The following is a 72,089-nucleotide window of genomic DNA, read 5'->3' as shown; positions in this document are numbered from 1 at the left end:
TAAAACGGTGGATAAATGTTTTTGAGTGTCACAACCATAGACTGTATAAAAAAAAATTAAAAAAACACAACCCATGACTCATTTCATCTCAGAATTTGATCCATTCGGTCTAATAATATTTGAAAAGTCTAGAAGAGCCGCAGAATTAAACCATTCAAGTTAGCAGAGGGCTAAACCAGAAGAGGGCCGGCTGAAGTCACTGGTGCGCTTGCTCTATAAGGCAGGGTTAAAGGAATGGTAATTGTATACCCGGATGTCAAACTTTTTTGGCTTTATGCGCCACAGCTTTCATAAGGATGATCCAACGCTCTATCCAGTTCTCTTTTCACATCCATCAGCTGGACTGGTATTTTCTAATGGTCATTTGTATCGTTTTGGGAGTCATTGACAATCAACCTATTTTGTCATAAACATTTCTTGCAGCATTGGCACTGAACACTGGGCCTAAATCAAGAGGTGCAGAATTTTTTAGTATGGACATAGGGATACTGGGCATCTTTAAGCATTGAGGTGGAAGATGATTACTTGCTCATTTGAGTTCCTTTTTGGTACACTCATATGGGTAATTTGTGAAGGAACTGACAACCTATTTTGTCATTAAGGACTACTACTAAAAACAATATAAAAAATAATCACTAAAACTGTTGTTACAAGGTAACAGCAATTAAATAATAAATGCACAGATTTGTTTGAATAATTGTCTTGCACAAGAATAAGTGGCCCTTGCTAAATTCAGTGGAACATCTTCTGTATGCAGCCTGCTCACCACTGCGGTGACTGTCAGTAGTTAATCATGTACAAAACATGATCCAGGGAACTTTCACACACCATTCAAATACAGTGTTTGAGAGCCTTGTCTAAAAAACGGTACATCAAATACCTATGACCTCTGGCACTAAATGCAGCTCCCCAAGGTAGGTATTATCCATGGTTCACTGTCCGCAGCACTCACGAGGAGATAAAGTACTAAATTGTCCTATTGTCCTAGCGATGCGGGATGTCACTTCAATGGATGTGCCTCAATGAATCTTTCTTGATCTCCTTTGAAGGAAATTGAGTGCCACACTTAGTCTGCATTGGTGTCATTGTGCTTTTAACACCGCAGCAGGTTGGATCTGAAAGACAAAGTAAATATGTAGATTCTCAGAGGGTACAAGGCTTGGCTCCTGCTTTATCTTGTCTGTCAATGGCCTCTGCAGTCTATTTCATTCAGTTTAAGTGGCCATGCTTGGTCTTTATTCTTGAGAGGAAGACTGACAGCTTCAGTACAGACCAGAGTGAGACTACCCCACACGATTGTCAGTCTCCAGCTCTCTGTGTGGCAAAATTCTCTCAAAAGTACCACCTGTCAAAACAGTCCATCTGCCTCTTAGGAGTGCGAGGGTGGAAGGTGAGAGGAAATCCCTGCAACTATCACTTTATGTCAGTGACACGGAGTTACGCTATCTGGTTACACAGCTGGTCTCTATGCTGTGCACATACTAAAGAGACACCTGAATTGTTCACACACTCTACACAATGAGACCTCTCTGCACTCTTCGCATATTCCTTTCACGATGTATACACCTCTTTTTGTAGGTTCACGAGTAAAACTCACACACACAAATATAGTAATATGAATATGCAGTATTTTCTTCATATTTATAAAGCATCATGTACAAATGGTTCTGTTTCATAAATCTAAATCTGGGCACACATGCACAAACCTCCACTCTTTCAGTTGGCCAGAATTGGACATAGAAATACCTAACTTTGCAGATCTGTTTCTTATATTTCAGGTCCACTAGAATTTAGACCATTAAACAAACGTAAATGGCAAGAAAAAGGAAACATTTCCACAACTGTCAGTGTTGAATTGGCAATTTATTTAGCAGCCATCATTAAACATGATCACTACGCATGGCTGTGACTATTTATAGCACCCATATTATCAATAATGTATACTGTAATTTACCTATAAACCATCAGTCAACTATCACTGGCAGTGATACCTAATCATCATTAAACGTCAGTAAGGTAATCAATATGTTTTTAGCGGTCATATTCTTACCACGTTCTTTGTAAGTTCATATGTGGGAGGTGCAATCTCAGACAAAAACCTTGATATTCTGAAAAATACATTTGATGAAAATATTTATGTCCATTGCCAACATTTTTCTAATTCTTGCTTAGTACAATATCTATTATGTACTGTTTATATGTCTGGCCCCATGTGTTCTGATCTGTAGTGCACATCAAGATCTGCACATATTTACTATGCAAAATATAATTTTGCACTGGAAACTACTACTTCTACGGTCGGTACAGGATTTATTAGTTACTTTAATGGAAGTCATGCATTTGTACTGATAAATATACTGATACAGACCAACGGTGGTCTGAAATGTTTGCACATTTCTTATAGGAAAAATGCAAGTAAAATAAATAAAAATTAATGATAATTTAAAAACCTGTCAGCTTGACAGTGTGAATTCAGCAGAGTGACTGAGTTTGTGTTGTTTTCCAGTGGTCCTGGAGCATGCTGGGCAAGGAGCAAAGAGCTGAGCCTTTACCAGTTGATAAGGCAGAGGGTCTGTGTGTGGACACTGAAGATCATTATCTAGCACAGCAGATGATGATAGTAAACAAGGTAAGAAAAGGCACTCAAGCAAGAAGGCAGAAACAGAGAATCAACACCTGAGAGCCACCGTAACAGCAGAGGAACAAGCAATACCATGGCTCACTGCTTAATCTGTTTCGGACGCATTCCTGAAATGTCTGCTCTATTCTTCTCAATAATATTGCTTAAAAGTTACAGTTAACTGTTTTTCTGTTATAATAAGGCAGAAAATTAAGTTTTAATACTGAATTACAGAAAAAGAAATAAAACTAGCTATGGTGGTAGATTTAGCTGCAATCAAAGATGATTTAACAGAAAGGAAGCTGTGTTAATTGGAATCTTTATGTAATTTCAACACATTCTCCTTCCTATTGTCATATTTGTCAGCATGGTCAGTGGACCCCTCTAGCATCAATTTTGCAATTTTGGTTTTCAAAATTAAGCTGACTGAGAAACCTTTCTTCATAGTCAGGTGACCTTTGTTGTCACAGTTTAGGCACCAAAACTTAGCTGAAGATTTGAGTTGAAATACGTAGCTATGTAATTAATGCAACATAAGTTAAGGGCGGCATCGTGGTGCAGTGGTTAGCGCTGTTGCCTCACAGCAAGAAGGTCACAGGTTCAAACCAAAGGTTTCTGTGTGGACTTCTGCGTGGGTTCTCTCATTGTTGGTTGACAATGGATGGAAGTTATGTTAAAATGAAGTCAGTGTTGACCTTTCATTTCGCACAGGAAACTAACCTTGGTTTCCTGGGTGAAAGTCCTGTATTTAACCCATCCAATAAAGTAAAAAAAAGATCATTGACAAGAATCATTGGCAAAGGAGCTGTCCTCTGGAAAAAGTCTGTCAAACATAAGCATGCGGTGTTGGAAAGGTTACCATGGAAATTTAATGGGTTACCAAAAAATTTTAAATGTAACAGTGTAACTATTTCAATTACTTTATCACAGTAATGTCACTTATTAAATTTAATTACTTTTCTAAATTTCAAATTAATGTTTTCAACTGTTAACCATTTTCAAAAGACAGCTTGAGAGGAAAGTTAACTCGCTGACAAGTGACGCTGCAAATTCAAACATGAGAACCAATCAAAACCATCAGAATAGAATCAATCTTGTTGTGTCTTCTTGGCTGTGGATTGAAATGGAAGGGGAACAAAATGAATATTATTCAACATATAGCCTAGCGTCTTACAGAAAATATTGAGACGTAATTCACAATGTAGTCATGACATTATCATAAGTAACATTTTTTCCTAGTAATGGATTACAGTTACAATTATTTTGTAATTAACTTATGTAACTAAACTACATGTAACTAGTTACTGCCCAACACTGAGCATACACAAGCATCAACACAACTTTCATAACTTTAAAATTCCATCTAAGGACCTACACGTTTTCACTCTGGAGACCCGCAATAGCCAAGTCAGTCAAATTAGTGTCAAAACTAAATTTAACTATAGTTAGCCTGGCAGGAAGCTTAGTCTCACACTGGTTAATAGACTTGGAAAGAATTAATTTGTACTTAGCACAGCATGAAGCTATAGCATATTGTCTATTAAAAATCATACCTTCATTATAACAGTCAGGTTTTCTGTGATTATTTTGCAGTGGGAAAGGAACCAGTGGAGCTTTACACTGATTCATGTTTCCTAATGATAAATTATGGAACATTACCAACGTGCGGCATTACTAAATAAAAGGAAAGGTGGTCATAGCGGTGGGTAAGCTGTTCTATGGTCAACAGGCTGCTTCAAAGAGATTTTTTGCCCTGTTAAATTAACACACGTTGCTCACAGTGTCATTTCCATGTCAGATTTATGTCATAATCAAGATGGAAGGAACTAAGTGAAGATGGGAAAATATATAAGCATAGGTGGGCTTTGTTTTTACTCCCTTTCCCTATTTCAAATAAAGTCAGGCTACTCAGAAATGCCATATGCATTTGGGATTTGAGTTGGTTTTATAGTATGGACCGAATATGTCCAGGAGGTTTTAACCCACAGCTGTATGTCTGTATGAAAAGATAGAGGAGAAGACGTGGATTTGGATTTGATCACTTCTTTTTTATGTTTGTTTTTTATTTTGGAAGAATACTATGCTTTTAGAAGGATACTATGTTCATAATGACTTACTACGTAAGTCGCTTTGGATAAAAGTGATATACCAGATTGGGTTCATGAGAACACTATTTTCAAGAAATCTTGACGAAATATATGAATAGTCACAAAATGCAAAACAATGCAGGTGCATTTTAAAAGTTGCATTGTTGTTTACAGTATTTCCCAGAGAATGAGAGTGTAACTGTGGCGGAGGAGGCCGTGTGTGGAGAAGAGGGAGTATTTCTAGTTCTTGTAGGTTATTGCATATTTCAACATTTTAATTCTACTTCACACCTTGTATTGGCCTCTCGTAGGGAGTGATGAGGGGAGTGGGTGTTGTAGGCACGGGTACCCTCCGTCTGCAAGGATGAAATGCCCTCGAGGAGGGTAGAGTGAACTCCTGTACAGCAGCGGAGCACTCTGGAGTCATGGACCAACCTAGGCCAGCCCACGTAATAATAATAATAATAATAATAATAATAATAATAATCTTTATTTGTAGAGCACTTTTCAAAAACAAGTTACAAAGTGCTTTAACAAGTGTAAAGACAATAATATCCAAAAAACAATAATACAGAAACAATACAAGATAAAAGCATGAAAACATTGAAAAGACTAAAATACACGTTTAAGCACGTTTAATAAACGGGATAAAATAAAGTCAAATAAGATCGGGAAAGGCTCCCCTATAAAAGTTTGTTTTAAGAAGGGACTTAAAAGACTGCAAACGCTTTGTCTGCTTTAGTTTCAGTCGAGACTCTGGAACAGACAACAGACCTCTGCCCGTGGATCTCAAGGTACATGCTGGTGTGTATGGGACTAAAAGGTCAGAAATATAACAAGGCAAGAGGCCATGAAGAGCTTTAGTGATTGAGTGATCATTGAGGCCATGAAGTGATTTTAAAGTCAATTCTAAAACATACTGGGAGCCAGTGTAATGAAGCTAAAATAGGGGTGATGTGGTCATGTTTCTTTGTTCTGGTTAAAAGCCTGGCAGCTGAGTTCTGGACAGTCTGGAGTCAATCAGTAGATTTTTCGGTTAAACAAGTGAAAAGGCTGTTGCAATAATCGGCCTGATGAAGGCCTGTAAAATGGTCTTGGTGTCTTTAAAAGTTAACATAGATCGAATTTTTGCTATATTTCTAAGTTGATAAAAACATGATTGAACAAGCTTTGTGGTGTGCTGCTCAAAATTTCTTTGCAACAGGCTTAATGTGATTTACTACGACACCAGCAGATGGCAAAACAAATACTGCCATCTGCTGGGACCCGATGACCAGGATTTCTGTTTTGTCTGAGATCAGCTGGAGGAAATTATTTGACATCTATTTTTTAACTTCACAAAGGCAGTCGGTAAGTGAACTCATTCCAGGGACTATGGATCTGATGGGCAAGTACATTTGTGTGTCATCAGCATAAATATGAAAAGAAATACCATGTTTATGGATAATATGTCCAAAGGGAAGCAGATACAAGGAAAACAAAATGGGTCCTAAGACCGACCCCTGAGGCACACCATATTTAACTGGACAGAACGAAGAGAAATAGTTGTTTACAGACATGCAAAACTTCCTATTTGACAGGTAGGATTAAAACCATTCTAGGGCAGTACCAGAGATCCCCACCCAGTGCCTCAGTCTGTCTAACATGATGTTGTGATCAATGGTGTCAAAAGCAGCACTAAGGTCCAGGAGTACCAGGACTCCAGGTTTTTAAAAGCTCAGACAAGTTGATGGGATAAAACTGCAACTCTTGTTGCTGGTGAGGAACCTCTGAGTAAGAGTCCGTGGGGGTAATAGAGGCTCTGATTGACACCACCTTATTGGTAAAATAAGATAAAAACAATTCACAGTCATCATTACTTCCAGCTGAGGCACAAGGAGGGGCTGGGTTTACCAGCTGATCCACAGTCTTAAACAGAAACTTGGGATTGTGTTTATGTGTAGTAATGAGAAAATGAAATGTAATGAAAAATAGTGTGTTCTCGCATCCTTAACCATGTTATTGTAGTTAATTAATAAATCCTTCAGACTGAGGTAATGGACTTGGAGACTGGATTTTTTCCATCTGCGCTCAGACAGGTGTTTGCTTTGGCTCTGAAATAATGTGCAAAACTTTGAAACACTTTGTTCATTAAAGATGCAAGAACACACGGAGCTTGGTGAGGCGGAATGAGTCGCAGCTAAAAACAATATATCTGTGGTCAGATATGGTCATATCCACTAATTCCACCTGGGAAATGCTGACACCCAGGGTAAAAACCATGTCCAGTGTATGACCACGGTTATTTGTTTGCCCTTTGACATGTTGTTTGAAGTTAAAAGAAGTGGCCATATTTAAAAAGTCAGTTGCATTAACATTGGTGGGGTCATCAACATGAATATTAAAATCGCCACAAAGAACAATTCTGTCATAATTTAAAACCAGAGTAGATAAAAATTCAGGAAGTTCTGATAAAAATCCTCCAGGCGGTTTTGGGGGGCAATAAATTATAACAAATATGATAGGTTGCAGCCCTCCAACTTTAAGAGTGAGAACTTCAAAGGAGTTAAATTCATCACAGCGTACTTCAATTCAATTCAATTCAATTTTATTTATATAGCGCCAAATCACAACAACAGTTATCTCACAGCGCTAGACCGTACTCTATGATGCTATTTACAGAAGCCCAACAGCACAATAAATACTTGATGACATTTAAAATTTTTCCTATACACGCTCACTAGCCCAACACCACGACCACTAACCCTCGGTTGACTATAACAATCATATTGACGCGGACCCAGTTCAGCTAGCTGGCTATAGTCATTCATTTGCAACCATGATTCAGTTAAAAACATAAAATCTAGATTTGCAGACCAGATAAAATCATTTAAGATAAAAGTCTTACTTGAAAGTGATCTCACATTGAAGAGAGCCATTTTAAATGAGTTTGTTTTGGGTGCTGGAGTTGGTGCAATTGTCCTAATCCTTATAAGATTATTATGATTGCTGTGTGGGATGTGCACATTTCTACATTGGTCTATGCGTGATGATGACAGGAATAGAAGTCTTTGGAACAGTGCTAGGAGCAGACGGCTTTACATGCCAGCAGGTGGAGACAGTTGTTAGGGGCAGTGAGGCAGAGTTCTGTTCAGTGACCGGTGGTGTTTCCAGGTGTGCTGCATGAATGATTAGTCATTCACGTAAGTCCTGAGGGGAGGACCGCACCACATGCTTTATGTGAGAAGCTAACATTTCTGAGCCCCGTTTGTTTGGGTGAAGTCCATCTGTCTTAAAAAGAGACATTCTTTGCCAGAAAATATTAAAGTTATCGACATAACACACACCACGAGCCCTGCAGGCCAAGGAGTCTACTGAAGCGGCCAGCACCGGGACCAACTGTGGGAATGAGACCAGAGATAAAAACGGACTTTCCACACTGCTTTAAAAAGTAAAAAAGACGGCTTCCCCACGCATGAGTAAGGGCGGGGTCAGTTAATGACGCAATAGACAGTCCTCCGCAGACCAGGCCGTCTCATTTAACAACGGTTGGTTCGGCCTTTTGCGGCTGTATGCCTTCGTAGGCCGTGAAGGCCATGCCCTTCGAAGGATGCGGTCCCTGAATTGAGACACAGCTTTGGTTTTAGTCTTTCGAATGTTCAGAAAACCAACTGACAAGAACTTTTCAGTGTGAACTGACCAGACAGGAACTGACCTGACAGACTTTTGGAAAACTACTTGTTACTGGTTGTATTAGCCCTTTAAAGGTATTTCAACAGGTTGATAGGACTGGGTGAGCTATAATCAGTCATAACTCAAATATAACACTCAATCAGTTTTTTGGCAACTCTATAGGCCATATGGGCTGTGTTGGCTATTTAAATGTATTTCAACTGGTAATGAGGACTAATTGACCTATAATCTGTCTTTTTGGCATGCACAACAGGCTACTACAAAACTCCATATTTCAACTGTTTGTAAAAGGACTGGGTTGGTTGGCACAGAGCAAGCAAAAATAATTTCATAAAGATAATTGCAAGAGAGACACTTCCTTTATTTTATTTATAGCGTAACCCAGCTGTGATGTGCATGATAAGGGTGGTGATGGTGCAGTGGATAAGGGTTATGGAGACTCAGGTTCAACTACCCACTGTGAAACATCCACCAATGTGTCCCTGAGCACGCCAGTTAACCCCTAGTTGCTCCAGAGGTGTGCGACCTCTATGTGAATGAAGAGGAGAGGCTGTTCACAGATGGGTCCATTGTCAATGAGAGAGAGAAGCGAGTAATGGACACCTTGCTAACCTACATTGACAACAAAGAAAGTCGTGCACGCTTATGTTCCGCATACGATTTGACCCTACCCGACTAGTCATCTCAAATTGTTAATGAAGTAGCCTATCAAAACGAATGTGGTACCGAATTACATCTGCACTGGTGTGTTAACTGTTCAGTGTTGCTTTACCTGGTCCGTGCTTGTATATACACACCGTGTCTGTGTCCTATTATGTAATACCAGATAACTTCTCTCTCTCAGTTTCTCTGCAAAATGCTAAAATGGGTTGGCAAATATACCTGGGCAGCCGGCAATGCCCACCCAAGTAAAGTCTATGTGGGACACACTGGTTTACATATTGTTCTGGTCTTGTCTGTCACTCTGTCGCTGTTTATTGTTTCCACCGGGTACCCAAAATGCTGCCACAAAAAATTTCATTCTCGCACCATGTCAAGCCAATATCATGAGACAGCTTTTCACGTGGTCAAGAAATATTGTCAGGTTTTAATATCGCAAGACCTCGTGGAACGAGATCTCATGACACCCGTACCAAACGATATTTTTATTATTGGTGACTTGTCCGTTACTCAAACTGGACTTCCTGAAACTCCAACAACACAGCCTTTTGTGTTGTTTAACACAGGGCTGTTTTTGAGTCTTCACTGTCAAGAGCAAGGAGGAGGTAGCCTGACGTTATAGAGCCACAAAATGTGCAGAAGGAGGGTGTGACCTCCTCCGGGAGATCACAGCTTTCTTCACCATGGCCGCAGTTGTTTCCTAACCCTAACAAAGTTGTTTGTACCTAAACACACCTTTAACCCAACATGTCATGTCAGAAAACATTTAATTGTGTAAAAGTAAAGGAAGTCGGTAACAAATGGTATATTTTGTCATTTAATTTAAAAGACTTCAGTAGTATCTACTGTATATAACAACTGTGTACTGGGTTGATTGCGTTATGACTCTGACAAGATGGTATGCAATTTTAGATGCAAATGCATCTGTGGAAAACAAATTCATATATAAGCCACAACTGATCAGCAAAGCAAATTCTGCTAAATTATACATGTTTGTCCATGATATATAAATTTATGTAAGTATTAACCTTCTTTTCTTTTAACTTCATTTTATCTGAAAATACTTTTTTTAGTAATAAACTCTAAATGTCAAGTATATGTAAATAATCATTACCGCTACTAACCTCCCTGTTTGGGATTAGATGGGGACTCACCCCTGATGATATCTATCTCTGGATGTTAGGGCACAGTCACTGTAAGCTGTTCAGCGAAGCTAGTCATAATCAAGAGATGAGTCACAGAGCTTCAGTTCACTGATCAACACCTCTGCCTCAGCCCCCTGGCACAGCTTGACACACATACATACCCTTGTGTCAATCTGTCAGAAACAAATGGGGTGAGGTGGGGAGAATGTGCAACGTTAGCAAAGGCGACCTTAGCCTGCACCCACTGAGTAGATCAACCAAGCAGTGAAATTCACACAAACACATTTATTTATCTGTCTAGATATTTCTGTTCAGATGCTGGTGCAGATGTTTTCTTGTTTGAAGGCACTGGAAATAGCTGTAATTTTAAGTCATATATTAAAATACTGTTAATAAAGGTATTAATACTTGAAACTTGAAATCTATGTTGATGCAACCAATCGGCGTTATTAACCTTTTTTTTTTTTTTTTTAAACATTCATACAGATTCATACACTGGCGGAACAGCCACCAGGGGCAAATTCAGGGTTCAGTGTCTTGCCCAAGGACACTTCGACATGCAGCCTGGAGTTGTTAACCTTAAGATGAAGTAATTTTCATAATTCATAATCCACATATAAAGCATATCTACATGTGTGTACATCTCTTCTACTGGATGTTGCAACCCAAATATGTAGGTTTTCTGGTGTATTTCTGTGTATCCCACCCTCATTTATTGTTGCATTTTATGACATAATACTATAAATTAATATGTATTACTGCTATCTACAGTCAGTTGAAATCTGTGGTGCTTCCACCAATGCATGTGCTAGTAAAGCACATTTAAACACACATTCAACAATCATAACTACAACTCTTAGGAGTAAACTTTAATTACATTTTATTCATTTTGCTGACGCTTTTATCCAAAGCAATTTACAATTGCTATACATGTCAGAGGTCGCATGCCTCTGGAGCAACTAGGGGTCAAGTGTCTTGCTCAGGGACACAGTGGTTTCTCAGTGGATAGTGTTGTAGTCAATACCACCCAAACGGAGACCAAGACAAGACTAAGACTTTTAGGGGCTGAGACCAAGTCGAGACCAAGACCAAGGGAGGGCGAGACCAAGTCGAGACCAAGACCGAGGGAGGGCAAGACCGAGTCAAGACCAAGACCAGTTCCCCACATTACTTGACACACAATAAAATGTGGAACGAGATCATAGGTACTTCTCAAAGTGATCTGAAAGATCCACATTCTCATAAAAACACCAACATACAAACACTAAGAGCTGAAATCCACGTACACAAGTTTATTCAACACTCCTTTTCCATGCTTACCATTGCGGGTACAGTCGTTAACAGTAATACCACATTTTTAATTAGGGTTACTGGTTGCATGTGAAGCAATACATCTTCCATCCAATGAAAGTTAGGATGTTAACAAATCAGACAATGCAAAGGCAATTTATTGATATTCCCAAAGTTGTGGTCTTGACTGGTCTTGAAAAAAAATTCTGATTCCTCAATGTCCGAGACCGAGACAAGACCCAGTGCAAATGCGTTTGAGTCCGAGACGAAACCAAGACCATCAAAAAGTGTCTCAAGACCGGTCTCAAGACCAAGATCAGTGGATTTGAACCTGGGTCTCACAACAAAGGCATGTGTCATATCCACTGCTCCATCACCACCCCTTCTTTAATAAAGAAGTGATCAGGTATTTTATGCAATGCTATGACATGTGTATCTACTGTATACCATAACTACATACAACATTACAGTTACTCATTTGGCAGACACTTTTATCCAAAGCGACTTACATTTGAGGAACAACATACAAGGATCAACAGAGTTTCAAATACAGCACGAGATTTTCAAGAGCTTCGTGAAGTTAGAGAGGGACACCCCTGCTCTGATGGCATGTGGTAGCTCGTTCCACCATCGTGGTGTCACAGATACGAACAGCCGGGACTGGGATTGCTTTGTGTGAAGGGATGGCAGAGCCAGGCGGCGTTCGTTGGAGGAGTGTAGTGGCTGAGAAGGAACGTAAACTTGTATTATGGAGTTTAGGTAGATGGGTGCAGACCCAGTAGTCACTCTGTGTGCAAGCATTACTGACTTGAATCTGATTCAGGAGATGTGCTAGGAGGGCATTGCAATAGTCGAGGCGAGAGATAACCATGGCCTGTACCAGAAGCTGGGTGACATACTGAGTGAGGTAGGACCTGATTTTTCTGATGTTGTGTAAAGCAAAGCAGCATGACCGAGAGACAGCAGCAACATGGTGTGAAGAGGACATCTGGTCATCATGACACCCAAGTTTCTCACCACCCTGGTTGGAGTGATGGTTGAGGAGTCAATTAGTTTGATGTTATGGTGGATAGATTGCTTGGCTGGAATGACCAAGAATTCTTAGTCTTAGAGAGGTTTAGTTGAAGGTGGCAAGCCGTCATTCATGCAGATATGTACGAGAGACTGGAGGGAAGGATAGGTAGAGCGTATCGTATGCATAGCAGTGGTAAGAGAAGCCGTGTGAGTGAATGATCGACCCCAGTGAGGTGGTGTAAATTGAGAAGACAAGAGGCCCTAGTACTGAGCCTTGGGATACCCCTGTGGAGAGGCAGTGGGAGGAGGATAGTTGTCCTTGCCACAAACATTGTAGGAATGCCCCAAGAGGTATGATTCAAACCACAGGAGTGCTTTACCCGAGATGCCCATTGCTGAGAGTGCGGATAGCAGGATCCTGTGATTGACTGTGTCAAAGACAGCTGATCGGTCAAGCAGGATAAGAACCGAGGATTGGACTGCAGCTTTAGCTGACCTTAGGGCTTCTGTTAGAGACAAAAGAGCCATTTCAATAGAGTGGCCACTCTTAAAACCAGACTGATGTGGATCTAGGAGGCCATTCCGTGAGAGGAATTCTGAGACCTATTTGAAGACTGCCCATTCGATAGTTTTAGATAAAAAAAAGGTAGAGAGAGAGAAACTGGCCGATGGTTCTCAACTTGAGTTGGGTCGAGTGAGGACTTTTTGAGCAAGGGTGTAACCTCAGCCCTTTTGAAAGTTGTTGGCAATGTTCCTGAAGCCAGAGAAGTATTTATCACGTGAAAGATTGCTGGGACCACGGTAGGAGATATGGCTTTGAGGAGATTAGTAGGAATCAGGTCCACTGGGCATGTAGTGGGACGCTATGGGTCAGGAGTTCTGATACTTCGCTCTCCGTGAGAGGAGTAAACGAGGAGAATGAAGTGCCATTGGCCCGGAAGGACAGAGGAAAAGATGCAAGCCTTGGTGTTGAGCCTTTTGCGCCATTTACCGAGGTAGTTGGAGGGAGACATGGATAAGCACTGCTACATGGTATTCCTGTGCCGTGTTCACACAGTGGGAGCTTACCAGGGCGGGAATAGAATGGTTGATTTTGAGTGATTTAGAGAATTGGCTTGATATAGCCACCACTTTGCCTGTGAAGAAGGCAGCAAAGGTTTCAGCAGACAAGTTTATGGGTGGTGAAGGTGGAGGGGGATTTAGTAGTAGATAATTTCCGACGTCGGAAGTGTGACTGTGTTAGGCACTCTGTGGCACAGTTTCAGACAAGAACGAGGTCAAGCATCTTGCCAGCTTTGTGGGTTGGGGGGCTGAGAACCCGTGTTAGATCAAAGGTCTAAGTGAATGTTCACATCACCGAGGACAAGAAACGGACAGTCATGCTCTGGGATTAAAGACAACAGTGTGTCTAGCTCATCCAAAAAGTTACCCACATGTCCTGGTGGACGGCATATGACAATCACAGAGACACCAAGACAGCAAGATATTCGAAGAAGGCATATTGATTTGGGGGTAGAAGCTGTGTGAATTTCCATTTGTAGTAAAGAGCCCAAGAGTGCAACAGGAGTACAACATATGTTTGCATTTGTGTGCGTGCATGTGAATGTGTCACATACATATGCAGCCCCAGAAAATCTTTGCACAGCTCCCACCTTTTGGAAATAAGGAAGAATCATCCTCTATCAGCTAAATTAAATGTTTACCAACAAAGGAATTGAAAAGGAAACAATGTTTTTCATTGTCTTAAAAAATTGTGAAAATCATTATGTTTTGCTGCTCACTCAAAACCTCCCCCCCTCGAACAAGGTGCAGTAATTGCAAACTAATGCCTAATTAGACCGCAATATACAACACACATCTTAGTTTTTAAAGAAGATATTAGTATGACCAGTTACATTTATTTTGAACTTTGACATTATAGTATTCACACTTCACAAGCAACTGCTGAATGTTTTCCTCAAGCTTTTTTAGAAAGTGATGAAAATGAATCTTTTTCTTCCATTACTGCTGCTCCAATGGCACCTTTATCAGCTTTGGCATTTGAGTGAATAGAGAAATGGCAGTTACTATATTGAAAGGCCGAGTAAAAAGACAATAATTGAGGCCAAATTACATGTGTTCAGGGAACAATTTTTGACAGAAATTGCATGGAAGCTTAATGGTATTCCTTTTTTTTCTTACATGCACATTGACATCAGCATTGATGTTTAAAGGACACTTTTGACTTTATTTCTTTCACTTCTGCTGGATACACAATGAAAATAAAGTCAAAAACCATCATCTACTTAAGCAGATGTCAAAAAAAAATTATCATAAGGGATATCATAGGGGTTTATCATAAGGTTATTGTCAACACTACACACCTTATGAAATATCTTTATGCCACCCTACTGAAAGAACATGAATACGGAAAGGAGGAGATGAAAGCTCCTTCTGAAAACACCAATTAAAATATGTATGTCTTTGAAAATGTGCTCGCCTTTCATCACATCTGATTCATTAAAACAACGTATGTGCTTGCTTCTGGACTGGCTTCCTTTCAACTTCAGACCAATTATAGAGTATTTCTCTCACTCACTTCCCCCGATTTATTACAACAGTATATATAAGGGATGGTATTTTCCCCTTAGAATCATGCTATATGCTAAGTTTAAGTTCCATTTTGTCAAGATTATTTTAGATATGAATCAGCTTAATGCAATGTATTTTAAAGTTCTGCTCTTGTTGAGGCTCTGTGATCCTCTTTGATGCTTTGATTTCAGTTCAAGGCCTTTTTCTCTGATTGCCATGGAAAGGCTTCGGTGACCTGATAAAACCAGATTCATTTCAACCCAGAGATTTGAAACATTTGAAGCACTTCCCCCCCAATTTTCTGCGCAGCTTTCATCAGCTATATCAAATTTCAAAACCCCGCAGTCCAGGTCTTTGCAAAGATTCAATAATGTTTAATATCTGCTGCTCAGTCAGTCAGACACACTAGAATCTGAGCTGAAGAGCTTCACTGCTGCTCATATTGAAGCAGTTTAGGATTTGTTCATTGACTCTGCCCATTGTCGCCTGTTGATAAGAAATATAGGACATGCTTCTCGTTTTTTTTACTTTCAGTGGGCTTCATTTCCTCCCTGATGTGTTTTTTCCATGGAGATAAGAGGCCATGAATGCGCTAAGTATCCTTGAGGAAATGTGAGCAGAAAGCATGGAGGCGATCCAGTTAAGCACGAGTGGTTACTTTCATACTTTGGTGAGTATAAGGGGTGTCGAAAATGAGGCACGAAACAATGGCCCTGTAGTTTTCATCAGTGAACTGAAAACAAAAAAGAAAATAATACTTTATACCTGCTTGAGGTCAGTCATCACAAGCACTTAAGATGAGGAACACTTACTGTCAGACATTTCTAGAATGTAAAATCATGACAAAATTGCATAATAATGTTTAGTCTGTACCATTTAGACTTGCAGAAGGCAGTTGCTCTACACCATATGGGTGTAAAACTATAAATACATTATTCAGATGTGAACAGATATGATCAGCCCCCAAATCTTTGCAGTAATATTCAGCCGTTAGTTAAAAAGACCATGAAAGAACTTCAAATTATTGCCAATAGTACTCTAGTTTTTCATCACATTTCATACACTAACTCCATTTTTTAAAGAAATATTATTCATAAGGCTCAGTGCATTTCTGATCTATCTTAAAACATCCCATTCTATTTTCCAAAATAACTGAACACAAAAATTTGAGCAATCAAACTATTTCTGGTATAAGCCTTGCACACGCAGACATTTTTGCGAAATAAACAGATACAGATCATAGTTTTATGTTGCTTCCCTACTACAGCAGCGTTTTGGTAGAAACCACACGCTTCTACGCTCCTTGTGTTTAGCATGTGGTCAGAAGTGGGGTGTTATTTTCTAAGCTGAGTGACAAAAGATGACCCCACAGAAAGTTCAGGTCCATTCTCAGAATTTCCCTTAATTAATAAGATAGTAACAGACATCACACAAAACATTTGTGTGCTTGTCAGAGATGTGTAGGTGGCTCCTACTGACCTTACCAAGGCTCTTCTGGCCTTGGTAGAAAAGACTGGCTATTGGCAGTAAAAATGTTATCAAACATGATTCTCTGGGGAATTTCCATGCAGCTTTACCAAAATCTTCAGGCCTTGTAGGAGGATGTAGAAAATGGAAACTCACAAAAAAAAAATTATCACAAACGCAGGGCTAAAAATGCATCTTTTTAACACAAGCATTAGGCATGTTGAACTACATTTTAATCCTTCATAGGGAGTTCACAAAAAAGCTCTCGATTTGCCAGCAGAACACTTAGCAAGATTAAAAGACCTCCACTAACAGCCTCGTTGTGAGTCAGCCCTGCCTGTATTAATGTGTTTGCAGATTAGGCACAGCGAGGGGGCACGCTAGGGGTCAGTGATAGAAGCAGGTTGTACAAGCAGATTTTTGCCCCACCCGCTACTGGCCAACAGCTGGCTGTACAGCGCGCTGCTGGCCCTGCTGATTAGATGAAGTACCTCAGTTTATCTCATCTACTCCCTCAACCCTGACCAGGAAGCTCAGGGAGCATGTTTATGCTCCTGCCAAAACACATACTGGTGTGAATGAAGCATCCATAAAGACACAGCTGCAGATGCACCTCATCCCCCCTTCAGGTGACGACTCACACTTTCCAGTTCATCTCAGGATATTATAAAAAAGGGAGAGAAAATAAGAATAAAAAGGGAAGATCGAGACAGAGAGAGGGGCCAAGACAGAGAACAAACAACAAGGAGGTACAATGTATGGGGTCACTGCTGCCATTCTCCATGTGTTGCCCCAAGGCGTAATGTCTCAGAAATGTTGCATTCAAACCAAACAGGGATAACTAATTGTACATTTCAAATGCAAAGCCTGCCTACAGGCTAGTTTGGCAGGATTGCATGTAAAAGGATTTATACGTGTCTGCTCCACAGAGAGAAGCCAACGGATGTGCATGCCAAACTGCATGCCTCTTATGAGTTAGACAGAGAGTCAAAACAAAACAATCACAAGAAGCAATATTTTCTCCTCTCAGTGGTATTGCTGGGTTTGACAAGGGCTAAGTGATGCTGCTGTAAGAATCAACCTCTCGTTAAGGAATCTCTGTGATTCATCTTTGAGACGTCATTGCCAGGAAATAAGTAAGAAAGCAATTGGCCTAAGAGTATTTCCTAAAACATCAAAATGTCATTTGTTGCTGTGATTAGTTTTCGCAGTGCACATGGTCGGGCTATGTAAGTAAAAAATAGGTTACAGTTACATAATTCCTTATAGCTATGCAGTGTTATAAGCAGCCTGGATGGAACGCAGCCAGTGATACAACACTCATTATAACCACAACAGACTGGAGACCTGACTTGGATTCTAGCTCAGAGACTTGTGAGCAGCTCTGCAGACACAGAGCTACATTAGCATTCATTTGGAGTTGTTTTTTTATCTCCACCTGATAAACGTAAGCCTAATATTCAGTCTCTTTTAAGTTCAGTTTTGATCTCCATGATGCTCCACTGTGTTCATTAGCCAGCCACTGAGTCTGCCATTTGGTGCTGTGCAGGTTGTGTACAGAGGGATTTCAGAGCTTCTTCTGTTGCAGCTGAAAACGATACTAAGAAAATCAGCTAGCTAGAGTGAACCACAACTGTAAAGCTGCAGGCCATAAAAACAAAACAATGACTTAAAAGACGTTAAAATGCTTTGTATACTTGAGATCAGGTGATCAATCCTTGTGGGTATGTCACAACAAGTGACACCCTGCGGCTTTAAAGACTGGAAACTCTCAGTTAAGGAAAGACTATATTTTTAAAATTAATCAGTAGGTATTAAATTCATCACAATCAGTCCCATAAAGACTGTGGCCATTTTGAACAATTGTTATCTCCCATCTCCAAATGTGACTACATTTGGAGATTGGAGATGATGGTGCCTAGGAAGTGGAATGAGTCCATAGTGGTGACTGGGGAGTCACACAGGATGCTGGGGGAGGGTGGGGCTGGGCTCTTTCTGAAATCCACAACCATCTCCACGATCTTCAGACCATTGAGCTCCCCACCTGAGATGACCCCAATGAGGGTTGTGTCATCTGCAAACTTCAGGAGCTTGACAGACTAGTGACTGGAGGTGCAGCTGTTGGTGTACAGGGAGAAGAGCAGAGGGGAAAGAACGCAGCCTTGAGGGGATCCGGTGCTGACGGTCCTGGAGTCAGAGACATGTTTTCCCAGCTTCACATGCTGCTTCCTGTCCGTGATCCACCTGCAGGTGGAGTCAAGCACGTTCAGCTGAGAGAGCTTGTCCTGCAGCAGGGCCGGGATGATGGTGTTTAAAGCAGATCTGAAATCCACAAACAGGATCCTAAGGCGTTCAAAGGACAGACTGAAGTGCCGTCGTTTGCAGAGAACTGGTTCTTTAATCTGTCTGAGTACAGTCGTTTAGCTTCCTTCGCACCTCCCTGCTAAACCTGTACTTTAACGCCCTGCACCCGGCCCTGTCACCACTCCTAAATGCCTCTTCCTTTTCCAACTTTAGCTGTCTGAGTTTGAGATTGAAACTTTTCAAATATTTTATTATATTCTAGAAAAATGAGAAGTTGTTTTGACACAATTCTTTCTAAAATCTTTGCAATAAAAAGCAGTTTTGAAATTGGTCTGAAATTATGTTGGAGGGAGGGATCTAAACCAGGTTTCTTTAAAAGTGGGTTTACACAAGCCGTTTTAAAATAATCAGGGACACAGCCAGTAGATAGGGAGCTGTTAAAAACAGAGATCAAATGGGGCCAAACAGAATCCATTACTTTCAATAAAAACTTTGTAGGTATTACATCAAGTGGGCTGGAGGACACTCTCATTTGTGATACTGTTTTTAAAAGCTCAGACAAGTTGATGGGATAAAACTGGTTAAAACTCTCTTGTTGCTGGTGAGGAACCTCTGAGTAAGAGGCCGCGGGGGTAATAGAGGCTCTGATTGACACCACCTTATTGGGAAAATAAGATAAAAACAATTCACAATCGTCATTACTTCCAGCTGAGGCACAAGGGGGGGCTGAGTTTACCAACTGATCCACAGTCTTATACAGAAACCTGGGATTGTGTTTATGTGTAGTAATGAGTCCTCACATCTTTAACCGTGTTTATTGTAGTTAATTAATAAATCCTTCAGACTGAGGTAGTGGACTTGAGGACTGGATTTATTCCATCTGCGCTCTGCTTTTCTGCATTCCCCTTTTAGGATGTGAATGCTGTCATTTATCCAGGGTGCTTACTAGCTTTAGACATAGGCCTAACCTTTAGAGTAGCAGTAAGATTTAGTGATGACAAGCAAATATGATTGAAGTGATCAACCAGATTGTTGGTGTTGGAATCAGACAGGTGTTGACTTTGACTCTGAAAGAATGTCCAAAACTTTTAAACACTTTGTTCATTAAAGATACACGGAGCTTGGTGAGGCGGCATGAGTAACAGGCGAATCACAGCTAAAAACTACACATCTGAGGTCGGATATAGTCATGTCCACTAATTCCACAAGGAAATGCTGACACCCAGGGTAAAGTCCAGTGGATGACCACGGTTATGTGTTTGCTTTATGTGTTTTGTTTGAAGTTAAAAGAAGTGGCGATATTTAAAAAGTCTGTTGCATAAACATTGGTGGGGTCATCAACATGAATATTAAAATCGCTACAAAGAACAATTCTGTCATAATTTAAAACCAGAGTAGATAAAATTTCAGGATGTTCCGATAAAAATCCTCCAGGCGGTTTTGGGGGGTGATAAATTATTTAAAAAAAAAATGCTCACTAAAACAATCATATTGAGGTGGACACAGTTCAGCTAGCTGGCTATAGTCATTAGTTTGCAACCAGGATTCAGTTAAAAACATAAAATCTATGTTTGCAGACAAAATAAAATCATTTAAGATAAAATTCTTACTTGAAAGTGATCTCGCATTTAAGAGTGCCATTTTTTATGTATTTGTTTTGGGTGCTGGAGTTGGTGCAATTGTCCTAATCCTTATAAGACTAGTATGATTTTTGTGTGGGATATGCACATGCAGTCTGCCAAAATATGTATCCCCCTCCATAATGCACAGATGAAGTATTTAATTCTGTGTATACTTCACATCGGGACTAATAACAGGGGTGAATATGGAGAAGTTTGTTGTTTCCTAGCAAAAGTTTTAGTGGGATACAAAATACAAACTGGGATCCAGAGAATGTCTAGTACATTAGAGCTTATACTGTTCATTAAAAATCTCATAACATTCCCGTAAAATTCATGCAAAACGCCTATTCGAGGCATATCCAAAGTAAACTGAATGTAGTTCTTGAACCATTTGGAGTATATGCATGGCTTATACTCTGGAGTGTCTAACCCAAAAGTCAGAATGATTGTTTAAGTGCTACTGGAATTGATTAATATAAGTTTAAACACACTAAAACTAATATAGTTTTCGTTTCCGCTTGAAAATGGAGATTCAAGATGACGCCACAGACAGCAACCTCTGGTTTACGCTCCATAGTGCTTTTTGTGCTTTTGTTTATTAACGCTGTTTTCTGCCATCCCTCTCTGGTAACATTTACCGGAAAAAAGCTCTTCAGTATTGGACTTTCAACTGCTTATACTTTTCCTCCGCTCCTTAACTAACCCGGAACTTTCCCGGAGTTATTAGTTGGAGGAGCAGCAGCTCTGTTTGGGATCCTTCGGAAACGGCGCAGGGGAAAACGAGCAGGCGCACTGGTTAAACTGAGACAGCGGGGTTTTCGCACTGCGCTCCCTTCAGTTCACCTCAACAGTACTAACACGGAAATCTGCAGATCTGCCGCCATCTGTTTCACCGAATCCTGGCTCACTGAGCACATCCCGGACAGCGCACTACACCTACCGGGAAAGGGAGCTCACGGGGAAAACAAGGGGAGGCGGACTCTGTTTCTACATAAACAAAAGTTGGTGCACAGATGTCACAGTGTTGGAAAAATCATGCAGCCCTCACTTAGAGACATTATTTGTAAACTATAAACCTTTTTATTCATCGTGAGAGTTTTCCTCGTTTGTCCTGGTCGCTGTTTACATTCCACCTCAGGCCAGTGAGGCGTTACTACACCTAGTTGATTAGATAACTAACGTGGAGGAAAAACATCCTGACTCCCTGCTCATTGTTCTTGGGGACTCAGCCACGATTTTCCAAAGTACAGACAGCATATTGTGTCCCACCAAGGACACTAACACACTGGACCACTGCTACACTACATTAAAGAACGCCTATCACTCCATTCCCCGTGCAGCCTTGGGACTCTCTGATCACCGTCTGGTTCATCTTATCCCAACATACAGGCAAAAACTGAAATCTGCTAAACCTGTTGTAAAGACTGTGAAAAGATGGACCGATGAGTCAAAGCTGGAGTTACAGGCCTGCTTTGAATGCACTGACTGGTGTGTTTTTGAGGCTGCAGCCACTGACCTGGACAAACTGACACTGTGACATCTTACATCAGTTTTTGTGAGGACACGTGTGTGCCGACAAAAACCTTCCGCACATACAGCAACCAAAAACCCTGGTTCACAGCGAAACTCAGGCTGCTTGTCAGACCAAGAAGGAGGCCTTCAGAAGTGGGAACAGAGTCCTGTAGGAGAGGCCAGGAACACACTAACTAAAGAGGTCAAAGCAGCAAAGAGATGCTACGCTAAAAAGCTAAATAACAGCTTTGAAGCCAACGATCCTGCATCGTTGGTAGGCGCTACACATATTTTTGTTGTCTACACTTAAGTCTGTGTCTGATTTATTTTATTTTTGTTATTTTGATTTTGTATTTTTGTATGAGCAAGCACATCGTGAGCAATGTACAATCCAGAGTCAAATTTCTCGTATGTGTACACATACCTGGCAAAGCTGATTCTGATTCTGAAATGCTTGCTAACAAGTGCATGTAGACAACCACAGCTGGGAAACACTGTAGGGCCACAGGATAAAGCCTTACCTAATCCAAGTTTAAATTTCATACCATTACCATGAAAAAAGACTGTTTTACACAGGTATTTTTCTATAAAACAGCCCCGTCCCCTGGCGGCAGGCGGCTGCTGCTACATTGCTCCGTATTAGCCGGTAGCTTGACACAGATGTGTTTTTTTCCTGGTAGATCATGAACTTCCTACTTAAAGCTGGATGTCGTTATTTTCAGAATTTTATTGGCAACAGGAAGTGCTAGTCATCGACACACTCTTGCAATTGGCTCGGCCTACCCATGAAATAATAGGGTCTGGCCCTTCCTTACCGTGCGGGCTGTCGTTGGCTATTGTAGGCTGTGAAAGGGACATGTGAGCTCCTATTGGGTCGGATTTGGTGTCACTCGAAAGGTTAGAGTTCAGCAGCTAATTTGAATACAAGCTATTGTAGTTGTTTACATTCAAATCGGTTATTACGGTTATAATGACATACAAGCCACGTCTGCCAGCAAATATGAAACGATGCGGCAGCAGTCCCCAACACATTCTCATCTCAATGCGTCATAACTGAAGCTTTCAGTCAGCGCGACAAAGCGTAAGGATTTTACACTGAAGGTACCCTTCATGAAACGCCTCCGTTTACACAAGGGAGGCTAACTACGTTCGTGATAAAGGTGTTGACATGCATAAATTCAGTGACTTTAGGTACTAACATTTCTGATGGTTGTGGTAAGGGACGGGGCTTCGGGGGGCTGTCAACACCTTTATCACGAACGTAGCTAGCTAGCACTTCCGGTCTGTACGGGACGCCCCAGGGCGTCTCATAGAGACGCTTCCGAAAGCATCTCATAGAGATGCACCCGGTTAAATAACTACGCTTTGTCACTCTTTCTCAAATCGTTGGTATATGACGCCCTGAGATGGGGATTTATTGATGGAATAATATGTTTTGGACTAATTATTTTTACTGGACTGGATCGTCTGGACCTTTGACAATGTAACAAGACCGTTTTTGTTGGTATAATCGATTACTATTACTATGAGGCTTCATAGGTGAGTCGCGGCAATTTTGATTGTATTGGCTGGTCTGACAGAGGCGCTGATTGTACCCGCTATGGTGATTGTATCTTGAAATGGTTTGCATCGGTCGAATCACAGGGATTTTAGCTTTCAAACGGTGTACCATATGAGTATGAAGTTAACATAGAAGCTGTGTGCACATACCGAAAGCTGCCGCCAGGACCTGATGGCCGTGTGTGGGCCGTTGGAATGTTAAGAGGTTAAAACTTACAAAGAAGTTTTGTATAATGTAATTTTATAAAACTATAACTAAGTTACTGAAACATACTAAAACATTACATTATATACTAAAGAAGACATTTTGAAAGCTTGAACATTGCCTTTGTCTCTTGTCCCGGATTGAATGGGCCCCTCTGACAAAACAACTGGCCCTAGCCTGGCCCCTCAATAAAATTCGAGAACATACACTATTAAAACATTCAGTCTATGAACACTTGTAGAATTCAAACAGAGACCCTGCCTTTCAGAGCCAATGAAAATTGATTAATGTATTCTCTTTGAAGACTGGTAACCTGGCCAATTTGTGCAGAGGTTTACTTTTAGATACAAGCCTGTCTCATAAAAGCATCATCATGCAGACTGAGTGAGCCAGGACTTGCTCAGCACATGCAATGATATCAAATATGACTAGGGGGCAAGAAGGAAGCATATATGCATCATGTGCCTTATATGAGCTAAAAATATCCTCATAAAAAAACTCAGTAATGCAGGTCAAGCACAATATATGAAAAGCAGATAGTGTATTTTTCTGGTATGAATTAGATTTAGTGAACCCCTCTGGACTAATATAGATAAGAGTGTCTGATAAAAATGGAGTGGCAATACATAAAGTTTAAGTATTTTGAAGTGAGGTTTTATGAGGTACTTTTCCATAGTCAGTGTATTACCTACAGTAGGCAGTGGTCAGCGCACCTCCGTGGTCAGAAAGTTGTGAGACAAGACTGAAATCAAATTTCACATTTCTTAAGATTTCAAAGATGGTCTGTGCTTATTTTTTTCTGAGCTGTGCTGCTGTTACTCTGATCCAAACAGATGATCTGCAGAATAATACAGTGCATGGCACAGGTGGGCTTATGCGTAGGAATATGGAAGCTCTACAGTTAGTGCCAAAGAAAAAAGGCTGTCTGATGGCAAAGTAAAGTAATGAAAAATATTAATGTAATGTATACTTGTAATGATATGAATTTTGGTTAGATGGGCCTTTTTTATGTTGCTAAAATATGTTGGGGGTTTTTTTTGCTGCCCCCATCCACATTTACATTTATTCATTTAGCTGACGCTTTTATCCAAAGCAACTTACAATTGCTATACATGTCAGAGGTTGCACGCCTCTGGACCAACTAGGGGTTAAGTGTCTTGCTCATAGACACAATGGTGGATGGGTCTGAACCTGGGTCTCTCACACCAAAGGCATGGTCTTATCCATTGGACCATCGCCATCCCGTTTGACCATCCACAGTACAGTACCGGACTCCAGTCTGCTTCATCACCATCTGCTGTAGGTAACACTGACTATGGATAAGTAGGCCTAACATACAACCACACTCAATAACGCATATCATATGTGACCTAGGTTCGCTTCTGACCTGCCTCATGCAGTTTAAACAAACTGTGGTTTATTTTGGCTGATGACAATAATGGTGTATGTGCACCATAGTGTTCATTATTTTAGACTGTGTGAGGAATGATCACTTGCATTTCCATAATTTACTACCTCTGCCAAGGAGGCCAGGTTTTTGGTGCTGTTTGTTTGTCGGTAAGCGGGATTATGGAAAACTACTGGTCTGATCTTTATGAAACTTGGTGGAAGAGTTTAGCTCTGGCCAAACCCATTAAATTTTGGAGTGGATCCGAGCCATAGGGTGGATATCCAGACATATATAGTGGTTGTGCTCCATTAACTCCATTGCGTCCATTAACCTTGGTAGATGTCTGCCTTTCTGGTTTAACATGTGGTCGCATGGAAATATATACATGAGGTTGGGAGTTCAAGATTCAATCATGTTTAACTTGGTTTTAGCTTTTCTAGGTTTCTTTCTTGATATTGTTGCATAAACACAATGAATAAAGTTGATTTGGAACCAATTGAAACAACTAATTTCAAACTTGAGCAGCTACATTTCCATTTCATCAATGTAATGCAAAAATCTTTTCTATATTTTGTATCATTTTTTATATCATCCTGGTATCATCAAAAAGTGTATGAATAACAGAATAATGATTTCTTAAGTAATTTGGCGTGGTATTCCAATGCATTTTTTGCATTTCGCGTGTCACTTTATGCCTAGTGTCACAGGTAAAATTAGCATGTGTGGGATCTAAATCGCCATGAAAGTCCGACACTAAGGTGGTGGAGGAGTGGTTGGGTGGAAAGAAGTTGGTTGCAACTACATAGCGTTAGCCGTTACATTATGTTACGTAAGTTACCATGCTACATTGTTGCTAATGTTAGCTACATAGTAGTAGTTAGCCACGTTAAAGTTTAAGTAGCTAGCTAGTTTGATGCTAGCTTTGATATCCACCCCCCCAGATTTACTTTACTGCTAACCTTAAACATCATTAATTAAATATGCATGTTAACCCTACAGCTGCGCAGATTGGTCGTTACCCTCCTTTCTGTTGCTTGAAAAGCGTGAAATGACACGCCCTTTCAGCACAATAGAAGTCAATGCAGTCTAAACTGTGTGAAATGACACGTAAAAACCTGTTTTTGTGCTGTTGCTGTATGCCTGTAATGCTTGGTTAATACTTGTAGTAGTAAGCTATCTAGACAGACATGCTAATTATTATTATAATTATTGCAGCTTTTTCCTCTTTCACTTAAAAAAAAATCAGTGTTTGGGGAGGGATTTAGAAAAACAAGCCATTGCAGATGAATGTGCTAGTTATATCAGGCTTTTTTATGCTTAAGCATGGGTTGCAAGTGAGGAACTTGTTTTACTTACTAAAACATGTCAAAATGAGCGGCGGGATATGATCTCCCTGGTGTACGTGTCTTAGAACATTAGCCACACACCTGTATGTGGAGTCTGACTGATATTTAGCCCAAACTGTAATGTGCCATCACTGCACAGCTATAAAGTGAAACTAGTTTGAAAATTCATCCCCAGTAGTGGTGTTAGAGTGATGTCTTATGTAATATTGGTGGAACAAGCTGCTTGAAAATGAACAACTCTGGGTTATACAATTGGCTTGTACAGTTCTTTGTATGAAGGTTTACATGCTTTGTGAATATTCATGGCTGAACTTACTGCAGCTCTCAGTAATGGAGGAAAATTTATTGAAATGGTGTCGTCTACATTGAGTCAAGAATTATAATAAATGGGCTAATGAATGATACTGTGAGACACATTCACTGGAACTGTCACTGAAAGAAAATGCAACTTTCTTTGCACTACAGGCAAAAAAGCAGCTATTTGAAGCTTTGAACACCTAATAAGTTTCATACAGGTCTTTTTCTTTCTGCCAACTGAAAACATCGACCAAACTTCAACTATTCTTTGCAGACGCCCAGTAGCTCATTTGAAAACCTTTTCTTCTGCTAATCTCCTCATGTTGTGAATAATGCCTTTCCCCCACTTTTTCTATGATAACTCACAAAGCTCATGATGAATGTAGTCAGTGATTTGTCACTAGTCATGAGATGAGATCATAAGGTGATCATAGATATGCTGCTTTCCCTTTTGTGCTTTATTACCTTCCCTTCAAAAAGACCCTCCATCCTATTTGTCCGTGGCTGGGGTTATTTCATAGTGGCTGAGTGTAAGATGAGGTAGTGGGGCTGCTCATGTGTGACTACACCTCTGACTGTAGTCACAATTCAGGCACTTTTGAAAACCACCCATAAACAACGGTGGAAGGCAAAAGATGCTTACAGAGGCAGTAAGTATAGTTGAACTAAAGCGCAAGTGTTGGTGGAGGAGGCAGCGGTCCATTCAGGAGAGTCCCGACTTTATGTTGATTCATTACTCTATTAGGCCTCGTGACAGAGATAAGGACCAGCATGTTTCAAAGTGATAGCTGACCTCTGCGTTTTACCCATCCCACTGTCAACACCCCCACAGCAGTCACCATTTTTCACACATGCTCACTTACACACAGGAAGGGCACACTGGTAAGCTAACTGTCACACCCACACATGCATGTGAAAACTAAAAAAAATGATGCACCTGCACATTAGCACACACGCACCCACACACACACACACACACACACACACACAAACTGGACATGGTTTAGCACACACATCTGAGCACAAACAAAGAACAAAACAGCCCATACATAAAATTTTCCACAATAGAACCTCATGAATAAGCCTAAATTACAATGAGTAAAGCTGGCTTAGATCTCAAATCTCATATTTTGGCTGCATTTAAATATCAGGTGTCTGGAAAAATGTGGACATTTTAGCAGGAAGTTACCAAAGGAAGCTCAAACAAAATCCAACGTGACACAGATAACAGAGATTCTTTCGTTGTACACAGAAAAGTCACAATCAAAAGGATATTTTGCACCATCTCCATGTTTAAGTCAGAGGAATGTGAAGTTTACTGACAATCAAATCTTTGGTTGTAAAAGTTATTTGACTCTCAGATAATTCAAATTTAAACTCTTGCTTCAAACTGTGCTCACCAAAGTGTAGAGTTTCCTCATGCTGCTTTGACAGTAATAATGAAATAATAACTCAATCAAGGCTGGATCATCTTTCCACTACAGAAGGGAAACAAAGATAAAGTGCCAGGCAAAATACCACAAAGTACTCGGGCTATGAGGTTATGACATGAATTAATAAGAAAAGCTTTCGTGGCCACATGCTAAGAATATGAGTAATCATGCATCCTGGATGAGACAAGAGCAGCCTGTATGTATTTCAAACTGTGCTAACCACCTTAAAACCATCTGGAACAAGAAAACCAACACAGTAGTCTTTTAAGCAATCAGACTGGACATTTTCCTAGAGAGAGACATACTTAAATTGAAACAAGACCCCTGTTTGATCTTGTACATAAAGTTCACTTACAGTTGACTATACAACGCAGATGGAGTCTTGATATTGTCAAGTGAGATGCTTTGCCTGTTCCTTTGCCATTTGCAACATTAAGTCTACCCTGCTTTCATTTTAGCTCTTGATACCAAAAACCCAATGTGGCAAATCCAGCCGGCACACACCAATCCAGTGTGTTATTTATCAGGCCTTGCATTGTCAAGTAATGATGGATCATGGTGTAGATTTATAAGACGAAGTAAGAGAAATCTTCCCTAACTGTGGGGATGAAAAAGACTAACAAATCTTAAAAAGCTCTCCTGAAACCCTGCAGGACTGGCACAAATGCAGACATTTGTTGTCAAAAACACAATCATTTTTGGCAATATCTGGTACTGTAAACTTACTGCTAATCAATTTTATTAAAAAGTTTTTATTCTAGGAGGTTGTGCATTTACTCAAGTGCTGTACTCAAGTACACTTTTCAGGGACTTCCATTTTATGTAATTGTCAAGTCATAAACCACCCCATAGGCCATGACAAACTGGAAGGACACAATGCCAATACATACCACTTATTTATTAGTTATTTAACTAGTTAACTGGTTAGGTACAAACTTTTTTTATCATCTACAGTACATCACTGACTTTTAAAGAGTGAGTTTAGCCAAATTACCAAAAAAGAAAGGATTGTCCAGAGCAATGGAGTGATTGTTTCTGGAAAGACGTACTGGTTAGCCCATAAAACCAAAAACATCTGCATGGAGATACCACTTGGAGTAAAAAATAAATAAAATGTGACTTGGGCAAAGTGACTTTAAGCATGATTATTATTTTCATCAGTATGAGATACCACAGGGCCCAACTGAAGCGATGTGTATGGTCTAAAGAGTATGGCGCAAGGATATTAAGGGTGTGTTCAGCTCCACTTCAGCTAGTTAAATGCTGCATAATCTGGGTGCAAAGATAGGTGCATGGCACAAAGGGGTTGTATTGAGTCTCATAATTAATCACAGATGTGTTTTTGCCGTAACATTAATTAAACCAATCAGAGTATCATCTCCCATACCCTTAAAAGCTAAGTACCAAACTAGCGAGAGAGAGAGGGAATGTGCAAGCATAAATAACCCAGTATATGTTTAGCTCTACAGAAGAAATATTCTTGTTAAACAGTATTTTCAGTCAGCTTTATTATGTATTTTACCTGGTTTAAGCCCTAGTGTCTTACTTTCTGTTCTGACTAGAGTAGACGGCAAGACATACATACAGTCATACAAAGCCGTGAGTTGCAACATCTAGTGTGATGGTCAATGGTGAGTAATACAACTGTGCTCAAAATGGAAGGCATAAAGGAACAGATACATAAGCTACAAATGGGAATTGAAGAGGGTAGAGGCTTACTTGGTCAAGAGGAATATGAAGGCATGTCAAGGCAGGAACTAAAGGAGTGTAAGGAGTGTAATGTAAGAAAAAAACATCTAGCTGAACTTCAACACAAAATGGTTGACACTGATGGGTTAACATTACCACGTCATTCAGAACGTACTAGTGTGCCCTCAGAGAAAATACTCACATACTAAAAGGAGGAACTAAATAAAAGGGAAAAAAGACTACTTAGCCTGTATGGATGGATGGAATGGAAGATTCAAATCAGAACATCCAAAGGAAATTTAAAGACAAACATAACAGAAACGGAACTGGCTACAATGGCAGACTTCATTGAAAAGGGAAGGGATGATCTCACAAGACTTTATAAGAGGACAGACCACACCATCCCCTGAACTAAGACACAAAATTGTTGCATGTGAGGCTGTAACTAAAGACATTATAAAGCTAATCTATGAACGCCTATCAGCAGTAGATGGCGACTTTGATGCAGGGTGTGAAAGGCACCGGCTCCATCAGCTACTAGCTCACGACTATGCTTACTCCTTATATGGTACAGCCTCTCAGTCAGGTGCCAGACCGCCATTCATATGTCAGTGGCCCTGCTTACAAATGCCTTGAAGGCACCTTTTATCGAAACGATGAAGAGGCATACAGAGATGCATGGAATAAGGTCAGTCAACAGCCATTTCTCATCCAAAGAGCCTTTAGAGACAAACTATCAAAATGGCCAAAAATACAGTCCGAAGATGCAGAAGGGTTAAGAGCATTCTCAGATTTACTAAATGCCTGCTTGCAAGCCATGCCTCATGTGAAGGGTCTAGAAATATTAAGTTACTGTGAAGAAAACAAAAAGCTAACACAGGAAGTTCCTGATTGGGTAGCATCCCATTGGAATCGCCAAGTTACGACAGCCCTCATGGAAAATAAAGAGTTTCCCACTTTTGAGGATTTCACAAAGTTTGTGAGTTTCTTCATGGATAGGTCCCAACAAGCTGTGTTACGGACGTCTGAAACCAGGTCATAGCGTCAAGGAATGTCGTCACACTTGTTGACACTTGTTATGTGTGCAAGGGAAGGCACCTGACCTTAGAAGTTAGAGAAAGGCCTTTATCCATTGTGAACACAGCTTTAAATGTAGCAGATGAAACCACAGTAGCCATAGAAAAAGGCCATAGAATGTCTACAACAGTTACAGAAGGACAACACCATCACCTGTGAACAATATTACCGTTTGTATCCTGGAGAAGCCATTCCATGCATTTATGGACTACCCAAGATACACAAAGAAGGAGCCCCACTCAGGCCGATAATCAGCAGCATTAACTCGGTCACCTACAACATTGCCAAACACATTTCTACCATCTTAGCTCCTTTGGTGGGAAACACGCCTCACCACGTCCAAAACTCTATTGACTTTGTAAACAAAGTTCGAGGACTAAAACTGGATCCAGATGAAACCATGGTATCCTATGACGTGACTTCTTTGTTCACCTGCATCCCCACCATAGAGGCAGTAGAAACCGTTAGGAAACGGCTAACACAAGACAACACCCTGGACAACAGAACTAGCCTCAGCCCTGACCAAATCTGCAAATTACTCGACCTCTGTCTAAACACCACCTACTTCCAGTACAACGGTGGATTCTACAGACAGAAGCATGGCTGTGCCATGGGCTCACTGGTATCCCCGATTGTGGCAAACATCTACATGGAAGAAGTGGAGAATAAAGCCCTCAACTCCTTCAGAGGAATAGCACCGAGCCACTTGTACAGATATGTGGACGACACCTGGGTCAAAATTAAAAGCCAGGAAGTGCAAGCCTTCACAGAACACATCAACTCTGTGGACAGTAACATCAAGTTCACACGAGAAGATGTTCACAACAACAGTTTGGCCTTCCTGGACTGCGCTGTACACATTGAAGAGGACAGGAGCCTGCAGATTGGTGTTTACAGAAAACCCACACACACAGACCAATACCTACTCTTCGATTCACACCACCCACTGGAGCACAAGCTAGGGGTCATAAGAACACTGCACCACAGAGCGGAAAACATACCAACAAGCGCCAAAGCCAGAGAGAAGGAACAGAACCCCCTGAAGGGGGCACTTACAGCCTGTGGATACCCTAAATGGACCTTTGTGAAGACAGCCACAAGATCCAAGAAGAACAAAACTACATGGGAGGAGGAAAAGAAGGTCAACAACAATGTGATTCCATACGTGTCTGGAGTATCAGAGAAACTCAGGAGGATTTTCAACAAACATAACATCCCTGTGTTTTTTAAACCCAAGAACACACTAAGACAGATGCTGGTACACCCCAAAGACCGCACACCCAAACACAAGAAAAGCAATCTAGTGTATGCGGTCCAATGCAGTGAGGAATGCACAGACCTGTATATTGGGGAGACTAAACAACCACTACACAAACGCATGGCTCAACACAGAAGGGCCAACTCCTCAGGTCAAGAGTCTGCAGTCTACTTACATTTGAAGGACAGAGGACACTCGTTTGAGGACCACCAGGTGCACATTTTAGACAGAGAAGATGGATGGTTTGAAAGAGGTGTCAAGGAAGCCATCTACACCAGGGTTGAGAAGCCGTCATTGAACAGGGGAGGGGGTCTACGCCACCACTTATCCCCCACTTACAATGCTGTCCTTTCATCACTTCACAGGAAACTCAACAAACGTAACCTATTGACCTCAGATGAAGATACCAACGATGGTCGTTCAGTCTTGGCCACAGGTAGTCTTAACGACTGTAACGACTGTCGTCACAGCAACAAGGAACACTAACAAACCAGCGGTATCGATGACCTGGGATAACGACCCCACTGAGGTTAAATAGCTGAGTTTCCCTGCCAGTCAGTCAGAACTGAAGAAGTCCTTTGGATGAGGGACGAAACGTCTTCCAGTATCTTCAACCAAGTCCAGTTGCCCTTGATTTTAACCTTCGTTGGATAACTATGACCTGGATGACTGAGAATCTTCATAGACAGTAGCCATGGCACTTAACGTCACTAGAGGGGGTCATGCACTTCCATGGTCGTCCCTGTGTCGCCCTCTGCTACAAATCCATCCCAGGAGCAGCTTGTCTATGCATTATTAGACACTCAAAGCGACAGCACATTCATCGAAAATGAGGTAAGCAAGGACTGACAAGCAGATGCCTATCCTGTGAAACTGAAACTTACCACCATGCCTGGAGAGAGCATGATCATGAAGAGTGAAAGGGTTTCTGGACTGTGTGAGAGGCTACAATTCATGCTTTCACATCGACCTACCTCCTTCATACACAAAAGACTGCATTCCAGTGAATCGTGATCATATACCCACTCATGAAACAGCAAAACAATGGCCTCACTTGACAACAATGACCGATAAGATTCTACCTCTCCTTTGCTGTGAAGTAGGACTCTTAATTGGCTACAACTGTCCCAGAGCACTAACACCTAGGCAGATGCTAGCAGGAAAAGATGACAAACCCTTGAACCCTGCCATCCTTACAGACTTGGGATGGAGCATTGTGGGCTGCTCAACACCGCACCTAGATGAGCAACGGCCATACTTACCCAATAACAAGAAACTTGCTGAAATCAGGCTCTGTCACTTACAACGGAAATTTGACAGGGATGAGAAATGTAAGGACTACACAGCATACATGAATGATGTCATTGAAAGAGGTGATGTTGAAGAGGTAGACGAAAACGGAACTAATGATGAACGGTGGTACATTCCCCATCATGGCATATACCACCCTAAAAAGCCTGGTAAACTCGTTGTGTTCGACTATTCAGCAAAGTACGGTGGCACAAGACTTCTTCCAGGGCCAGACATGATGAACAACCTAATGGGCATCCTCATACGGTTCAGACAGCATCCCATAGCTCTCAGAGAAAATATTTCACCAGTTCCATGTCCAGAAGGATGATAGCAACTAACTGTGCTTCCTGTGGTGGAAACAAGGAGACACAGACACACCACCTCAAGAGTTCCGAATGAAGGTACATCTCTTCGGTGCAGTGTCACCCCCTGGCTGTGCGAACTATGGGCTGAAATACCTAGTCAAGGAAAACAGTCACTCGCATCCAGTAGGATCTCAGTTTATGGCAAGAGACTTTTACGTTGAGTCACAAGTACAAAAACAGTGGAAGAGGCTATTCAGGTGGCACACGAGGCAAGAGAGATATGCGTCTCCGTCTTCACAAAATTCTGTCAAACAACCATGCTTTCCTACAGAGCCTACCCTCATCAGAGTATGCAATAGTTGCCAAGACAAAGGATTTGACCTTCACTGACATACCACTAGAGCGAGCGATACGGATTTACTGGAGCATTGAGGCAGATAGCTTCAGATTTAACAACACTTTGAAAGACCAACCAGTGACACGTAGAGGCATATTGTCTACTGTGGCCTCCATATTTGATCCCCTTGGCTTCCTTGCAACATATGTTCTCACTGGGAGGAAATGTGCCACCAAGGTGTTGGCTGGGAAAACCAGCTCTTACTTGGTTTTGGGATTTCCAATTAATCTAAAATCATCAGTTCAAGTGTCAGACCATGTTTTGGAGGGATGTGCTACAGTAAGAGCTTTAATCGAAAACACTTTAAATAATAAGGGTATGGAAAATTCTAGATTTTTAGATGCATCGCGATGAGGACTCGGACAATTATGAATCGATCAATAATGTCAATAATCGATTATCTAGAGGTTAATTGATAACGTAATGTTGACGGAACGAAAAAAGCAGAACTCGGAAATGTGGAAGTGCAGCTTCGGACCGTCTGTGCGGTGCACACAACGGAGACGTGGTTCTCCCTGTTCAGCACAGATAGGCAGCTATTGAATGAGTGACTGCCGCTACTAAACTTTCACGTGATCAATAAAATCAATGCGCAACTAACGTTAATGATTTTCACCCACACACTGTGCAGCATGGTACAATCTACAGTGATCACATTCACAGAAATAAATGGTGTTTATTAAGAGCGTTCTCATGGTTGCAGATGATAATGATATTTTTACAGTTTTATCTACTCTTTCACAGGGAGGTCAGAGGTCGTCTTACAGCAGCTGGTATGTACACAGTCTCTTGGCAGAGGACATTTCATCCAGGTGTCTGGTGGCCCACACATAGCCTTGAAGCTGAGTTGTGTGGTAGACAGACAGCCTCTCTAACTACTCCGCCTTCCTGCCTTCCTCCTACACGCTACATCTCTTTAAAGCATATTAATACCTAACTAATTGGATAATTGTATAGCACACAGTATAATGTGAAGCATCTGAATGGATTCCATTGTTATCCATTTGTAAGAGCCAGATCAGCATGTATTTATATGGCAAATGCATTATGTTATCACATATGAGATATGTTCTGATGTCATATTCAGCCTTGAATAGTGAATTATAGCTGATCAAAGTTATATTTGGTTTTATTCTTTTATTGTGTGCTTACTTACAACAGGGGATAGTGTGAGCACCTATGTTGAGTTCAAATTATAGCAGACCACATTTAAATGCTTTTTCAGACCAGTTCACAAGACGTAGTCCTGTTTTTTTCTTTTATTTAATTTGAACTACTTTCTGGGTAAATTGCTTACTAGGGCTATTGTTCATGTCATGGTATGGTTCTTGATATTTGATTGTAAAGACTGTTAATGATGAGATCCCTTCTTAAAAGGATGAACCTACAGCTCTGGCTTATTTTAGCCAGGGTTAAACCTATGTTGTGCCCAGACAAGTCTAGATATGGTTGAAATCGATTTACACATGGAATTAAAATGTATTGCCTGTATATTCTCTTTCCTGTGAACAAACACATGCATGTATGAAAGCTCTCATTTTTCTGTCTCTATATATTGACAATAAACACCACGCGCTTGTTTCCCATCTGCGAGACTCCAGACAATCTATTTTGACAGGCATGTTACTATTCAAACTGGCTGCCAACTGTGTGAATCGCATGCATTTACTGATTGGATATGCTCAGGATAATGTATTTGGATCTGACATACATTACAATTTCACTTTATCATTAATGTGATTGAATGCATCTCTCATGACATTTGAGGCATTTATATCATTTCTCCTGCATCTGTCACACAACGTGTCTTACGCACATTATTTTTTAACTTATCAGAACATGCACACACAACGCAAAATCCATTTTTTGCTGTTATTTGAATGATAAAGGTTACCTGTGTAATTTTCCTCTATGATTAGTTTCCAAGATAATATGAAATTAAGTGAATAATGCTTAATGGTCTGTAAGATTCCCATCCTGTGACAGAACTGACCTCAGATTTTTGTTCTTTGAACAAGGGCCTGAGTCTGACTGAAGGAAAAGATATTCACAGAGACATCCCTGCGTGCACTTGATGCTCTGCCACAGGATATTGCAGCTGCACTCTTTAAGAGAAGCAATAACAGCTTGCATTTCATCTGGGACTGCATTTCTTAAAAGGCGTATCGTTGAGATAACCAACATTTCCTTCCTCCAGCAAAAAGAGAACGTAAAGTACAGAACAACCTGAGGTAAATGTGCTTTAGAAAGAATTGTAACAAAAAAACAATTGACTTATCAAATGGGTAAACTCACAATGTGAATTGGAAGATATAACTGCATTATTAGCCTCTTCAGTTAGCATTTCTTTTCAGAACTTTCCATTTTGGTGAATTGACCATGACTGAAAGCATAGAAATTAGAAATTATTCAAATGTGAAAAGGTTTCCAGGTTGCTATGCAAATGTTGGACCATTTATGTTTGAACGTATTGCTTTGCATATAAAAGAAACTGGGCTGTACTTTTATACTTTTTGGAAGTGTGTTTGAAACAAAACCAAAAAACAGGAATGTGTCTCTGTCTTTATTTGCGTTTCCACTGCAGTCATGTTTTGTGTATAGCACCTCAATTCATGCCAAAGAGCACACATTCTTTTATTGCCTTTGCACTTCAAGGCATGGGTGTGTAAACTTTCTGAGATAAAAGGAGATCACTTTACAGGAGCTGCAATCCAGTTTATAAAAAAATGTCTACAGAGTCATCACAAGAATTAAGGGGAAAGTAATAAAGAATGGGATTATGTGCATGTGCATTTGAGTACTGTACATGGGGACATCTGTGTATATGTGTCTGTGTGCAGACTGGGTTTCTGACTTACAGCAGGAGAGGGCGACGTGGTGTTCCAAGATACTCCCCAAGCACCAGCAATTAATGATGACAATTAAAATTTTGATATGCCGGTCTTTGCCGAGGCAGCCGGGTTAGACGAGTTGAGGAAGTCACCTATCTAATAGATGCCACATGATATTAATGTACAGAGGCGCGCTCCCTCTAACCTGGCAGCCACGGAAAATCAATCACCACCCCGGCATTACTTTCTTTTGACAAATATGCTCTCATCTGCCAGGTAGCTGAGCTAATGGCCTCCGAAGTATATCTGTCAAAGACATAGCTCCTATTAATTATTCAGTCACCTGTGCTCCTATGCTGTGGTGCTACTTTACAATATTTACTGTTCTGCAAGAAGCCGCTCTCCCAATGGCTTACTGTCCCTGAAGTGGTGGGCTGCTTTTGCATGAGCCATAATTCCATCTGCTCTGCTTCTACTGAGAGAGGGAAAGAGACAAGCTGCTTTCATCGGCGATCAAGAAACACGCTGGCCTCTGGAGGTGCATGAGTGTAAACATGACTGAAGGCTGAAGCGTTTGCATTGTGTTCAAGTCATTAATGAGGCAGGTAGGGTTTCATCATCATGCTGTGGTGGAGGGAGAGAGTCAGTGCTGTCAACAACCTCAAGCATGTGTTCTCTTTTTCTTGTCAGTCTGGACGTAAAAGCATGCTAAATATAGTTGGTAATCGTGTGTGCATAACGATGCATCACTAATGTAACACAAAGGGCAAAAGATGTGTTTTAAAAGGGTATTGTCTAATGAGAAATGTTAGAGGCACCGTTAAACAAAGAGCACAATGGTGGCAAATCCAGCTGTTACCAGACCACTGGCCACCATGCTTTTACAGAGTTAAATCCCCTTTTTTTCCAACCACAGGGAGGGAGCAGGGTGGTTGATTTTGGAGGAGGGGAAGAGGAGGGAAAGGAGGGACTGATGCTGCATTCAGGTGAATGTGGGAAAAGTGGGAGGAAAGATATTTCTACTTGAAAATACCACCCATTGTAGCTTTCAGGCGGAAAGCACTGTTAGCAAATGTGTATTTCCTCCTTTTTTTCTAGAATGGTCCCTCATAGCTGCACTATCCTACTGAAGTCACCATCTGACATTGTTTGGGATCATATGATCTACTGTAACTGTAAACAAATTGTCATCACATCTTTGGCAGGTTGCTTTATATACGCTTCCTCTTCCTTCCTTTTATCTAAATGTTACTTAATGTGACAGTTAACAATCATTTATTTGTAATCAGTTCAGGCATTTTAGCAAGTGGCCAAATGTAGGTAGACACTCAAAAATCACATCTATATCTTCCAAAACCATGGGCTTTAATCTGCTGCAATAACAGTTTATACTCTTCCAGGAAGGCTTTGAATCTGAATTTTGGAAACTGGCTACAGGGATTTGCTCCCTTAAGCCACAAGAGCATTAGTGAGGTCGGGCAGTAAGGTCGGGCAATAAGGTTCCAGTATATCCCAAAGTTGTTGGATGCAAGTTCCACACTAAACTGGGAAACCATTTCTTTATTAATCTGGCTTTGTGCACAGGCGCATTGTCATCATGTTGAAACACAAACAAGCCTTACCCAAACTGCACACAATTTAAATAAGCAAGAACATAATGTTTTCAAGCAAGCTAATGGTTTTATGAATGTAAGTTTAATATTTGAGACATTCCCAATGTAATGTAAAAATATGTAAAACTAAAATAATGTAATGTTTTATGCCTATCTTCAAAGTGTATATGACCATGTATTTGTACTATCTAAAGTAAACTAAAGTTTAAAGTAACTTTTTCATTGCTGCATCCAAATCAATGCTGATGGGTGTGTTGAACACAACAACTGCCTTAATAGGGTATAATAGTGTAGATCTCAAACTTTAATCAAATGTTCGAATAATAATAGCTTGGCAAAGGAATAAAATACCAGTAATAGCAAGTACTGTACCTTTATAAAGTTTTAATTATAACGGTATGTGTTGGATAACATTCTGAACTTGAGCGTGTTTGTGTGAATTTGTGTGTGTGTGTGTGTTTGTGTGTGTTTGTGTGTGTGTTGGGGAAGGGGTAGTTTCACCCACATCCCATGAATGCAACATGAACGTCTAACTGGGTCACGTGAGATGCTCCGCTAATAATGCAGTGACGTGGTAGAGTTCCGTCAATGTAGCGGTGTCTGACAGCCAGCCTGCCCGGGCCAGCAGCTGCCTTGTCCGGCTGGGTAATCCGACAAGGCTCGGTCCAAGACGGAGCGGAGGAAGAATCCAGGAGAAGGAAAACAAGAAGGAGCTGCCTGCCAAACCGAAGCGGGGAGGTGAAGGTAGACTACTAGTTTTTTTTGTTATTCCTTCTGCACTCGGGGAACATGTTTTGGCAGTGAATGGACTCAGAGGTGTGAGAGGATTTTTTAAATTCTGTTTTTCTCCATCGCTTTCACTGCGCTGATCCTGTACATCAGCCTGCCGAGCTTCGTGAAGGACCAGCCGCACGCCTGCTGCTCTGCAGCCGCTACTCTTCCTTCCTTTTAGCGGATAGAGCTCTGGATAAACGTGTGTGGATGCTGTGGTGTTTTCACTTGTATTTTTTTTTTTTACATGAAATAAAAGCTCTGAAGAGGGAGATGAAGTAGGATAAGATCTTGTAAAAACAGCGGTGAAGCGGCGAGTGAAAGCAAACGTATTTAATAAGTAGTGAGGTAGAGGGAAGCTGCAGTGTATAACGGACACAAGGAGCAGGAGAGCGAGGAGAGGAGGAGTCGCTGCAGGCGGAGAACCAAAAACCTGCAGGTTTGTTGAGCCTGTGGGGATGAGGGCGAGGAAGGACGTAACACATGCAAGGTGTCAGTGTGATTAGAGGAGAAGGCGCTGGAAGAGGAGAAGCACTAAAGTACAGATAATTGTTTCCAATCCAAGGCGGCGGTGACGGCGGGTAAAGGCGCCGGGGTTCACGCACTCCGTCAACCGACCGCAGCCCAGTCGGCAGCCTCAGCGGCAGCAGCATGTGGAGAAGGAGGTACGCAGCACTTCACGTCTCATCAGTCCCCCACATCCTCATTATTCATTTAGCCTTCCCCGCCCTCCTCTCCCCTCCATTACCTCCAGCCACCCACCCTTCCCAGCCACCTTGACTAGTAGCCTATCAATCCATTTATGTGTGCTCTTCCTCTATGTCCCAACATCCGACATCTCATCAGGCACTTTTTGGACCCCCAGTGGCTTCCTAAAATGTTGCAGGGACACTCAAGGGCCCCTCAGGCAGGTGTCCAAAGCAGGCGTACCACTGGAAAAATAAGAATAGTTTGATTTTGTTGTTATGTTACTGAATGTTGATGATAGCTTTCATTCCGCCTTGCCCAGAGTGTTGCCCACCCAATCCGAGATTCCTGAAAGTGCAATCACTGTAAGCAAATAGGAGTCAGTATACTGAATTTGTTTACAAAGATTCAAGTTTAGGAAACCCCTTCTTGGATCTGCCAAGAGACCAAGGAGTTCCCATTGATCCAGTTCAATTAACAGGGCTTTTTATCCACTTCATCACATACAGCTACCTAAACTATTTGGCACCGAAGCCTGTGCATGCTCATGGATATCTGCTGAGATGGATGTTAAAAAACAGGAGCTAAGCTCACCATCTGGGTGTTCACTTTGCCCACTACTATTAAACTTTAATGGGGTCTAATTTTCAAACCGCCCAATGATTTATTGCTGTGGCGTCCCCCAAAATGAGTTGGAGCGAGGAGAATACGGCTGGGCTTTATTAACAAAGTAAAACGGAAATACTGCTAGATTTAAATTCAGTGGTAAAAGTTGGCAGCAGCACAATGAGATGGGTTGGATATCATTCACATTGAGTGGAAGAAAATCACTGTCATAATATTTACAACAGCTACAGCAGCTCCGAGCTGCCAAAGGTTTATTTCCCAGAGGTCTCTTGTATTTTTGAGTCCAGTTTTAAGAGGCTGCTCGATCCTTTGTTACTGCATTTTTTAAAGGACATATGAATCTAAATGTTGCACTGTATGTCAACATTATATGGCTTTAACTTGTGCAGGGCCAGTTCACACAATGTAGGAAAAACGTATTCTCACTAGTTTTCGCCTCATCTGATAAAATTTGTCTGTGTGAGGTTTCTTCCTCCGCTCTGTCACAATGAAGGTGAATGGGATTACATTTGTGCTAATATCATGGAAATGTTAAATGTAAAAGATAAATAGGAGTTAAATAATTGTTGATTATTTTGATGATTTTTTGATTAACCAATTTATTGTTTGGTGACAAAACGAAAACACAGAATATTCAAATAGCTTTTTTGTCCAGCAAACAGTCCAAAATACAAAAACCCTGTAAATCTAGAAGCTGAAACTGGGGTTTGGCATTTTTGCTTGAAAATGACCTAATTATCTGTCGATCAACTGACTCATTAATGTACTTTTTATTTTAGCTCTAAAAAATCAACAGCAAGACTGAAGAAATAAAGCTCCTGTTAGTCTTGGTTAATACACAGACCTACACTGGGAACCGTTTTCAATGGAACTAGTTTTTATCAAAACAAAAAACCTGCAAAAAAGTCAAGAGTCAAGATGGTTAAAACAGTAGCAAATAAAACTATCTGCATGGCATGAGGGGAGTTGTAATTTGGGTGAACTGACTCTTCAAGGATCAGAAATGGTCATGTTGTGTGATGGAGGGGGCTCCAGTGGCCTGGCCCAGATCTGACCAGCCTCTAGTGATAAATGGTAAAAAAAAATAAAATAAAAAAACAGCTGGCCATCCAGTGTCACTCATCTGCTCTGCAACACTTAGCAAGAACGCAACCCTCTCTCTCCCAGTGGTCCTATCCTAGTTGAGTCAGATATACACCAAACATTTTCAAAGGGTCAGTTTTACTGTACCCCAACACATATTTATCTTCTTTCTTACAGTTTTTTATTTGAACTATTTCTGGGATAGAACATTTGTTTTTGTTTAAAACTTTTAAAAGAAAGGTCTGTGGATTATCCAAATAACAGGGGCACTGTTTTTTTTTAAAGATATGCTGCTGCTGAATTTATTTAATGTGATTTTAATGCTTTGATCCATTCCCTTCCATTGTATTTGGGTTGTGGCCTAAATCTCACAGTCTATTTCAGATTTATCTGCTGAGACTTTTAAAGATCTGTCTGCATGACTTAACACAAGGAATGAGTGAAAAACTATTACTTTATTTTAGTTAACTTAAGTAGGGTATATAGACCAAGCCTGCGATGGACTGGCGACCTCTCCAGGGGGGTTACAGCTGGCATCGGCTCCAGCCCCCCGCGACCCTGTACGCAGAATAAGCAGTTGACGATGGATGGATGGATGGATATAGACCTCCGGGTCTGAAAAGTGAAGCCAATGTGAAAGTTCCTTAAACCTGCATTATTTCTAATGGCCAGCAGGGGGCGACTCCTCTAGTTGATTGCATTAGACTTAATGGCAAAATGACCCTACTTCTCAGATGAATTAATAGCAGTATAAACACTTTCCTTATTAGTTTATAATCTCATTTGTTATTTCAAGTCTTCTTCAGTACAGCACAATTTTCATTTAGTAAATTATGGTTGCATTCATGCATGCATGCATTCATGTTAAAAAAGCTTATTAGGAGTCAGCTGTTTATTTTTCCATTAAGTGCATTTTATGAGAATGCAGTTACTTAAGAAATTGTGGTGTGAATGCTGGCTGTTGAAGGCACTAAAGTGGATTGCTGGCTTGAATAATACCTGATCAATATTGCCAATAATGACTCATCAATAGTTGAGGGGGGAAAAGAAGCCAGCCCTGCATATTGGACTGAAACTTAGGCCTTTAATTAAGCCAATAACACTTAGCTTTTTTGATTTCTGCCCAGCCACTGCTGAGTCACCAGTCAGAACCCAGTCAAAGTGTTTTGATATTTAATCAGCCGATCAACATCTCCTGTGTGTATCTTGATCCTGTAAACTGCCTTGCTGTTGAGAAAAGGCGCTTTCACACTGTCTTGTTTTCCGGGATTATTGCACCTGTATGCTGTCGCGCTGCGCTGTATGAAATGTATGGTGCCGGAAAGGTTGGTCAGATTTGATCCACCTCTGAGCCCGGGAACTTTGGTAGTAAACAATACATCTGTGGTCACCATATCTGACCACAGATGTATTGTTTTTAGCTGCGATTCGCCTGTAACTCATGCCGCCTCACCAAGCTCCGTGTGTTCTCGCATCTTTAATGAACAAAGTGTTTCAAAGTTTTGCGCATTCTTTCAGAGCCAAAGCCAACACCTGTCTGATTCCAACACCAACAATCTGGTCAATCACTTCAATCATATCTGCTTGTCGTCACTAAATATTACTGCTCCTCTAAAGGTTAGGCCTACGTCTAAAGCTAGTAAGCAACCCTGGATAAATGACAGCATTCGCAGCCTCAAAAGGGAATGCAGGAAAGCAGAACGCAGATGGAAAAAATCCAGTCTCAAAGTCCATTACCTCAGTCTGAAGGATTTATTAATTAACTACAATAACATGGTTAAGGATGCGAGAACACACTATTTTTCTGAACTCATTACTACACATTAACACAATCCCAGGTTTCTGTTTAAGACTGTGGATCAGCTGGTAAACCCAACCCCTCCTTGTGCCTCAGCTGGAAGTAATGATAACTGTGAATTGTTTTTATCTTATTTTCCCAATAAGGTGGTGTCAATCAGAGCCTCTGTTACCCCCACTGCCTCTTACTCAGAGGTTCCTCACCAGCAACAAGAGAGTTTTAACCAGTTTTATCCCATCGACTTGTCTGAGCTTTTAAAAACAGTATCACAAATGAGAGTGTCCTCCAGCCCACTTGATGTAATACCTACAAAGTTTTTACTGAAAGTAATAGATTCTGTTGGGCCCCATTTGATCTCTGTTTTCAACAGCTCCCTATCTACTGGTTGTGTCCCTGATTATTTTAAAACGGCTTGCGTGAACCCACTTTTAAAGAAACCTGGTTTAGATCCCTCCCTCCCACATAATTTTAGACCAATTTCAAAACTGCCTTTTATTGCAAAGATTCTAGAAAGAATTGTGTCCAAACAGCTGCTCACTGTACTGGAAAATAACAAAATATTTGAAAAGTTTCAGTCTGGTTTTAGGAAGTACCACAGCACTGAGACTGCCCTGCTTAAAGTCACCAATGACCTTTTAATGTCTGCTGATGAAGGCATGTGCTCAGTCCTGGTACTCCTGGACCTTAGCGCTGCTTTTGACACCATTGATCACAACATCATGTTAGACAGACTGAGGCACTGGGTGGGGATCTCTGGTACTGCCCTAGAATGGTTTTCATCCTACCTGTCAAATAGGAAGTTTTGCGTGTCTGTAAACAACTATGTCTCCTCATTCTGTCCAGTTAAATATGGTGTGCCGCAGGGGTCGGTCTTAGGACCCATTTTGTTTTCCTTGTATCTACTTCCCCTTGGACATATTATCCATAAACATGGCATTTCTTTTCATATTTATGCTGATGACACACAAATATACTTGCCCGTCAGATCCACAGACCCTGGAATGCTGAGTTCACTTAACAACTGCCTTTGTGAAGTTAAAAAATGGATGTCAAATAATTTCCTCCAGCTGAACTCAGACAAAACAGAAATCCTGGTCATCGGGTCTCAGCAGATGGCAAATCAAATACTGCCATCTGCTGGTTCCCTAGTAAATCACATTAAGCCTGTGGCAAAGAACCTTGGTGTTTGGTTTGATAGTAATTTAAATTTCGAGCAGCACACCACAAAGCTTGTTCAATCATGTTTTTATCAACTTAGAAATATAGCTAAAATTCGATCTATGTTAACTTTTAAGGACACCGAGACCATTTTACACGCCTTCGTCTCATCACGCCTGGATTATTGCAACAGCCTTTTCACCTGTTTAACCCAAAAATCTATTGATCGACCCCAGACTGTCCAGAACTCAGCTGCCAGGCTTTTAACCAGAACAAAGAAATATGACCACATTACACTGGCTCCCAGTATGTATATTTCTGACCTTTTAGTCCCATACGCACCAGCACGTACCTTGAGATCCTCGGGCAGAGGTCTGTTGTCTGTTCCAGAGTCTCGACTGAAAACTAAAGGGGACAGAGCGTTTGCTTTCAGGGCCCCGAGGCTCTGGAACAGCCTGCCCGAGGAAATCAGGTCGGCTGAGTCAGTGAACTCTTTTAAGTCCCTTCTTAAAACATACTTTTATAGGAGAGCCTTTCCCGATCTTATTTGACTTTATTTTATCCCTTTTATTTTATTGTATTTTACTAATTTTATATTAATTTTTCATGCTCTTATCTTGTTTTTTTTTTGTATTATTCTTTACACTTGTTAAAGCACTTTGTAACTTGTTTTTGAAAAGTGCTCTACAAATAAGGATTATTATTATTATTATAACAGAGCTGGAACGATGTCTGTGTGAAAAGCATAGACTGTATATAAAAAGGTGAAAAGCCACACATGCCGGTGTTGTATTACACATAACGGTCTTTTTCTACGCAGCTGGTTCCGGGACGACGGATTGCTATGTGAAAGCACACATGGTTGAGGGTTGGTTTAGTATGAATGAGTGAATGCGGCATATTGGTAGATATTCTTTCTGCGTTTGTGAAGGCAAATTGAGAGAAAACTTTAAAAGTTCTTGTGAAAGAAGAAAGAATTGACCTTATCGTCAGAACCAGAAGGTGTTTCTGAACATATAAAAAAATAAAATATAAATAAAAATATAGTTGTGTGGATAAAGTTAAAATAATTGAGAATTGGAGAGATTTGAAAAACTGGTACTTTCTCCTCTTGTTCAGAAATTCCAGGACTATTTATAATTGCTGCGAATGGAGAATTTGCTTGTCACTCTCTGAATCAAATGATGAATACAAATTTAATAGTTAAACTTCTTGTGACTTATTTAAAGCTTAAATTACATCTATCTATAGCTGTAAGTATGCTGAACTAGTGAAATTTTAAAGTGGAGTAGGTTTGAGGAGGATTTTAACCGTCTCTCAATTCAGTTGCGTGGATTTCTTGGAAAACCTTCAATATTTTGGAAAGTATTCACGGTATCAATGTAGAAAAGTAATAGCACCCTCTCCTCATTGAGCTGAACAATTTGGTGTTTGAATGGAATTCCTACGTCGAAAACTGGGAGGAGATATGTACTGAAAAAGCGTGACAGAAGAATAATAAAGTTTCTAGCTATAGAAGAACAAGTGCACTTTGGCAAATGCTCAGTACCTGAATGTAGCCATTTTTTTATCCAACCTATATCTCTTATAACAGAATTTTCCAACCAGTGCTGCCTACTTCTGCAGTTACAAAGCAGGTATGTGAAAAGACTGTGAGTAGCTCCACTAATTTGATAAAACAACAATTACAATTTGATTTATTGTATGTCCACATTTTGAGTCATCTGTAAAACCTGAGTACCCCACGTGTTGCGTTTGAGTGTGCTTGAAAACTAAATAGGAAACAATCAGAGAAGGTAGCAGTTACCTTAAAGAAGTGGATAAATGGTCTATGCTAAAAGTCATAAACAGTTATAGACAGCTCAACATAACAGATGAATAGTTAGGGTAGTTCATCCGATAGGGCTGAGGGGATATGTTTGAGAGAAAAAGTTGGGAACCACTTACTTATAAATATAACTTTTATGAAATCTTGGAATTTGCTCAAGATATAATAATAATAATAATAATAATTAGAATAATACAGATTGTTGAGGAAGAGTGCAGCTAAGCAGGAGCAGGAAAGTGACCAGAATTGGGGGAGTGATTAAGATGAGCCCGCAGCAGCACAGAGGGGAGAGGTGTGGACTCACCAGCAGCCTCCTTACTTTGAAGTGACTGCTCTGAACAAAGCCAGCCTGAGACTGCATTCCCTGGAAGATTCTTGGGCTAAGATGAGCCCAGCATGACCTCGACCAAAAATCATATATTAAATTCTTAAAAGTCATTACTGTGTAGACCAAGCCACATGACAGTAAAACTAGTTCAGATGTTTCTTGCCAACATAAGCAATACAGTAAGAAAGGAATGGGAAGAGAGGTCTCACATAGAGAGCAATGATAAAGTTGTTGTAAAGATATTAATATTATATATTAAAGACTGATTTGGTTTTTGGCTCCCAACTGGAACACTAACAATGGAAACTGAGAGTAGACAAACGGCATGACCGATTTGGGGTTTGTGAAGCCTTCTTGGAGTGCAACACTCCAGGGTTTGCTATAAAATTATGGCAAAATAGAACAGGAATAGCCTAGTTTTCATTTCCTAGAAAACATTTGGATGTTGGATGACATTGACATTCCTACCTTCCTCCATCATAATTGAAAACATTGGTAAGTAGAGAACGAAGATGAAATAAAAGTCCATAGCTGCAGGCTGCATCATTTTGTGAAATCAGGAACTATATATCTTTTAGATATGACTTCAGATGTGCTGCTAAAGCTGAGAATACAAACACTACTTCAATATTTGGCTATTATATTATAATATATATTATAATATGGGCTTAGATTATGAAAAAAACTGTGGCAAAAGAAGTATTCAGATCCTCTTATTTAGAGGTTGAAATACCAACGTAAAAATACTCCATTGCAAATAAAACTCTATAAATAAAACTAAAAAATAGGCCTATCAGAGAAATCTATATGAAGTATCAAAAGTATACTCAATATCGGGTATATACTCAGTATGCAATACAATCAGTGTTATATTATTATATATTGTAAAATTGGATTATTGTTACTAATGTATTAAGTAGCCATTAACTCTTGTAGTTAGTCAAGATGGCACTACTTTAAATACTGTAAGGTAGCATATTCTATAGCAATTTTAATGTTGATATTAAGTTCTTTGTCATTTATTAAGATCTTTGTCATTAAAACACATTATATGAACTACTAAACTGAACTACTAAAGTAGTATAAACTACTAAATAAAACAGTGTAATAAATGTATTAGAGTAAAAGGTACAATCTGAAATGGTAGTGAAGTATGGTACCATAAAATGGTAATACTAAAATAAAGTATCTAGAACATGTATATAAAATACATGTATGTAATACTTGAGTTAATGCACTTAGTTAGTTACCTAATGTTCTGGAGTACTTTATTCAACCAGTTCAGTTTATTCTTATAGTGCTTTCTTGATTAGAGCTGAAACGATTAATTGATCATCTTTTCAAGAATTTCTTGCTTCCATCCTCTAAAATGTGAGGATTTGCTGTCTTTGTCACATATGATAGTAAACTGACTATCTTATGGTTTTAGACTTTTAGTTGGACAAAACAAGCAATCTGAATATGTGATTTTAGACTGTGGGAAATTATAATGGGGATTTTATACATAGGCTATTTGGCAGGGTAATTGATCATTAAGATAACCGTTAGTTGCAACCTTGGGTTTGGATGGTCCACAACATGGTTCAGCCACAACAATCATGCTTTTTTTTTTAAAGTAGTATTTTTTCAAATGGCCTTTGTCAGGGAAGTATCCACTCTTTTCTTCACCTTGATGATGACCATGAGCCACAACATTAAAATAAATCATATGTAGTGGTTGAATGAGGATTGTTGCTTCAAGGCAGTGTTATTAGACAGAAGAGAAACATCACTCAGCCACATTATCAGTGAGGCCTGTTTCAAGAAAACTAAATTTAACCTCTAACTTCAGTAGACAGCCTTTTTAAAAAGCCCACAAATGGGAACTGTATTTTTCTGGAGGAAAATCTTCCACTATCACAAAGTGCACTGTTATACTGAATGAAGGTCATATCCTCATCGACATCAGCAAGGCTTTTTATGTAGGCATGGAAATAAAGAAAGCAAACTGTGGAGAATGGCATAAAGTATTTTGTCTTTATTCTATTTATTAACTCTAGGTTTGAAGCTGAAGTGGTGACAGGGACAATACTATAATGTATGCCTAGTATGTCACTCTGTCACTCCCCTAGCCTTCCTTCTGATTATTGACCACTGCAGAATCGCTGGGGCTTTAATTTGTGCTAGTGTAACTAATTGGCTTGCAAAGAAGTGACATTGATGGTAGGCAAGAAAATTAATTAATGAGGAGAGGCATTGGCAGATTAAATGCAACCGCTGAAAAGTAAAAATGGACATTTGATCTCCCAGTGAAATTGGCATTTGCGTAAAAAACTAAAAAGTAAGTCATACACTCAACCACGCAGGGTCATCTGTATGTTGAGTGTGTGGGTGGGTTGATGTGGGCGTGTGTGGGCATCCATTATGTGTGTATCTCTGTGTAGATGTGTATTTATGTGTGTTATGTGCCCATCTGTGTGTGCACACTTCATCAGAGCTCATGTAACTAGATGTTCATTTACTTGACAGCAGAAATTTCTCAAGCGCTGGATATGCTTTGATGTAAAGTATGTTAACCTTTAAAACAAAGCCGGCCCTGGTCCCTCTCATTCTCCTGTAATTGCTTGCGCTGGGTAAGCACACTCCCCTGAAAAGGTTATCGTGTTCCTTGGCAGTTGTCATGATGAATGAGCAAACATAGCAGGAAATGAAAATTGGAAGTTTAGAAAATTTGCCTCACACTAAACCGGCATGTAGCATTTGCACAAAATTATGCTCTGTTGTTTGGTATTCGCAAATTATTAAAAAGGCAAACAAATAAAATATAGGACGACGCAGGCAGTCAGTAAATTAACACAGTCAGGATGGATGGATTCAAGACTTGCACTGCTGCTACATTAATATTCACTAGAGTCTAGTACAACCTGCAAGTCTCTGCTGACATATTCTGTTTGCTCTGGTGTGTGTGTGTGTGTGTGTGTGTGTAAGTTAGCATGCATAGCATGAAGATGTATGTGTCGAGTGTGGATATATGGGATGTGCACATGCATCTTTTGTGCAAGTGTATAGACAAGAGTGATAGTATGTTTGTTTTGTCATCATTAAGTCTGGTCTGAGTTACATTTTGTGTCAGTGGGTCTGAGAGCACAAAAAAATGATTAAGTGTGCAGTATTAGGTGTGCATATGCTAGTAATGCTAGTGTGCACAAATTGTTTGCTTTGGTGAGTTAGAGAATCAGTGTGTTCATACGTGATCGCCTTGGTCTCCCTTGGTGCACAACTCCCTGAGGGCAACAGATGCAATCATTCACGACACATTTTGCCTGTTTGTGTGCACTTGTTTATTCATTTGCATTCCTTTTATGTCCTACATTTATGCCTGTTTGTGGGAGACGATCGAGCAGCCTGGGTGTTCTCATCTAGACACTAGGCAACACTGATAAGCTGAAGGTGGAAGGTGAATGGCGGGTGAAAGCTGTTATCGCCAGAGGCTGGCTCGGGCTTCGGCACCACTGCCTGCTGGACCCTGAAAACTCATTTTGACAGATGCATCTCCTCCCTAGCTGTCGAGGCGCGATGGGGGGCTGATGACACTCACTCGCCCAAGCGGCTGAGAGTAGCGTTAGCTGGCACCACGTTGAGCAAACCTGCAATTTATACTACTGCCTGAGGCATTAACTGAATAATAACTTAATAATGACATGCAAGAGCAAACACCATCTCACCATTCCCAGCATCAGACAGCCAGCTAATCAGCTCATAGTGTCCATGATGAACGTATTTTCTAATCTTCACAATTTTTAGATGGTGTAAACTGTAAGATGAGTTTGTGATGATCTAGGAAATGTTCTTATTTTCTGTCATTGTGTAAAGTAATAAGAAAATGTGCTTATCTAATCAGTTGTGTTTATTATGAGATTGATGTGTTCTGCTGTATCTCAGCAACTAGGAACACATCCGGAAGTGGCTTTTTTTAAGCACACAGATGCACTGTATGCACAGTAATTTTTTTTCGCGCAGCAATCCCTTCTGCCACTGACCTGCTGGCAACATTATTCTCTAAATCTCCCATTTTCTTTCCTCAGAAAACCACATCCCCAGGGCTTGCTGTGTTCTACGCCCCTGTCCAATCAAAGACGCTATACCACTGTCATATTGATTCAGCCTCTCCCTTTCAAAATGTAAAGTCAGCTCACCAAAAGTGCCATTTACCACAGTGGGCACTGCCTCCACAGAAAGCTCTAATTGGGGCTTTTGCATCTGGAAGAAATTTATTCAGAATTACAGTGTGTCAAAACAAACCATTAATAAAATGATTAAGAAATAAGCTCAGTTGTCCCCACAAGTAGAATAAAAACACATCTGCAATTCAAACAATTGACATGTGGTTCAGTGCCAGTGAATAGGAGGTGCTTTTTGGACCGCTGCTAAGACTGTTTCTCTGTTTCTTTTTTCTCTTTTCAGATTAGAGAGAGCAAACACAGAGGAGGTAACCCTTATCATATCCTGAAGGAGACGAGGCACATTGCATGATCTTGTGTTTGTCTACAGTGCCAAAGATGATCCAGGGAGAAGCCTCCATGGCCAGAGAATCAACGCCTTCCTAGCTCCGTCAGGAGCCCTTTTAGACCTGCTCCAAGCTGCACTGGGGGGCTCAAACGTTCCCCTGACTCCACTGGGAGGCCCACTCCAATCCGTCTGCCAGCTCAGATAACCCGACTGACTGTTGGCAACCACATGTTTGAGGTGATTTTATGTGACCGCCGCCGCCGCCCATTCTCGAGCAGCAGCAGCAGCCTCCTGCGACCCCGATCTGCACCATGCAGTGGAGACGGCGGCACTGTTGTCCCATCAAGATGACCTGGACCGTCAAGCGTTCGCTCTTCCGTGCCCATGTGGCTGGCCTCCTCTCTCTGGCTCTGCTCTTCACCCTCTTCTTATTTTTCAGTCACCAGGACTGGCTGCCGGGACGTAGTGGACCCCGGGAAAACCCGCTGGCCTACACCGTCAGGGGCTTCCGCAGCCCCAAGGGAGAAGCCAACCAGAGCAATTCCCTGAGGAGCCTGTGGAAGGAGACAGGGTATGTAGCGCCAAAGCCTCTGCTCAACCTTAGCTCTCAGCAAGCGGATGGAGCAGCGGGGGAGGCTGCGGGAGGAGGGGGAGGGGCAGGAGCCAGGATGGGTGTAATGGGGCTTGGGGACTCAATGAGCACTAACAACAGTTTACAGAAGGAGATGGGTGTGGGAGGGAGGCTCAGCGCTCAGCCCTACCGCTACATCCTGAATGAGCCTTTTAAGTGCAGGGACAGCATGCCCTTCCTCGTCCTCCTCATCGCTGCGGAACCCGGCCAGGCCGATGCTCGCATCGCCATCCGCCAGACATGGGGGAATGAGAGCATAGCAATGGGCCTAGGGTTTGTCCGTCTTTTCCTGCTTGGCACAGGAAAGACCTCAGACACTTTCCTCCAGAGCAGCATAGAAGAAGAGAGCCGTGTTTACCACGACATCATCCAACAGGACTATCAGGACACATACTACAACCTTACCATCAAAACCCTGATGGGCATGAACTGGGTGGCCAGCTATTGCCCCCACGCCTCCTATGTTATGAAGACAGACAGCGACATGTTTGTCAATACTGAGTATCTCATCCAAAAGCTGCTGAAGCCTGAGTTGCCTCCCAGGCAGAGGTACTTCACTGGCTACCTGATGAGGGGTTATGCACCAAACCGGAACAAGGACAGTAAGTGGTACATGCCGCCAGAGCTGTACCCGAGCGAGCGCTACCCGATATTCTGCTCCGGCACAGGGTACGTGTTCTCAGGGGACATGGCCGAGCTCATCTACCAGGCCTCTCTCAGCATACGCAGGCTGCACCTGGAGGATGTTTATGTGGGGATCTGCCTGGCGAAGCTGCGCATTGACCCGGCACCCCCTCCCAATGAGTTCCTCTTCAACCATTGGCGGGTGTCTTACTCCAGTTGTAAGTACAGCCACCTGATAACATCCCATCAGTTCCACCCCAACGAACTCATCAAGTACTGGAACCACCTGCAGAGCAACAAGCACAACGCCTGCATCAACATGGCCAAGGAAAAGAACGGCAGGTACAGACACCGAAAGTTTCACGGAGAGAGGCCTCCTTGACGCATCCTGTGAAGACCACCCGCCTCAAAGAAGGGAGATGGGCGCACTGTAACTACAGCCAATGGAAGGCATGTTGAACTCAGCACTATACACTATATGGGGATAAGCACATTGTTTTTGGTATTGTGTACAGTCGATGATCCAAACTATTTTTTTAATTTGAGAAAAAACGTTAAGTATTGTAAAACTGTTGAGCTATTTCTAAAAGAGATATGATGCAAGTCTGTGATTTGAAGCATGCACAAAAGTGCTGCTGCTCAAGAGTGGTGTTTATGATAATTCAGGTGCCAACAGAAAGGTGGTAATTCATGCTACCGTTAATGTGAGGGCTCTCCTCTTAAGGGTAGTATAGTATGTCACTTTACAAATCAAAAAAAGACAAAATTGTGTTTACACAGACAAAGGGAAATGCACATGTATTAAAGAGGTCATATTATGCTTTTTGGCTTTTCCCCTCTCCTTTATTGAGTTATATATCGTTTTTGTGCATGTAATAGGTTTGCAAAGTGAAAAAGCCAAAAGGCCTTTGTCCTTTGATCCCCGTGACTTTACAGCAAAATCCGTATCATAATGCTCGCCTAGCGACTAGTCCGACACGTCCTCAAAAACACCAGTGGAAAAACACTGTGTGGCAGCACACAGTGACAAGACATCCATCTGCTGCCTCTCCTCTCCCTTCCAAACATTAGCTACCAATGGACATAAAGTTGTTACTGTGATGTAGAGACAGAGCTCAGTTATAACTTTATGGATGAAACAAATTAATAACTCATCACTCTGAAACTCTTGCTCCAGTCTATGTTGGTAAGCTGGCAAGGGGATATACAGCTGAACTGAAGCCATGTTTACCGGCTTCTCAAAACCCGCCCTACTCTGATTCTGGTTGGCTAGTAGTCCTTAACCAGGAACTACGCAACTCCCAACAAAGATCATGCAGAGATAAGATGCCTCACTCCATAGCTAAAATGAAGCGTTCAACACACAGGGTGAAAAGAGGAGCTGCAACAATGTGCATTTGAAAGTGAAAACGTGTAAATCTGTTCTGGTACAACCCCTAAATAAGATTTTGAACCTGAAAATGAGCATAATATGACCTCTTTAAGTCAGAAGTTAAACTACCTAAATATGAATGAAAGTATCTTTGATGTTGACCAGTTATGCTGCCCTGTTTCTCAGTGTTTACTTTACAGCTTTATCAAACAACTCTAAAGAAGAGAAGGTTTATCTGTCATATACTGTCTTATTTAAAAAAAAAAAAAATCTACGTAAAAGCACTCAGAATCACATCAGAGATGACTGAGATTGTATTTTTTAAAGCTTTACATTGAGTATGATGCACTTAAGCAAATGTGCAATTAACAATTAAATGTATTGAATTCATTATGTCGCATTTGTGTGTGTTTTATCTTGGACCCTTTTATTAATTAAAGCACTTTTGTATAATTTATACTGTATATACAAACCATGGGCAGCAAATATAGGGCTGGGACATAATTCAGTGTTATTACTGGACTCATATTGTGATGATTTGATATTTTATATTTTATTCTGTTGTCAAAGAATCAATGATTTTGATCAATATTTTAAACTAAGAATACAAATTGTTGAAAGTTATTGTATTCCAATGGAGCACAATTGAAATTGCATAGAAAATCAATCTCAAAAATCAAATCATCGTCAAATATTTGTATCCATATTGTGATATTCATACCTCCAAGCCGTAGCATCAAACACTAATTTGGAAAACAGGAGACAGTTGCAGCTGCTGAGCTCAACCTTAGCTTTACCAAGTGGACATTTACTTACCCCTAATTCAAAAAGGGTTGCACCGCACAAAATTGTTTGTACATACTGTAGATGCATAGACTGTATAAAACAAGTGAACGTAGCCATTGTGACGTCACCCATTGGTTTGTGGCCTACCATTTTGAAGCCTTGATGGCTTTGTATTTTGGAACCAGAAGTGACCATATTTGGATGAGAAGGTGTAGCTGGTGATGGTAACCATTGCTACTACTCTGTCCTAATTAACAGGTTGCTGTTGTAGTAACAACTTGTGAAGGTCATTCAGCTCTTTAAAATCTGAAATTACAGAGTTTAACTTGTTAAGCCGTGCACCTCCCATGACAGTTAGTAATGTTTTCAGTCTGGATGATTTCTGTTGCTCCTCTGTAAAAATTAATAAGAACTTGGCACGGGAATTTTGCCTTCTTAAGTTTCCTTAAGAATTACAGCTGTTTCTGGGCTTTCTTTACCAGCGTGAAGATGTGAGATGACCATGACCACGTCCTTATTTCATTGAATGTTTACATTGTAGGAGGAAGGGCATCTCTGTCTCTGCCTCTCCTGTGAGTAGCATAAAAGGAACTCCAATCTAATCCCATTATACAACCCTGGTGTAAAATGTTAAATAAATCTACATTGTACCTTGTATTTTGTTATGTGGCAGCTTGTGTTGCTACAGTTTCTGTTGACATAGTTGATCACTTTTGATTCGATGGTGCTAAATATGTTTCCTAGCAACCAATTTACATAATAGTACAGACATTTCTTAACAACATGATTTAATGAATGCCTGGTTTAAAACTACACACAACTCAGTGCAGAATCCAGACTTTTTTCCTTTTCCCCCTGCTTGTGTGACGGTGGTTGAATTGTTACTGAACAATCATGCCATCTTAAAAACATAATTGTGAACAAACCAGGCCAATTCAGTGTATTTTCTACAAACACAACCACTTATTGTGAAGTAAAAGGTAATATTCCGAGGACCTTGGAGAGACTTCCAAATAGAAAAGTAAAACATTCAGAGAAGTTTGGGTCAGGTAGAAACAATGTGAAGACAACCAGTCTCAAGGCTGAGTGATGATAAATTAATTAAACATTGAACTCTTCACTGTCCCAGGAGAATATAAAATATTCTGCATCAAAACACCTAAGTTAATTAAAAATAAATGCATATGATTTTGAAAGGCTTCCAGTGTTACACAAGATGGAAATGAACTTTCAGCCTGCGCAAGTGTGTGTGTGTGCGTGTGTGTATGTGTATTTGCAGGTGTGTGTGCATATTGGGTGGAGGGAGGCGATAAATAAATACACACTCCAGTGCTCAGGGCCACCAACAAAAAGAGTATATTTAAATAGAGTGAAGTCTTTAAATAGCATATATCAGATCAAAGAAATCTAAATAAACTAATGGAAAGCAGGAGCTCTCACACATTTTCCACAGACTTCATTGCACATCTGTCAGTCTCGTTTTAATCACCTATACGTTTGAGTGATTCTGTTTAGGGAGCTGTAAAATGAGTAAAGTTCACACAATAGTATATTTTAAGCCTCTAATCACTAAGCAGAAGCGTATTGAGGGAGGAGGAATCTGAACGGTAAAGACAGCGGAGAGAGAGAATATCAAGATGCTAATCTCTGATAAACTGCACAGCACATTTGATGCGAAAGCCACAGACAGGGAAACAACAGCTTTATTTGTTGTTTTGCATGCAGTCATGTAAGAGTTTAGGCAAACATATAGACTGCAGTTTTACAAAGTCTGTTAAGTTGCCTTTATGGCTCAGCAATACAGGAAGTGACAAGATGAAACCAGCAGAAACAAGAAAGGGAACAGCAGGAGTGAATTAAAAAAACAAGAGGTGCTGTCTCGTTTACAGAAAGCTGGAACAAACATTTGGCAAACTTTTGTGATTTCATGTTGTTTCACACTTTTTAACATTGTAGCAACTAACTAGCCTTGCCTTTTTCTAATAAATAAATGAACTGATCTACTCTAAATGCCTTGGTTACCTATAGACAGGTTCGGAATGCATACAGTCGGCTCCTATCGACTTGGTAAGTTAAAAGTCATATCATATGGAAAAGATTGCAGCGTCTGTATTCAGAACACTCACCCATAATATAGGAAGTATTTTATGCCACACCACCTGTTTCAGGAGCAGGGCATCATTCAAAATCCTGAACATGATGTCTTACCAAAGACAGACTCCTCTATTCTCTTCAATATGCAATATCAGAGTCTTGTGCTTTATCTAATTATTATTTAATAAAAAAAAACAGTCAGCACAATAAATGGATTGACTGGAATTGTAGTGACCTTAGTTCTATCATCTGTTCATTGCTCACCAACCAACGTCTTCTCTTGAACCTTTCATGATGAACAAACCTCTCCCTCCCCTGAGGTCAGTGAGTCTATCACATGTAGCCTGGTCTGTCTGCACCAATTAATTCAGTCACTTTTTCACATCCTTTTCAATAAAGGTAGTTCAAGCTTTGGAATATGCAACAGGAGGCATCTTGATGTTTTGGCCTTCACACACACAAACAGGACACGATCTGTCCCTGCTTTGCTTTGCCCAGTCAATATTAACCCTTGCCAAATAAACAAAAGAAAAAAGATAAAACTGAACGTCCAACCTTGAAAGTTCATGTCTGAAATTGAAAAGTAAGGCATGTAAATGGACCTTAATATTAGCTTTATTTTGTCCAAGCCAATTCACTAGTTTCTTTTCATTAAGGTGGATAAAATACACCCCATCCCACTGTAGGTATGCAGATTGCTCAGCCATGTAACGCCCCTGACTCCCGAGCACAGCTTCCCACAAAAGCTGAGAGATCAGCATGTGTTTTGGCTACTGCGGCGTTTGAAAGCTTCACCAAATTGCAATTTCTAATAGCTGTGCCTCTTGCTCCTTTACTGACTATGGTATCATCTGAAAGGTTGCAGTATGTATGGGGGTATTCTGCCAAACAATGCACTGACCAGCCGTCTTTCATTAAACAAACCTTGTAGTCACCACATAAAAAAACAAGGAAATCCAATTTCCTTCTGAAAGCCCCTGTCATTCTACCACAGTGCAATCCATGAAATACTCAACCAGTCCCAAGTATTCATCACCCTCCATTTGTAATGATTAAAGTCATGACTCAAAGCGAGTGGATATTAAGAACAAGGTTTGGTATCATTCATGCATGTCCTGTGCAATCAGGGCACCAGATTACCAGCATCCGGCTGCACTCAGCCCTTCAACAAATGATGAGAACGAGACAGGGTGGGGGAGGAAATGAGGAGGGAAGGCTAAAACAGGTGAGAGTAAAAACAGAGGCAGAGATAGATGGACTGGTCTGCTACTGGAGAGAGGAAGAAGCATTGCGGGGCGATGTGTACAAAAGCAGGGAGTGATGGCAGGCGACTGTAAAAGAGGAAAGGATGAGGAGGAAAACAGAAACAGCAGGAAGGAGGTAGTGATGAATGAAGGGGAAAGGAGCAGTGACCGATCAGTATTGAAAACCTGTGTTGCTGTAAACGTGGTATAAAAGGCTAACAGTGGAAACGGATTGAGATGTCTGCCGTGATGGAGTGTAGGCTGTGGCCCGGCGTTAACATCACAGCTCACTGTTCCTCAGAAACCAGAGAAGAGAAAATACACTTGAGGAAGAGACAAATCTCCTGACCTTTCCATAACTGCCAGGGCTGGAACCTGACTAATACCTCTCTGTGGACATGACTGATGAATCCTACTGGAAGTTATAGGTGAGGAATAACTGAATTTGACAAAGAAAATGATAAATGTCACCTACTGCAACTGCAAACCCCTTAGCTCATTTCCAGAGCAGGGAAATCAACATTTTAAGCAGAAAATGGCTTTGTATAATAATAAATGCTGTCTATAAAGTCAAAATGCAGCAGCTACATATTTAGTCAAAACTGAGCTAAGACCAGAATAGATTTACCATAGAAAAAATTTATAGAAACTTTCATGAAAGCAGTATTTAAAATGTGCAGCCTAGCTACAAGACAAATCTTAAAACTAAGCCAAACCACAGATCTGCACTCTGGCATCGTAAAGCAAGAGAACTATAGCCATGACCAGCCTTGGCAAAAACAGAATTCACTGAGGCTCACCCCACTACTGTTTCTTGTAATTGAAAAATTTAAATGTTGATGAACTGACATGGTATTTCTTTCCACTGTTACGCCAATGATACACAATTGTACATTCCTGTAAAGCCCACTGACCTGAATATGCTACACTGCCTACAGGTCTAGCTGATAGATATAAGACTGGATGTCAAATAACTTTTGTCAACTAAATTCCAACAAAACTGAAATTCATGCTATTGGTCCCCAACACCTCGCTAAACAAATACTGACATCTATTGGTCACCTGTCGCAACACATCAAGCCTGTTGCTAGAAATGTTGGTGTTTTATTTGACAGTAACTAACTAACAACACGTAACTAAACTTGTCCAGTCTTGTTTTTATCAGCTTAGAAATATTGCTAAAATCAGGTCTATTCTAAGTGTCAGAGATGCGGAAATTGTTGTCCATGTTTTTATTTCGTCACATCTTGATTATTGTAATAGCCTTTTCTCTTTTCTTAATCATAAACCCTTGAAACGTCTACAGACTGTGCAGAATTCAGCTTCTCGGCTGTTAACTAGATCTAAAAGGTACAATCATATTACTCGCATTTTAGCCTCTTTAAATTGGAAATAAACTTTTAGGACTGATTTTGAGATTTTATTAATTACTTTTAAGGCTCTCCATGGTCTGGCTCTTGCTTATATACAGGACCTTTTAACTCCTTATGAACCTCTGCGAAATTTGACATCTCCTGGCAGGGGTCTTCTGTCTATTCCTGTGACTAGGCTTAAAACTAAAGGGGACAAAGCCTTTTCTGTCATGGCCCCAAGGTTCTGGAACGATCTGCCTGAGGAAGTAAGGCTCTCAGACTCAGTGTCTTCTTTTAAATCCCTTTTAAAACACACTCTTATTTCGGAGGGCATATGATTTTATCTGAGTTGCCTGTTTTATCTTACGGTGGTTATTTTTAGTCATTTAATGTTGCTATTTATTTTAGTCTCTTGTTTATAGTAAATCTGTTTTGCCTACTTGTGATTTCCATTTCTTTTTAATTTGTATTTTGTATCTTGCATTGTCCACATGTATTTTATCTTTATAGTGGTGTTATGTGCCCTTTTGTATCCTGTGTTTATGTTTTGTAAAGCACTTTACTTTTGTGTGATAAGTGCTATATAAATAAAATTCTTCTTCTTGTTGTTGTTATTATTATCATTATTATTATTATCATCTTGGATATTAAATGAATTACTACACAGCCAGACAGAAGCTAAAACCAGTCAGAGAATAAATCCTGCTAATAGGAAAAAATAGTCTAGCTTAGCAGTAACTGTTATCCTCTAGAGGAATTTGTACAAGCTACCTCTAAAACATGTTTAAATATATTAAATTATAGCTTAATTAATTATATTTCAAGATCAATAATAACTAATGGTAGACAGATTGCAATTAAAAGGTAACTAGCTTAGCAGAGTAACAACTGCTTTCTCAGCCAGACTTTATGGAATTAACATGATTTGTGCAAGCTACATCTCTCTCTCTTTTTTTTGTAGGCCAATATACCCTTTACAGTCATTTCTACGGATGCAGGCAACATCCTCTGCGTCTCTTCAGCTGAGGCAGAACTCCCATACGCTTTCAGACATATGGCAGATTCCAGCCAGGACCGTAGGACTCAATGGGGTGGTGCCAGCATTGAGCCAAAATCTATTTATAAATTTAATTTCACAGTGACACTCCACATTGCAGGAGAACTGCTGGACATCCAACCTGCCAGGGCCAGATAAACAAATCCAACCCTGTTAGCACTTTGAAGGGCCTTCTGAAGACATGTGGTGCTGTTTGTATGGAACTCTGGCCATTAGCTACAGTGCAGTTATAAGGGAAGCTGGCCATTGTTATATAATGGATAATCTGCACGCAGGCAGCAAGGGTCACTAGGAGCAGAATAGTTAATGCCATACAATATGGTCAGGTATAATTTCTCCAGTGTTGAGTGGACAAAAGCATACAGACATCGATTTTATTTATTTGAAGTGTTCATTATTAAAGCTATAAATTGCAACACCGTAGTGAATGTCAGGTTAGCAACTATCACTGACTGACAGTGCAGTAGATAGGTGTTAGGGCTGTGACACATTATAGTCTGTCCTCAACAGAAAAACAACCATATAGGTTGTATCAGCCACAAAAAAGTCATGACTCATGTTTGATCATATGAGTTGTATGGAGGTTTGTTAAAATGACCTATCTTGTCGTTTAGGTTGGAGAACTTGTTGACACATTACATCACACCACTGGTTTTGACTCAAGCACACAACTATGTTGTTAAAGTGCTGATGCTCAGCTTTAAGGATGTGGGCCCCATTTTAGTACAATGCAGCAAAAAAAACGCTCAGGTCTGATCCCAATCCAATTGATTACGCCCTTGTGAAGAACAACTGAAGCCGGAAAAAGCCCAGAAACTAGCAGGAAACTAGCAGCAGGGCTAGCAAAGAATCATCTGGGAAGATACTTTCTCTTGATGTTTGTGGCTTGTAGACCTCAGACTTCAGAGACCACTATATTTAAAGCCACTATGGTGCAGAAAATTTTAGTCATATTAGGGTTGCCTGATAATAGTCAACTAAATTTTCATTGGTCAGATAGTCGCACAAAAAACCCCAACAACCTCAAACTCCAGTAGGGAGCTGGGTTGTTAGGGCTGGGACAAAAGTATCAGGGCATTTTGCAATAGGCCTACGTACCTTTTCTTTTGTTACACAGAAGTCACTTACCAGCACGCACTGCTCATGGATGTATTATTCAAATACATGTGTTTATGGCATCATTATATATTGCACTGCAGCTAACTGTAGGCACTGCCTGTAGCTAGTTAGCTCAGTTAGCGGTCCTATTAGGTGACTCTGCCCAGACTGGGAACTGCCTTGACAAAAATTGTCCTTTTACCTCTCTAGTCTGCCTTGATCGGTTAGTTTGAGTTATTGTGTGACTTTGCTGTTTTTAACACAATAACACAAACAAACAAAAACAACAAAGTCACACAATAACACAAACAAACTAACCAAACGTGGCAGTGGTAGACCAGCAACTCCCAGGTCCAGGTTGAAAAATACCAATTAAAAGGTTACCCTTTAACAATGTTACTTATAACATTCTTTCTCAGACCTGGAACCCATTTTCTAATGCCCCCAAAATAAATAGTTAAATAATTAAATTAATATCATTTACATGCAATGACTGTACGACTAATGGCTGGAACTAATGACTACTATTCAACTAGGAAAACATTTAGTCCGGGGCAGCCCTCATTTATGTTCTATTTATATTTTTTGTAGCACATTTTTAAATGATGCACATAAAGGCCTTTACGTTTGTTAATTGTGTGCAGTTACTTTAAAGGGGTTTTCCTATGTTTAAACTAGCAACCGTTCTTACATTGTTTTTCTAACTTGGATGTAAATACACTCAAATTAAAGCAGAAAGTCAGCACTTAAACCACATTGTCATTGTTTAATTATAATATGCTGGAGTGTAGCCACCAAAATAAAAAATGTATTACTCTTCTAATATTTACACAACACATTGTATAATACATTCATGATCTACCCTGTTGTGCCCTGTAGAAAGTCTTGTAAGTCTCTGCGACTTGTGAATAATTCTCTGGTGCACATGCAGTGATGAGTTTCCCATTTGTTCAGAATAACACAGTACAATAAACTGTAGCATAAAAAAGAGTGCCAGCTGCAAGGAGATAAACTTCATCAACAGAGAAAATCCAAGAAATGAGATTTCACAGTAGCACCCACATTGATTGACAAGTGATCTCTGACTGCCAGAAATGGCAGACAGACCACAGCAATGAGTGATTCGCACCACAGATGGTGACAACAAAAAAAAGCTCAAGTACAGTATTACCACAGAAAGACCATACAGATTCATCTGAGCTTACAAACGCATCTGAAAAATGAAGTGGCAATGTTCTTTATTATATTAATGCACCAAATCCTGTTACTGGCCATTGTAAAGTACATCTTTTAATATTTGATACCACTCTTGAAACCGTTCTTACCAGTAAGAAAAAATAGAATAAAGGCTTTTTTAAAAAAGTACATTAATCTACACAAATCAGTGAGGTAGGCACTAATTATCTCTCCTTAGGCCTGTCCGCCCTCTCCCTGATGGAAGGTTGTGGAGGGCAGCAGCCGATGCCGCTCTGCCACCTCTGCCAGACTCATGTTTACCTTGCACTTTCTGCGATGACAATTGAGAACAAGTAACAAGCCAAGAGTGCATTAGTAGGGTTACTGGGTTATGTGTTGGTAAAATTTAAGCTTGACAAAATGCTTTTTCCTGGAGAATCTCAGAGGTGTCATCTGGCAAGGTGAAAGCTCCTGCTATGTAACAATTCTTCTTAGTGCTTCAGGCAAATATCTGGTATTTATATCTGGCGACACATGTTTGGGAACGGCATGGTACACATTTTATTTAGGTGATTCTCTAACATTGTGGCTCCCTAAACCCTTTTGGTGTGGGACCTGGGTTAGACAAATCTGAGCTGTGTCCCAGTTCCATACTACACACTCAAAGATTTCAGTATGCTCTGATTGACACCACAAAGCAATGCACACAGAAATGAAGAGCCTATTCTGTAAAATAAAAAATGAATACAAATGTAATTGTATGGAGCTGGATATCCAGGTACATCTCAAGAAACAAACAAAATAACTAAATAAAATGTTTTGGGGGGCAGTGGGGTACTTATTATTTAACTTTTTAAATAAAAATTTTATACTGCCAGCAGCATTCTAAAGTAATAGTTTGATTGATATCTGGTGGTGTACATCCAGTTTAGTTTCTGTAAGAGTGCACTGATTTCTTGTAGAGGCCTTAATTGCCAAAACATATGCAGATTAATGTATAGTGCATACTTCATGAAACTGAAACACAGTTGTAGTGTCACCATGGAATCCAATGTCAAAAAGTATTAGTGCTATGGTGGGTCAATCCATTATTTGCAGTGACCTATCACTCAGATTAACAAAATATTGATGTAATTCATTTTTTCTAGTGTATACTACTTTCATCAGCTTACACAACTAAGCCTCTCCCAAAGGATCAAATCTGTGCAGCAAGCCAGGGATGTCCTAAAAAATGTACAGTCTATTTAAGTTGCAATGTGGAAAACATTAGCCTTCATTCCGAGCCATGTTTGGAATGACTCCGAATGGCCACCTGGCTCCAATAATCCCCATCTTTTTAGCTCTATTTTACTCTCCACAAACTCCTGAGGGAAGTATCTGGCTCTTTAGCTGCTAAATGATCCGCTATGTTCACCTGGTAGTCGCTAACTTTGTCTGAGTGGGTGGACAGTGGATTTATCAGAGAAACAACTATGCTGAGACTGAACAAAAAACAGTAAAGCTGGAGGCTTGATCAATTGTTGAAATCAAAGAATACTGGTTAAAGCAACTTTTAGTCATCATAAACAAGTATTATCTGTTAAAAGTCTACTAAATTCAATTCAATTCTGCTTTATTGGCATGAATGTCAAAGAATAATATTGCCAAAGCTCAAAAGACAATACAAAAGAAGAATTAATTTCATGCAGTTCATTAAATAAATAAAATAACAGTAACTGTGTGTGTGTGTGTGTGACCATAGGTCATTAGGTAGTAGTCTAGTAGTAGTCTGAGTTTCCACTGGTTGTCGGGCAGATATATTTTGCTGCAATGATTTGGCATTATGGCATTTCTCACAGAAAATATGTGAGTTTTGAGCGTTTTTTTCTTAAGGCTTTATATTTAGCACCTGAGGTTAGAAAGTGCAGCTCTGTCTCTTTTGCACATAATTTAAAGAAATTTTGAACATAGTCAATGGAAAAACAAAAAATGAAAATGCAATTTCTCCAATTTGGGCAAATTTTGATGAAATAATTAGTTCTCTCCAGGTTGAGGAAATTCTCAAAATCTCAGGCAAAGCTGTTCTGAAAATAATGTCACCGTCCATTCTATTGTACTAATATGACAACATAATCTCACTCCCAGCTTTTCACATGTCTACGCTCAAGTTAGCAATAATAAATGTGCAGCATCTAGTTAGACTTTCGAAAATAGCGGTTAAAGTTTTGAAATGGCACGTGGTTGATGTGGTAAACGTTGTGAAACTTTGACTTTGTGTTTCACATGGGAAACAAACGCTGGTTCCACCCCAACCACCTCCTTATGCAGACTTTTCTGTTATTTATATACTACACCTACTTTAAAAAAAAATGCTGAAGGGCTTCCCAGCGCGTTACAAACTGACGCCCAAGGAGTCTTGACCATGCGTCCATATATGACGACTTGGGAGTGAGAAGGGGTTAAATATATGTGCTAGAGAAATGAGCATCAACAAGTGTAAAAAATCAAATGTCCCTTTAAAATGCTGGGAAACAGTCTCCCAAAGTGAAAATACCGAAAGGAATTGGTCCTGTACTAAAGTACTATACCTGAGTAAAAGTACTTTTAAGTACCTTAAAAACACTGATGTGGATTTAAAAGAATACTTCAAAATTATGGAAAATAGGAGTATTCTCATTAACATCTATCCATCAAATATAAAGCAAACCTTAAGTCTCCGTGGGTTGCATGACAACTTTGTAGTGACAACAAGATTTCAGGAAGTCACTACTCCAGGCCAAGAAACATGGTATTTTGTGAGCTTTAGACATAGAGTATATGTTGGCCTTGTTAATGGACTGTTGTTTGATCTCACATTGATGAACACTAAACAGTGGGCACCCTCATTCTGATGTCCATCCATCCATCGTCAACCACTTATCCTGCCTACAGGTTCATGGGGGGCCGGAGCCAATCCCAGCTGACATCAGGCAAAAGGCGGGGTACACCCTGGACAGGTCGCCAGTCCATCGCAGGGCCACACATAGACAAACAACCACTCACACTCACATCCACACCTAAGGACAATTTTGGTGACACCAATTAAGGTGTCAACAAAATAGGTCATTAGGTAGTAGTCTAGTAGTAGTCTGAGTTTGTTGTTGTCCTCAGTTCGTGGCACGGGCAGATATATTTTGCTGCAATGATTTGGCATTATGGCATTTCTCACAGGAAATATGGGAGTTTCTGTGTCTGATTTAAATTTGAATTTGGAGTATATTTGTGAAATGTTTGGGAAGCGTTTTTTTCTTAAGGCTTTATATTTAGGACCTGAGGTTAGAAAGTGCAGCTCTGTCTCTTTTGCACATAATTTAAAGAAATTGTGAACATAGTCAATGGAAAAACAAAAAATGAAAATGCAATTTCTCCAATTTGGGCAAATTTTGATGAAATAATTAGTTCTCTCCAGGTTGAGGAAATTCTCAAAATCTCAGGCAAAGCTGTTCTGAAAATAATGTCAGATAACCGTCCATTCTATTGTACTAATATGACAACATAATCTCACTCCCAGCTTGTCACATGTCCACGCTCAAGTTAGCAATAATAAATGTGCAGCATCTAGTTAGACTTTCGAAAATAGCGGTTAACGTTTTGAAATGGCACGTGGTTGATGTGGTAAACGTTGTGAAACTTTGACTTTGTGTTTCACATGGGAAACAAACCACCCCAACCACCTCCTTATGCAGACTTTTCTGTTATTTATATACTACACCTACTTTTAAAAACAATGCTGAAGGGCTTCCCTTATAGTACTAAAGTACTATACCTGAGTAAAAGTACTTTTAAGTACCTTAAAAACACTGATGTGGATTTAAAAGAATACTTCAAAATTTTGGAAAATAGGAGTATTCTCATTAACACCTATCCATCAAATATAAAGCAAACCTCCGCGGGTTGCATGGCAGCTTTGTAGTGACAACAAGATTTCAGGAAGTCACTACTCCAGGCCAAGAAACATGGTATTTTGTGAGCTTTAGACACGTCATCGCCAGCATTTCCATAAATACCCACTTCTTCCGCTCCTTTTCTTTGCTCTTGCATTCTGCATCCCTCCCCCTACCCCTTTCTCTGTCCTCCTGATCTCCTTCTGTTATAGGGGATCCGTCATGCCCGGTTGCTACGAAGGATTGTAGCTTCCCCACAACACTTTGAATGTCTATTCAGCAACTGCAAGCCTTGTTCATCTTCTGTTTCGATCATCAATAAATCATTCATCGTACCTGTTGTTTGTGTGGTCCTTGCTAGTGAATTGTTATAATGTGAGTAAAGCTCACACAGGCACTTTGTGTGGGGTCCTTTGGGTTTGGCAAAAGGGCACACACGACAGTCATAACCACAACGTTCTGCTGTTGTGTTTATGTTTTTAAAGGTGAGTAAAAGTGATGAAAAGGTGTATAAACGGGGTGAAACAGTAATATAGGTATGAGACTGATGCAGGAGTTTTGCAAGTTAAGTGACATTTTATGTTCACGTGAGAGGGAACCTGAATATTTATAAGGTCAGTCGGAAGATGTAAACTGCCTGCTGTGCGTAGCCACAACATTCTGCTGATGTGCTTGTGTTTCTGTATTTACAGAGGAAACGGAGTAAAATAATTTTAAACTTATGCACGCCTGGAAGTTCCTTTTGTGTTCAACAGTACTGGTAGGCAAACTGTGTTACCTCTGGGCAGAGCCAGGCCCTCTGCTTCCAGTCTTTATGCTGAGCTAAGATAAGCAAACCATTTCTTTAAAATTTAAATTTTATTAAAATCTAAGAGACAGATAAAAGAGAGGTATCCATCTTCTTATCTAACTGTCAGAAAGGAAGCAAATACTGTTGCTTTAAATGGTGTTTCAACATGTGCATATAAGCAGACCTTAAAAGAGTTTATCAAAAAAGTCTAACCTGGAACATTTATAATGTGATACACCTTATTTATGTCAAATGATCCAGAGATTAAGTGTTGGCAGTCAACAATGCCAATGGCGGCTAGATTAAGTCCTAATGCTGACATCAATTTGGCAGGGATTCCTTCATCTCTTTCAGTACACACACACACACACATACACACAAACACACACACACTCACACACACACACACACCTAAATCCTCCATTCTCTTTCACACTTTTCATCCACAAACTCTACTGTAGAACTACTGCTGTCTCGTTCAGGAGAACCTGATGGTGGATGCAGGCAGCTATATGTAACATAGAGGGTGTAGCTATTTGCAGGAGGGCCAGATATATGGCTGAGAGAAGAGATTGTGACAAGGCTCTTTGGAGATGGCAGACAGGTCTGACAATCTCACATTGTGCTCGTCCCTTCTATCTGCTGAATGACCTTGGTGAACAGTAGCAAAAGAGAAAGAGAAGAATGTGTGAGCTGAGAGAAAAATGATGAACAAAATTACAATGACAACATCCAGACATACAAATTTAGCAGCTATAACACTATATAACACGCTATATTAACTATAACGCAGCAAATATATATGCAAAAGAACTGAATATAGGACACTAAGATGTAGAGCATTTTTAAGTTCACTTTACTACATTTATCTAAGCTTTTCTTTACTCCATTAATCTTTATTGACTATTCAAATTAAAACATCTGAGAAGGGAACATCAAAACATGCTTTCATTGCTCACAACTCATAGATATGCATTGGAATGTTTAATACAAAAAAATGTTTGCTTGCCATGTACCCCGTACTTGTTTTACGGGGGCTTACTAACATAATATACACCAGTAGATGTCATATATACAATATATGGATACAAGTGTATATATAGATTTTATATTAAATTTTTTTAGATAGATAGATAGATAGATAGATAGATAGATAGATAGATGGGCAGCAGCTGATCCAGAGTTAGTCTCTCCTGGGTCTTCATTATGTGGGAGGTCAGTGCCACAGGTCTGTAGTCCTTGGAGCAGCTAGGACAAGGCTGCACTTTTTCAATATGGCTTATCAATCAGTACAAATTAACACATTGCAAGTGATTGGACAGGATCCACAGTTATCCCTTTACTGTTTGTACTGTAATTTGTTGACAGAGCATGAATTTGTGATGCAGAAAAGAAAAAGACATGAATGTACAATGGAAAAAAATACAAAATTAGAAATGTAAACAAGGGAAACCTCCTTAAGCTGATGTTCCTGTCTGTCAGGTCACACATTCTTATCCACATCACAACAGATACTTTCATCAATTTAGGAGACATTTACATTTTTTATATTTTGACAACATGTTCAGCCATTTTGCATGTAGTGACTTCTGCAATCACCTTATACCTAGATATTTTGGGGGGTAAGACTATTCAACAGAGAATGGTATAATACATTGTGATCAGCGTGACATAAGCAATTGATAGTGTAGGAAACAGCAGACAATTGTTCAAAGCAATGAGAAATTGCTTTTATGATGTACATAAAAGACGAGATGATATGGAGATGGAACATGCAGTTCTGAGAATTTCAATTCTGATCTGAGAAATGTACTAAAGCGAAAAACTAATGTAAATAATCATATAATTCTGTATAATTGTTTTTTATTTTATTTTATTGTATTGTGGTATTTTATTCTGTACATTTTATATGCAACATTTGTGGACATCCTAAATAAACAGATGCACCAATCATGCTGGTTGTGTTACTGTCTTTGCTTTTCTACTTGTGCCTGCTTACTATGCCAACATGCAATGGGACTGTTAACTGTTGATACTGCTAGCCTTTAACGTCAAGCTTTCACTGGTGTGGAAACATGCATACCAAGATCGGAGTTTAAGTTTAAAAATGTTTATGTAGTATTAATGGAATATTAAGGTAGAGCGGGGTGTGTTGAACCAGTTTTTACTTGAGGTGGCTTTAAAGTGAGGACATGACAGTAATTTCTCCAACTAAAATGTGTACATATATTTTAGGATGTGGTGCATCCCTGGATATAAAATTAACTGTTTTCATAATATGTCTTTCCAAAAAAAAAGTGGACTCAACTTACCCCTTTCATGGGGCAAGTTGAGCCAAGGGAGAGGAAAGGTTGAGCTACATGGTGGTCGAGGACATCAATGTCATTTCATTGTGCAAACTCAAACACCAGGTTCCAACATTCAATTGCACTTATATGGTGAAACATTGCATCTATGTCTCCTAGTCGTTTCATATCAATGTATTGCTTGTCATCCTGTTCATCGTCATGTCCCGTGCCACCTGATGTATGGACTTCCCATTTTTGTACCTCTCCCACTGCTCTGTCCAAATCCACAATAGGAGTTGAAGCCTGTCTGTGTTCCATTTACAGTAAAGAAGCATGACATGATGGTTTCTGGTCTAAAATGCATAATGTCACTTCATTTCGGTGATGCATAAGAATCCAATGTAAAATTACAGTAAAATGACCCCATCCCTGCCATTTTAACAAAATTGTGCCATCTAGCTGTTTAAGGGTAACGTCATGCTAACAGTATAGCCTCATATTGTAACTTCCTAAATGACTAGCACATGCTTAAGATTTTCTCAAACCTGTCTGTAATTGTTCAGAAACAAGAATCAGGAATCCTTGAACATAAAAAAGTCACTTAGAAAAAACATTTTTTTTTAACTTAAATGTGCTTATCACTTATTCTATGGGCCTCTTTCCATCACAGGGTGAGTAAAATGGATGACTCTTCAAAAAGCTCTCCCCTACTCTTTTTTAACTCTCTTTGTTAATATTGCACTACATAGGCTTTGTTTGAATCGCTGTGTGAACGAGGGGCACTGCATGAGCGAGGGGTGTGGCGTGAGCGGTGCTACAGTCAGAATCTGACATTTCCATAATATCTATCCTATATGTAATCAAATTGTGATTAATGAAGACAACCTCTACAGTGTAGTGGGACAACGGTGTGGATTTGTGCATTTTATATTAAATAAATTTGGAGCTACTCCAAATCCCTCTTTTCCTCTCCCAGAGAGGAGCAGGGGGGTTAAAGATCAACTTCAACAGCTTGCTGAAGAGACCCCAATGAAAGGGGAGTGGGAAAGTTGCTTTCTCTAAGTGCTATCCCTGACCATAAAACTGGCACCTTTTTGATCTACGAAGCGGATAACGAGGTGCCTGTCTGTTAAACTGACAAAGGGACATTAACCAGCAATTAGCATTTCACTGAACAGCCTATCTGAATCTCCGTGGATGGGGCACGAAATCCTAAACAATGTGACCGTGGCAACTGACCTTGTTCTGTGTTTCATTACCCCATCAAAGGGATACTCCTTGTCTCACCTAAGTGACATAACCCAGGACAGCCGAACTTTAAATAACCAAAGACTGCAGTCTCCAAAGACTCAAAGCATTTAATTAAGTTTAATTAAATCTTTTAGTTACTTGATTACATTTGCCTCTATTTGAGTAGTTATGTTGCCATGTTGTTGCTATCTGTTGTTGATGTTAGTGCTGAAAATAATCTAAATAAGTTACTTTTGCAGTGTTTTTATTTTCAGCAAGATTAAGGACACTCCTTCATTTAATGTATAACCAATGCTTGTTCACAATACTTTCTCACAAAATTCCTTTAGAAATGATGATAAAGAAATGTCATACTATACTATCGGGCAGCTAGCGTGGGACCCGTGCAACAGGCCAAAGCAGGCCGTCGACAAGCCGTAAGACCTAACAAACATTCTGTGTTCAGAGATGTACTGAAATGTTAATATTTCCTTTTAACTCCTAAACTCATAGCTTACTTTCATTAGTTCTCCTCTGCTGTATGAGTCAAATGCTTCCCACAATCGAAACTCCATTTCTCATTGTTCAGCCATTGTTTATTGCCCTGATGTATTTAACCACCCTTTTATATCGCTTTAGTTAGTTAATATATTCACTGTAATCAAAGAAACTGTGTGTGTTGCCTATTTCCAAGTCCCTGCCAAGAGAATTGACCCTTTAGATATGAGAGTGACTGATTGATTTAAGGTAATTTAGCGATTATTAACTAACTGATCACTAGTAATAATTGTATAATTATTAAAAGCTACCTAGAGGTCCGGAGACTCTAGGATTATAACAACTCTGGTGGTGCCCCAAAACGAAGAATATTTGTTTGATTTTATAAATATTAAAATTCATAATTGGGTATTAATTCTCATAAATTTATTAAAATTCATAACTAATTTAGCCATGCTACAACAATTACTGATGCAAGAAACAAACTATTACTGTACTTTACTGTATTGCAACATGTAGGT

At 40.2% G+C, this 72,089-nt stretch overlaps 1 protein-coding gene across 3 annotated transcripts; it reads left to right on the top strand.

Annotated features, from left to right (window-relative positions):
- The first annotated feature begins 39,240 nt into the window (after nucleotides 1–39,240).
- On the top strand, nucleotides 39,241–53,754 carry b3galt2 (UDP-Gal:betaGlcNAc beta 1,3-galactosyltransferase, polypeptide 2). 3 transcript variants are annotated; one of them, XM_038715125.1, is made up of 3 exons: nucleotides 39,241–39,868; nucleotides 39,995–40,094; nucleotides 51,382–53,754. In XM_038715125.1, the coding sequence occupies exon 3, from the start codon at nucleotides 51,738–51,740 to the stop codon at nucleotides 53,061–53,063; it is 1,326 nt and encodes a 441-aa protein (XP_038571053.1). In that variant the 5' UTR covers nucleotides 39,241–39,868; nucleotides 39,995–40,094; nucleotides 51,382–51,737; the 3' UTR covers nucleotides 53,064–53,754. The 3 variants fall into 3 exon arrangements, with proteins under 3 accessions (XP_038571053.1, XP_038571054.1, XP_038571055.1); XM_038715126.1 differs by having other exon boundaries at nucleotides 39,245–39,402; XM_038715127.1 differs by lacking the exon at nucleotides 39,995–40,094 and having other exon boundaries at nucleotides 39,245–39,402.
- The last annotated feature ends 18,335 nt before the right edge of the window (nucleotides 53,755–72,089 follow it).

The sequence above is a fragment of the Micropterus salmoides genome, unplaced genomic scaffold (genome assembly GCF_014851395.1).
Source record: "Micropterus salmoides isolate LMB-PRFRI ecotype aquatic unplaced genomic scaffold, ASM1485139v1 Ms_hic_scaffold_13, whole genome shotgun sequence".
In the NCBI taxonomy this organism is placed as follows: domain Eukaryota; kingdom Metazoa; phylum Chordata; class Actinopteri; order Centrarchiformes; family Centrarchidae; genus Micropterus; species Micropterus salmoides.
This window is presented reverse-complemented; position numbering and strand designations above follow the sequence as displayed.

Excerpts from the sequence above, each read along its gene's own strand:
- b3galt2 (XM_038715125.1), top strand. The coding sequence starts at position 51,738 with ATGCAGTGGAGACGGCGGCACTGTTGTCCCATCAAGATGACCTGGACC.